Raw genomic sequence first — 72,089 nt, forward strand, 5'->3', positions numbered from 1 at the left:
ATTAATATATCAATGAACCTCTACTTGTGCTAGGTCCTGGAAATGCAAATGCGAAAGTGAAAAAAATCTTTGCCCTCGAAGACCTCACAATTTTACTGGAGGGGGAAAAAACCTATTCATAGATAAGCCAATATATGATGTATGCAAAAAATAAATAATCACTGATGGGAGGATGGGATATTAATACCTGAAGAATAAGGAAAGGCATCTTGCAAGAGGTTATGTTGACCTGACATTCCACCTTCTTTTTCAAAATTATTTCAGTTGTTTTTTTTTTTTTTTTTTTTGCACCTTATGTTTAGGACAATTGATGACTCAAACTCATCATTATTTTTATGCGTCCTTGTTTTTCTCATACTCTTCGCTCGGCCTATAACTTCATACCCTTTTCTCCACCTTTTCTCCTTAAAATAGCATCCATACTTAAAAAGACTTCAGAAAAAATGATATCTTCAATGATCTCCCTGCCCAAAAATAATCTCTCCCGCCCCCAGGCTCTCAGAGCCCTTCGCTTGTATATCTTCTTCACCACTTATTACTTTCTGTCTCATATTTATTTGCATATAGCTTCTCTTCCTTACAAGATTGCATTCTCTTCAAATTCAAGACCCATCTATTTCACATTTGTATCCCTGGAAGCACCTGAGAGAGTGCCACTCTCTTTGTATTAGGGCCTCAACAAATGTTTATTGTTTGCTGACTTGACTTATCATATAATATAGTATGGGTTTGTCTTTGTGCTTTGTTATATCCTTGGACAAAATATTTTTTAAGGGAAAGAAATCGCTAAACTCAAAACCATTATCAACATTTTTTCCATCAAGTTACTATCCCTGAGGAAAACAAAATTTTCATCTCTGAAACATCAAATGAAGATTGGAAATGAAAATGGGGATTCCAAAGGAAAAACTACTACAGATTCTGCTGCTTCTAATATCAAATATGATATATAGTAGAATATTTGATTTTTATTCTCATGGACTACAAATTAATTATCCTCTAACTAATTGCCTATCACCAAGAATTTAATGAGCAGAATCAGAATAATAACAGTACTGTAAAAACAATGTTCAAAGCTGTAAGAACTATGATCAATCCAGTGACCATGATTTCAGAGGACCAATGATGGAACATGCTATCTATTACAGATAGGTGATGGATTTAGGGTGTAGAAGAAGATACATATATATGTATATATATATATATATATATATATATATATATACACACACACATATGTATATATTCAATAATTCAATAAACATTTATTAAGCACCCATTATGTGTCAGGCACTATGCTAAACACTGGTAGATATATGCAGCCTTTCAGGAAATTAACTTCATATTTATTACAAAAATTGTGAGTTTTTTCTTCTTTTTTTCATTGAGGTAGGAGATGGGAGGGAAATAAAATAGATCTACATTAATTTTTAATACAGAGGAGGGGGCTTGTATTACAGATATAAAATGTTAGAAACATTTTCAGACAAAGTCACTGTAGTATTTGTTTTACTTTATTTTTCTTAGTTATGAGACTTCTTGTGAAGGGAAGTAATATGTAAATGCTAGTAATGTAAAAACAAAACAGACATAGCAATACAATTTTATAATACACATAATACATTTCAAGGTGTTGTTATTCATAGGAACATAGATCCAATAATAAAGGTCTCATAACGAGGGACCTCAGAGTCTGTCTACCCCAGCTCATTCATATTACAGCTAAAGAAACTGAACTCCATGGAGGTTAAGTCACTTCCACAAGATTACACAAGTAGTAAATGTCAGAAGTGGGTTTCAAGCCTAAGCCCTCCTACTCCAGAGCCAGCACACTCTCCTCTATACTATGGTTTTAAAAATGGTGGTGGTTGTTTGTTGTTGTTTCACATTCATCTCTTCATGACCCCATTTGGGGTTTTCTTGGCAAAGAAATTGGAGTGGTTTGCCATTTCTTTCTCTAGCTCATTTTATAGATGAGGAAACTGAGGCAAACAGGGTTAAGTGACTTGCCCAGGGTTACCCAGCTAGCAAGTGTCTGAGGTTGGATTTGAACTCAAGAAGATGAGCTTTCTTGATTCTAAGCCCAGTGCTCCATCCACTGCACCACCTAGCCTGCACTAAATAAAGCTTACATAATCTTTTTGAAATACTGCAAGATATATATAGAAGGAAGAGAGAGACAAAAACCTACTAAATGCATGTTAAAAAAAAGGAGTGGAGGGGCAGAATCTGGTTCTGATTTTGGACAGATTCAGCATATTATAACAAAAAGAACATTGGTTTAACAATCAAAAGAACTAGAATTAAATTTATGCTCCCATTCTTAGTTAGTTATGTGGTTAGCTATGTGGCTATGGGCAAATCATTTAATTTTTTGGAGGCTTCATTTCTCATCTGTGAAATGGGGTTAAATAATACTTGTACTACCCTAGGATTTATGGCAGTTGTGAGCTAATGCTCTGAAAATCTTAAAATACTATATAAAAACCTTCATAAAATTCTACATAAAAAAATACTACACAAATGTGAGTTATTCTTTGTATTTCTCCTTGTTGACATAAGCAAACAATACATGTAAAAAGCTAGCCCCAGTTGCATTTGTGAAATAAGTAAGCTTCTTCTTCTTCTTCTTAACTTCCTTGTCACTATATTTACTTTTATATTTACTTATTTATTTTTCTTACTTCTTCCTTCTAATGCCCAAGGTGCTGTGTTTCAAGGGCCTGCTCCAGACCATTAAGCACATACCAATTCCTTGGCCATTTGGGTTCGCTCACTATTTTATTTCCCCTTTTCCTATGAAAGTTCCCATCTAACATCCCACCAGGTCCACGCTCTTGTGTGACTTCAAGGTGAGAGTTAGCTAATTTAACTAATGTTAATATGCTAATCAGAAGAAGATAGGAAAGATTCATTGGACCTTCCCACTCTTCCCAGGTAAAAGATGTAAACTCCTTCAGTGGTACTTTGCCTTAGAAAAATTTAAACTCCAGTAAAGGAAGAGAAGATTTATGCACAGTGGTTCATTCTTTGTTGTCAGGACTAAAGATGAAACCACAATTTGGAGATTCCAGTATGTGAAGGGCTAGTGAGATAGCGTGGAAAAGTGAGTACATCTTAGAATTTTACCCTTGCTTAAGAGATTTCTATGTTTCAGCTAGGTTTGGGGAGGAGCTAGTAGATGAGGTATTTTTGCATAGGTGGCTACTTGTCACAAATCTCAAATCATAGCAGTGACCAGACTACTCTGCCTATATATAAGACCAATCCTGATTTAGAAGATAAAGAAACTAATTATTGGCCCAGTGTTTGGTCTATTATCTAAACAGCTACAAAGGCAACTAAATGGTGGAGTAGATAGAGCACTGGACCTGGGGTCAGGAAGATCTGATTCAAATCTAGCCTCAGATATTTACTTGATGCATGTCATTTAACTTTTGTTTGTCTCAATTTCCCTAACTGTAAAATGGGGATAATAATAGTACACATCTGGGGTTATTGTGAAGATCAAATGAGATAATTTTTGTAAAGTGCTTAACACAATGCCTGGCACATAGTAGGTGCTTAATAAAGATTTATTCCCTTCCTCTAAACCAGAGGTTCCCAAACTTATTTGGCCTACTGCCCCGTTTCAAAAAAAAATACTCAGCACCCCCCCTGGAAATCTACTTTTTTTTTTAAATGATGCATCTTAAATTTAATGATGTATTGTAAATTTGTGGGGTTTTTTCTGCATTGAAATTTTGCACCATGTAACCATATAGTATTTTATTGTAAACACGTCATTACAAGCACATATTGCTGCTGATGTAAGCTGGACTTCCTGACAATGTGCGACAGGCTCCCTTGCCAACATTTGCTTGTTAAGACCTGTCAGTGGATTTGACCACTGATCGGTTATAACTTGCATCTTGTGTGTTAATTTGGAAAATAATGTAATCACTTTGATTTTAACTCTATTACACAACAGATGAAATACGTATGAATGGTTTTTCAAAATTTTCTTGTCTTCTCTTCTTCCCTTATGCTCCCACTGCCCCCTTATTTTTATTCAACACCCCCCAATTGTACTCGAAGCCACTACCACCCCCCCTGGATCAGGCCAGTGTGCTCCATGGGGTGGTATCACCTACTTTGGGAATCTGTGCTCTATACATTCAAACTAGATGTTAGTTATAAGACAAAAAAACTGGAGCAATTCATCCATTTCATTATCTTGTCATAAAATACCCTAATACTAATGCCTTATTCTGGCATGTTTTCTTAAAACCTTCTCCAACAAGCAGGAAAGACTTAGGATATGGTCCAGTGATGTGTGTTGGCAAAAAAAGAAAGAGATCCACATGTATAAAGAGATCCATATGTTCAAATCCTATTTCTGACCATACTGGCTATGTGACTCTGGAACAGTCACTTAACCTCTTGGTGCCCTTAAGGCAACCTTTTAAGACTATAAACTGCGATTACTTACTGATATCGGTATCATGCTAAATCAATAGAAGGAGTGTACATATCCATAACTTCTCTACACTGAAAAAATCACAGGCCCAGTCCCTAGTTCTACACTCTTTATAAAAAGATATGAAATATTTTTCTTTTATCACATCTGATCAGATAATTTGTGTTTTTCCAGAGGCTGTCCGTCACGATTAAGGTATTCTTTACAAAAGTGATGTTGGTACATTTGTTTCAGAACTCCATTCATTAGGAAGTACCACAGCTTCTAAGTTACTAAATTCAGAATTCAATTTAAGCAAAATATCAGATGCATCAGAGTCAAAAGGGGAAAACAAAAAACCCCAAACACTTTCTGAACCTTTGGAAGATATCAAATGAATGAGGACAGATAAAAGATGACAAGTTACATTAGCTATTTGTGAAAAGATGTTACTACCCAATCTGTAAATAAATGGAAATTCATTACTAGACAGGTTGATAGAGACAAATTACCTTGAATTTATGGAAGGTAATTTTGCTCCCTTAAGTCACCATAATGAATCACTATCACCCATGATTATTTTTGGTTTACTCTTCTTTCTCAGAAAATCAGAGCAATGATTACATGCTATAGGGAAAGGTGGTCCTTTCCCCTCCTTCTTTTGAATTATTTACATCTCAGTGAATGAGACTTCTGTTCAGGTTGTTTTTATTGGATGCTTAGAAATAGACATGTAAATTATTAGGAATGTTTCTAAAGATTCTATCTACAGATGTGTTATTTCTCTGCTCTTGCATTATTAATACTTTGGAGAAAGAATAAAAATTAGGTACTTTGTACTCAAAAAGTTTGTAAGTCAATTGCTAAGGCAAAAGTTCATTTTTCTTTAAAAATTTTATTATTAATGGAAGTTAGTTTCCTAAGTCATCCCATAAAGTTTAAGTTTTAGTGTAACTGGTTGATCATATATTTAAATTTAGACATGGAAGAGAACTTAGATAGAGTCCAACCCCTCTATTTTGTAGATGTAAAGACTGATGTAGGGGCAGCTAGGTGGCACAGTGTATGGAGCACTGGCCCTGGAGTGAGGAGGACCTGAGTTCAAATCCAGCCCCAGACACATAACACTTACTAGCTGTGTGACCCTGGGCAAGTCACTTAACCCCATTGCCTAGCCAAAAACAAAAACAAAAACAACTGATGTGAAGTTGCCTGCCCAAGGTCACACAGGTGACCATAGCAGAGGTAGGATTTAAACCTAGGTCTTCTGAATCCAAATCCCCCATTGTACTTATTACAAAATGTTTATTATCTGATAGCTTTATTAGCACTATCCTATCATACTAACAGTATATGTTTCTCTTCCTTAATCATTGTTGCAGCCATATTTTCCCTGCTAGGGTAAACTTATGAGAAGGGAGAATGCCAGCTGTTAGGGTCCCTTCACTGCTGAGGCAAGAAAGCAAAAATATGCCCAAAGGGCTATGTGTACCCTTTGATCTAGCTGTGCATACTGTGCATACCCTTTGATCTAGCAGTACCACTTCTAGGTCTGTATCCCAAAGAGATCATAAAAAAGGGGAAAGGACCCACATATACAAAAATAGTTATAGCAGCTCCTTTTGTGGTGCCAAAGAATTGGAAATTGGGGGGATGTCCATCAATTGGAGAATGACTGAACTAATTGGAGTATATAAATGTAATGGAATACTATTGTTCCATAAGAAATGATGAGCAGGCAGATTTCAGAAAAAGCTAGAAAGACTTACATGAACTGATGCTGAATGAAGTGAACAGAACCAGGAGAACATTGTACACAGTAACAGCAACATTGTGTGATGATCAACTTTGATAGACTTAGCTCTTCTCAGCAATTCCAAAAGACTCATGACAGAAAATGCTATTCACATCTAGAGAAAGAACTAAGGAATCCGAATGCAGATCAAAGCATATTATTTTCTTTTATTGTTTGTTTTTTCTTTCTCGTGGTTTTTCCCTTTTGTTATGATTCTTCTTTCCTAACATGACTAATGTGGAAATATACTTAATATGATTGTACATGTATAGCTTTTATCAGATTGCGTGCCATCTTGGGGAGGGGGGATGGAAGAGAGGGAGGGGAAAAATTTAGAACTCAAAATCTTATAAAAGTGAATGTTGAAAGTTAAAAATAAAAAAATTAAAGAATATTGTTGTTCAGTTGTTTCTGTTGTGCCCAACTTTTCATGATCCCATTTGGTGTTTTCTTGGCAAAGATACTGGAGTGGTTTGCTATTTCCTTCTCCAGCTCATTTTACATATGAGGAAACTGAAGCAAACAGGGTTAAGTGATTTGCTCGGAGTCACTCAGCTAGTAAGTATCTGAGGCTGGATTTGAACTCAGGAATATGAGTCTCCTTGGCTTTAGGCCTGACACTTTAACCATGCACTACCTAGCTACCCCAAGAATGTATCAAGAATGTAGGTCCCTATAATTTTCAGTTTCCTGGATCTAGAAAAGGAGAAGGTTGAAATAAATGACATCTAAGTTCCTATAAACTCTTTGTTATCCTCTGTCAAATAAATGAAGGTGAAGAGGAAAGGTAGGGCACTGGCCAATAAGGATCCAGTCCTTGGAGCATGCCCAGACATTCCTTACCTGATATAAATCTGATAGGTAGAATTTTAGAGATCAAGAATTTTTGGGGGCAGCTCGGTGGTGCAGTGGATAGAACACTGGCCCTGGATTCAGGAGGACCTGAGTTCAAATCCAACCTCAGACACATAACACTTACTAGCTGTGTGACCCCGGGCAAGTCACTTAACCCCATTGCCTAGCCAAAGAAAAAAAAAAAAAGGAGAAGAATTTTTTGATAAATCAAAGTTAGTCTTACCTGATGATGAAAAGCCTTTTATTTCGCTTTAGAACTAGAAAGACTAAGAACTCATGAGTTACTAAACTGGAAATGTGTGAGCATTCAAAAGGTTAGGGTAGATGATCTCTCACTTTTTTCCCTGTAGTCTTTCAAGCGAGGAGGACTACTGTAAACTGTGGCAAGGGAAAGGCAGCTAGCCTATCTCCTACCCTGTCACTGTATGCCTGCAAATACATATCACTTCAGTTTCTTTCACGTTTATTCTTTCCTGGTTTCCAATGAATGAGTAAACTGAGAGTGGCATGTCCAGGCAACTTTGGGAGTTTGGGAGATCCATCAGAGCCATGAGAGATGTCTCACCAGCAACCAGAGCATGTAGCAGAGATAGCCAAGTCCTGAGAAGCCGGCTCAGCTGTCAAGCAACATGCTGGATTCAACCTAGTGGTGGATTGCCCCATCAGCCAAGATACCAAGCCCTGCAAAGAGCCAACCCAGGAAAGCAACTTGTCTATTGCCAATGCTATTCATTAGAAGCAAAATTGGGAATTCTTCAAAACAGAAAAGGACCCTTTGGGCCAAGAATTAAAAGATACTTCTTGGCCCCACATGTACCCTATTTGTCTACCTCACTACCTTTGAACTTCCAGATTGAGCCCATTAACTCCAGGGGCCTTCAGTGTGTACAGGGATAAGAATGTTCCCCTGGGTTGTCAAGAAATGTTCTATACCAACTAATTTAAGGTTGAGCTCACTCTTCCCAGAGACTTTATGTTTGTAAGGGGAGAATGAGCCCCAGTTTGGGGGGATATTTTTGTAACTTCTGTCCTTCCTATGCCTTCTCAATAAATGTCCCTTTGTAAAAATTAATTAACATCAATTGGTTTATTGAAATGGGGGGGGGCATATTGGATGGAAGTTTGTGAATGACAGCATGAGAAATCCCAGCTTCTCAATATTACCCCCTACAATCTTGAGAGTAAAAATCGTTTCCCCCCTTCTGGGAACCTAATCTGGTAGCTCAGTGTGAATGACAGAGATAGCATTGAGTTGCTACTACATCTATGTCTCACACCTCAGGCAGCTCAGCAACTTACAACGCTTCTCAGGAGAAATATAAGACACAGTTAAAAAGGGAAAGAAATCTAAGAAGACTGAAATGTACTCCCTAGCACTCCTCCCCAACAACAGCTACACTGCTCTGCCGCGATGAAGTCCTACCTGACTCTCTCTCCCTCTTCAGACAGCCATAAGCTTATAGCAGCAATGTTATTGGGTCACCCTTTAGACACAATAAAGGAAGACCTCTTTTATGGGCTTGCTATAGGCAATGATGCCTTCCTCATGATTATTTGCCTCTCCTTGCTTCCCTCTTGCCCCTACAACTCAACTGTTCTGCCTTCCATATTATAATAATACCATGCATAACTTTCTTATGTATTTAAATAGAATAGCAAGTTGTACATAATAGGTTTACAATTTCATGCCAATCATCTTTTTTTCTATTCTACTATGTTATGGAAATGTTTGTTTTATTTCTTAAGTTCAGAATAAAATAAATAAAATTGAAAACAAAACAAAATAATACTATGTATATAATATTATTAGGTGGTGGCTAGGGCTGGAAGGCCTTAGGTGTTTGCAAAATGTATGACTCCAGGAAAATCACTTACCTATTTTGAGCCTTAGTTTCTTCACCTCTTAAGTTTGAGGCCTGGAATTATTGGCCTCTAAGGTCTCTCCAGCTCAAGCCTATAATCCTATTAGCTTTCTCAGTAAGGTCCCATATACACCAAAATATCTATCATAGTACCAAAAAAAAAAAAACCAAAAATAAAGTAAATGTCTACAGCACATGAAAATTATATAACATTACTTAGCTTTAAAAATGATGAATATGAAGAAAGAGAAGTATTAAAAGACATTAACTGATGCAAAGTGAAAAGAACCAGGAAAATAACATATGTGATTTTAAGAATACCAATGGAAACAACAACAAAAACAGAAGCGAACATAATTTATTTTTTTTAGATCACATAATTATAAAAACAAAATTTGATTCCAAAAAAGAGAGAAGAAAATGCATCTCCCTCTCTTCTTTGTAGACACGGGGAACTATGACTGCAGAGCTTTGTATCTACACCCTAATTTGGTTGATATATTGGTAAGTTTTGTTAAACTGCTTTATTTTCTTCTTTCTTTTTTGTTCTTTTCTACAAAGAATGTCTTTGTATGGCAGAGGAGACAGATATATTTGGGAATGAAGGTGATGTAAAAAGAAAAGATATCAATATATTTTTTAAATAAATAAATTATAGAATTTTAATTTTTGCCAACCTAGTATAACAAAACCTTTAATAAGGCATCAAAGTGAAATAAAATGAGCCCTTCATGTGGAATCAGTGCAAGGTCTCAAATCAAGCACTACCTGTATGACCTTGAAGGAGTCTTTTAACTTCTCTAGGCATTGGTATAGGGGTTGGAGATCACCTGTAGGGATCCTTTCAACTCTAAATCTGTGGTCCTATGTCTAATGCAAAGAAAAAAGATCTTGGTTCTATTCATAAGAGCTCCTTAAATCCAAAAATATGTTTCATTTCTAAGTCTTTTCACCATGGAGATGCTGACATGTGAAAAGTGAAAAAAAAAATTCTCCCAGAAGTAATGTGTTAGTATTACCAATAATAATATAAGCACAATAATGTACTTTTCTTTACATACACACACACATGCATGTGCTATTTAAAAGATCCAGACTTGCACCTGCAAGTCTGCTCAAGTCTGAAGAGGCCCACACTTGCATCTACAGGAAAATAACACAAAGTAATTAATGGGGATAGTCAGTCACATCTGAAGGAATTGGGAAAGGCCTCATATAAGGAAGCGGCCCTTGAGATGAACCTTGAATTGGACCAGGAAGATGAAGAAGAAGAAGAAGAAGAACAACAACAACACCAAAAACAAAAACAAAAAACAAAACCAAGAAGACCAACAAGAAAGAACAAGAAGAACAAGAACAAAAAGGACAACAGGAAGAAGAAAGAGAAGGATAAAAACAAGAAAGAATAAGAAGAGAAAGAAAGCATTCCAGTAGTAGTTATGGGGGACAAGAGGGAGGGACAGCCTGTAGATAGCATGACATGCATGGAAAATGATAAGTAGACAAATTTGGCTAAGAATGTACGGTGTGTGAGCAGGAATAATGTGTAGTCAGATTGGAGCAAGACGGGGGGGAGTTTAAATGCCAAAGAGGGGAGTATATATATATATATATATATATATATATATATATATATATATATTTAAAGGCAAAAGGAGCATTGGACTTTTTTAAGCAGGGTAGTGACATTGTCAGACCTGTGCTTTAGGAATATCATTTGGCAGCTTTCCTGAAGATGATTTGGAAATGGGAAAGGATACAGATAAGGAGATCAGTTCGAAAGCTATTCCAGTAGTCCAGCTGAGAGGGGATGAGGGTATGAATTAGAGTGTTGGCTATGTGAGTGGAGAGAAGATGGGAGCAAAAGATGTTATAGAGCTAAGATTGATGAGATTTAGCAACTGATTGGACATGTGGGAAGGGAGGAGTCATAATAGCGAAAAGTCAAAGATAACATCAAGGTTGCAAATCTAGAAGAAGAAAAGAACAGCATAAAGGGAAATATAATTCATTGGAATTGTCTTTCCAAAACTTGTAGTATCATTACTAGAAATCTTACAGTAGAAGGAAGGAGAAGTCCATTTGGTTGAAATGAATCCCATATGACAAATTCTGCTTTTAAAGTTACACTTCTCCTCCTAATGGCAATTTCTAACAATTTTCTCATTGATCTTTAACATGTGACTACTAAATAACCTGCAAGGACTTCAAACTATTAATCACATAATAGATCTTAAATCATTTATATTATCCTATTCTTTTAAAACTTCTAAAGGATTGCTCTATATGGCCAGTTGGCACAGCTGTTGGCAGAATTGCTCCATTTTAAAAGTCTATTTTCTAATGTATCTTACCTTTCATATATATTAGCTAAATCATATTTTTTCCTTCTCCTCTCATATAAAATAAGTCCAGAAGTATGGGTTTGTGCTGTTTTCATCACATCTCTGATCTTTTCCAATATTGTTATATTTAAAGACATGAATTATGCACCTTTGCTTTCAAAATCTTCTAAATTTTGCAGACCTTAAGGTGCTATATAAATGTCTGCTAATACGGTGCCTTTTAAATTTTATTATTTATATATGTTAGCATTCTTTTCTTTTTAAATTGAGTTCCAAATTATTCCCCTCCCGTCCACTCTCCCCCACCCACTGAGAAGGCAAGGAAAATTATATCAATTATATATATGAAATCTCATAAAACATATTTCCATATCAACCATATTGCAATAAAAAATAAAAATAAGGAAAGCAAAAAAATTATATGCACTCAGTTCATTAGCTCTCTCTCTAGAGATGGATAGAATTTTTTTCATCATGAGCCCTTTGGAATTGTCTGGGATCATTGCATTGATCAGAGTAGCAAAGTTTTTCACAGTTGATCATCATCATAACATTGCTTTTACTGTGCACAGTGATCTCCTGGTTCTTCTCATTTTACTTTGCATAAGTTCATATGGGACTTACCATGTACCCCCTCCCTTATAATTTCCCTCATCAATAGTACTCCATCACAAGCACATACCAGAACTTGTTCATCCATTTCCCAATTTATGGACTTCTCCTCAATTTCCAATTCTTTGCCACCATAAAAAGAGCTGCTATAAATATTTTTGTATATATAGGTCCTTTTCCTTTTCCTTTTCCTTTTATCTCTTTTGGTTTTGCTGGGTCAAAGGGTATACACAATTTTATAGCCCTTTGGGTTTAGTTCCAAATTGTTTTCCAAAATGATTGGACCAGTTCATAATTCCATCAACAGTTAATTTTTAAAATGATCTGGTAATGTAATCAAATATAAAGCTAATATTCCTTGGGATAGGAAATGGGGCTTAAAATCAGTTAGCATCTTGGATAACTTTTAATGAGTAATTTTGCTTCTACTCCTCTTCTCTTCTCCTTACCCTTTCATGAAGTACATGTGGGTTGCAACAAAGTGCATATGCTATATCAAAGCTTGATGTTTCCTTCTTTTGTGTTCTTCCTCCAAAAGTCAATAAAATGCAAAATAACATTCTCTTGTAATCTAAATCATAGATTTAGAGAAGAAAACTTCAAAGTCATCAAGGCTAACTCCTTTATTTTATACTTGAGGAAACTGAGGCCCAGAAAGGCTAAGTGCCCAAAGCCATGCAGGTAGTGACAAAGCTAAGATTTGAACCCAGGTCCTCAGATTTCAAATCCAGTATTCTTCTCACTACATTTCACAGCCTCACTAAGTACAAAATTGCTAAATACTTATATTTTCTGAATCAACATTATATTTTCTTAATCAACATTGATTGTATGAAGTACACCAGAAGGACTAGCACCTCTGGTATGAGGGCTTGCCAAGACCATTTCTAGGCTGCTCATCCACCTTTCATGTCTACCTGTCACCCATCTCTCACCTATGGCTCCAAGAAGCTGTAGTATGCACAGTGGTCACACCTTGGTAAAACCTTCTCAACAGGTGAGCTAAATCAGGTTGAGGGTAATTGATAAGCCTCAAATTCATCAGTGAGTTGGGGGCTGTCCAACCCAAGCATGTGAAGACTTCCCCCATGCAATGGGCAGATGAGAAAAATTGGTTCCAACAGTCATGAAGGCAGCTGAAGCAGGAGCTGTGGAGAGCTTAAAGTTTGGTCAGACATTGACAATGCCAAGGTCATCCACTGCATCCTGGGGCATCACCAGTCATCTTGATTTTTGTACTGACACTGGTCTTTGATAACTCTGGAAGAGAGAGTGAGACTAACAACTTTGTACAACTCTGCCTCACTGAAATTAAATTCACACATGAGAGATCAACCATGATGTCATCAGACCTCTTTGAAAATGAAAGATCGGGGTAGCTAGGTGGCACAGTGGATAGAGCACTGGCCCTGGAGTCAGGAGGACCTAAGTTCAAATGCAGCCTTAGACACTTGACACTTACTAGCTATGTGACCCTGGGCAAGTCACTTAACCCTATTGCCTCACAAAAAAAAAAGAAGAAAGAAAGATCAACAACAACAACAATACACCCTCCAGTATTAGTAATTTCTCTGATCAATAGTGATTTTGAACATTTTTTCATATGACTATAGATATCTTTGATTTCTTCTTTTAAAAACTTCTCTTACATCCTTTGACTATTTATCAATTATGGAACGGCTCTTACTTTTATAAATTTGACTCAGCTTCCTATATATTTGAGAAATGATGCCTTTATAAGAAAAACTTATGATAAAAATGTTTGCTATTTTTCATTACCTGTGATAGCTTTTAGTGACATGTAATTTCACTATCTCTTTTAATTAGACCTGGTTTTGCTTTTGCTTTGTCTGAAATCATGATTGCTACCTTTACCATTTTTACTTCAGCTAAAGCATAACAGATTCTGCTCCAGCTCTTTATTTTAACTCTATGTGTGTCTTTCCATTTCAAGTGTGTCCCTTGTAAACAGTATATTGCTGGATTTTGCTTTCTAATCTATTTTGCTATCCACTTCCATTTGATAGGTTAATTCATCCTATCCACATTCAGTTAGGATTATTGACTGTTTATTTCTTTCCACCCTATTTTCTTCTGTTTATTGTTTCTCTTTCTCTTTCTATCCTGTCCCTCCTCAAGAGTCTTTTTTGCTTCTGACCATTGCCTTCTTTAACCCATCCTCTTTTTATCCCCCTCCTCCATATCTCTTTTCCCTTTCCCATATTATTTCCCTATTGAGAAAGACAGGTTTCTATACCTAGCTGAGAGTATATCTGTGTGTATTCTTCCTTCTTTGAGCCAATTCTAATGAGAGGGAGCTTCAAGCATTGCCTGCCACTCTTCCCCATTTTCCCCTCCATTTTAAAAGCTCTTCCTTGCATGTTTCTTTTATGTGAGAAAATTGTCCCCTTTCTACCTCTCCCCTTCCCCTTCTCCCAGTACGTCCCTCTTTCTCACCACTTCATCTTTTATTTTTGGAGATCATCTCAACATAATCAACTCACACTTAGGTTCTCTGTCTATGTAGACTCCTAACTGCCTTAATAATAATAAAGTTCTTAGGAGTTCCATGTATGATCTTCCCGTATAGGAATGTAAACAATTTAATTTTATTAAATCTCTAATGTTTACTCTTTTATTTTTACTTTTTTATGCCACTCTTGATTCTTGTGTTTGAATGTCATATTGTCTGTTCAACCCTGCTCTTGTCATCAGGAATGCTTAGAAGTCCTTTATTTCATTAAATATCCCCTTTTTTGCCCTGAAGTGTTGCTGGGTAAGCTATCCTTGTTTATAATCCTAGCTCCTTTTGTTTTCCAGAATATTATATTCCATGTCCTCTGCTCATTTTATATGAAAGTTGCAAAATCTTGTGTGAACCCAACTGTGGCTCCATGACATTTGAATTATTTCTTTCTGAATGCTTGCAGTGTTTTTTCCTTGACCTGAGAGCTCTGGAATTTGGTTACAATATTCCTGGTAGTTTTCATTTTGGGATCTCTTTCAGGAAGTGATAGATATATTCTTTCAATTTCTATTTTAGCCTCTGGATCTAAGATATCGGGGCAGTTTTCCTTTATAATTTCCTGAAATATGATGTCTAGGCTTTTTTTTTTTATCATGGATTTCGGGTAGTTCAATAACTCTTAAATTATCTCTTCTCAATTTATTTCCAGGGAAATTATTTTTCCTATGAGATATTTGACATTTTCTTCTATTTTCTTCATTCTTTTGACTTTGTTTTATTGTTTCTTGATGTCTCATAGAGTCATTAGCTTCCATTTGCCCAATTCTAATCCTTAAGGAATTATTTTCTTCAGTGAGCTTTTGTACCTCCTTTTCCATTTGACCTATTCTGCTTTTTAAGGAGTTCTTTCAATGAACTTTTATGTCTCTTTTACCATTAAGTCAAGTCTGTTTTGGTTTTTTTTTTTGAGGCAATTGGGGTTAAGTAACTTGTTCAAGGTCACACAGCTAGTACGTGTCAAGTGTTTGGTCTGAGGCCAGATTTGACCTAGGTCCTCCCGACTTCAGGGCCGGTGCTCTATCCACTGCACCACCTAGCTGCCCCCAAGTCTGTTTATTAAGGTGTTATTTTCTTCAGTATTTTTTGTGCATCTTTTGCCAAACTGTTCTCTTTTCATAATTTTTTGGTAGCACTCATTTCTTTTTCCAATTTCTTCTCTACTAGTCTTAGCTCTTTCTTTAACTCTTCCAGGGATTCTTGTTGGGCTTGTGTCCAGCCAGTCCTTTTTCTTTGAGGCTTTAGTTGTAGTTATTTTTATACTGTTATCTTCTTCTGAGTTTATGTCTTGGTCTTCCCTGACACCACAGTAGCTTTTTATGGTCAAGTACTTCTTTTTTTGTTCGCTCATTTTTCCAGCCTATTTCTTGACTTTGGACTTCATGTCAGAGCTGGGCTCTGCTCACCTGGAGTGGGGAGGCACTGTCCCAAACTTCAGGGGTTTTTGTGCTGTGGTTTTCAGATCTAGTTCTGGAGGTCTGAAAGTTTTCAGTGCTTCCCAGATGCTGTGATCTGAAGAAAGGTGTGGTTAGTACTCTCCTGGACTGTGCTCTGGCATTGCTAAAGAAGGGCCCCTGCTTCCTGGGAGCTACAAGTACTATTGCTCTTCTTATCCTTGAAACTGTGGCCAGGTCCCCTTCTTCCTTGTGGTCAACCACAAGCACTCCTCTGGTCCTTGGGGTTACAACCAGATCTCCTGTTCTCCTGTAGCCACAAGGGCTGATCCTCTTCTTCACCTAGGAACTGTGACCCAGAACTGCATATGGGCAATAGAGTTGACAACCCAGTGTCAGATGTACCCAGTGCTGTAATCTCTTTCTAACCAGTTGTCTGCTTCCCTTACTGTCTCTGGGCTGAGAGCTTCCAAAGCTACTGACAATGCTGCCACTGTCATAGCCACCTCCAAAGCCACTGCTTATGTTGTTGCCACACTCCCAGCCAGCTCCCAACACAGTGTCTCAGAACTCTCCTGCCAGCCTCCTAAATCGTCTCAGGCAGGAAAAAAATGTCTCACTCTGACCTTTTGCTGGCTCTGCCCCTCCAAAATTTGATTTGAGGAGTTATTTTAAAGTTTTTTGGAGGGGAATGTTGGGAGAGTTCAGCTGGGTTGCTGTCTGTACTCTACCATCTTGGCTCCTTACCAAATAAGTGCTTTGTTTACAGTAAGTATTCAAAAAATTATTGGGAACTACCTGAGTATTGACTCAATCATATCCATCAAACACCTTAGCCCAATATAATAGACATGATTGTGATAGGTTCCAACAAATTACTGACAAGATAGATTGTTCAGTCTGATGATTATCAGTCTTGGTTTCATGTCCTAAGACGATTTTATAGTGTAATCCTAGTTGTTCTTACGGAGCCTAAGATATCTGCTACTCTCAGGAAGACAGGCACCTGAGTTTCATGGCAAAATAACAAATTGGGTTTGTGCTCAGATCAGAAAGACTAAAAGGTCTGAATAAGTATTAATTCTCTCCTTGGAAATGTAGTCTTCAAACTTTGAATGGCTCTTGATTATGTCCCCAATAAGAGAGAGACAGACAGAAAGAGACCGAAATAGGGGAATAGGATGCGGGGAAATGGGGGAGAGACTCTCTAATGACAGGGATTGATTAGCATCCTAGCCTTGTATTAAGAAAAATCACTGCCTCATGTTCATGGTCCCCAAGTTATCCCAGCATCCTTATTCCAGAAACAAAGAGACACAAGGAAACTAGGGATCAATTTCAAGATATTTGAAAGAGGAAGAGATTCCAGAAGGATGGAAAATATCATAGTTATTGTTTCTACTATAAAAAGAATAGCCAAGAAGAAGTCAGTTCATACTGACCCATATCCTGCTTTTTCATCTCTATAAAATCTTTGTTAACATAGTCTGAACACAACAATAATCCTCAATAAAAATATATAAAAAGAAGGGAAGCAAAGAAAACACTATGAAATAGAACAGACTTCATGATGATACAATTAACTCAGAAGTGTAGGGAAGATAAGATCTTCTCGTGTTTTTAATTGGTTAATATTCTAAAAGTATTTGACAGAGCAAGAAACAATATTGAAGGCCATTCTCTAACAAGACATCTCCCAGGCACACAAAAGACAGATGTGATTGTTGATGTTTGTTCAATCATTTAATGAGATGAAAACAGAAAGACATACTATAATGTCAGAAGTGAAAGAGAACTCAGATAAAATCAAGACCAGACTGCTTATTTTACAGAGGAGAAATAGATTCAGGGTTTAAATCCAGATCTTGCCACCCCAGTGCAGGGCTTTTTTCATTATGCCACACTTACTTAATAGGTTTGCAGATTAATGGAAATATTTCCTACAGAAGAATTCTAAAAATGCTACTATTTAAAGATGACTTTGATATTATTGGCAGTCTCTGATAAACTACAAAGCTTCCTCAATGAAATCCATAGCAATGCCAAAGTAATTGGTCTAGCAATTCAAAATGTAAAAACAAAGCAGATGAAGGAAGTAATTGACCTACACCGTGACATGAAACTGGATGCAGAGACTTTTCAATTAGTCCATTATTAAATACATCTTGGACAGGTAATGCAAATGAATAATAAGCTGGGCCAAGAACTAGAGTTGTGGAGAAGACTAGACTGTATTTCATTTTAGACACCATGCAGGGTTTTCAGTGATCTTAAGCTACTCATGGTCAAAAAAGCTGATCTCTTTAGTTCCAATATTCTCCTGGTAATACTAGTGTGCTATGAAGCATGGAATGTCACAATCCAGGAAAAATCAAAATGAAAAGTAAACCAAAGGGCAGCAAAGAAATAGGCAGTCCATAGCATGTTACCTAAGATGATTCATGGATGAGAAGTGGCATAAAAGACATCGTCCAGTAGATATAGGACCCAAAAAGGAGGTGAATTGATCATGGAGTGAGAGTGAGGAAAGGATGGTGACATAGCCCTAATGACACCCTGACACACATACAATATTAAAAGAACTAGAATGCCTTCAGTATGCTGAGTGGATCTTCAACTGAGTATTTATGGAAAGCCATTAATAAGAATGGCACAGGAAGATAAAGAATGGAAACACTGTGATCCTCATTGGTAGAGTCAGTGGGCCATATAGATAAAAATATGGATTCATCACAGTAGCAAACCATCAAAGAATCATTTCTACCAGATAGTAATTTTCTTGAGGTTGATCTTTTTTTATTTTTCTCAAACAGTATATCCATTACCTTTTAGATAATAAACACTTAAATTTTTTTGTAGAATGAATGGAACTATAGCTTATCTCATCATAGTTCTTCTGTTCTGTCATTAGGTAGCAATTACCCCTAAATTTTTATCTTTTCCCACACCAAGCATTCCAATAGTCCCATGTAAGGGGGTGTGGGGGAACCAAAGATACTGAAGGAAAGGGGTAAAAGGTGGCCCCTGCATAACAATACCCAATTTTCCCTGTGTATTTCTTCATTGATCTAGCATTATAATGTGCCTACTACATGCAGAATACTGGACTAGGAGTGAGGGGTAAACTTTACTAAAGAAAGATTCTGTTCTATTCCTATGTCACCAGAAATAATTCATGACTGGATTATAGAAATAGTTGGTAGAATAAGATTATGCATTAAGAAGACATACTCATAGAAACAAATACAGAAACTAGAAAGCATAAGCATGAGAATCAATAGAAGGAGAAACAAATACAACATTGCCAGGAGAATATACTATAGCTACCTGCACAGAAGGAGGAAATACATGAGAATTTCAGTAAACACATCTGTCAAAGATGCATAATGTAACAATTATGGAAGACTTCAACAATAATATCTACTGGACCTTTCTCTCTGCCAAAAAGAAAGTGATTGATGTATCTTTCACTTGCTTTAATGATAGTTTTGATATCATTAAAAATGGAGGCAACAACAATATAATTTCTATTCAGGTCTTGATTTTGACCAACAAAGAGGTTGATGAAGTAGGAATGATGGGAACATTAGGAAAATTACTCCATCTTAGAATTCTCTCAATTCTATAAATATTGATTAAGGGCCCACTATGGGCAAGGTAAATTTGTGATAGAAAGTGAAAACCAAGCATAACCTGATATGCTAGACTTTGAGAGAGTAGACTTCAAAGAGAGATGAGAAAGGATAGGTAGGATGCCATGTCCTGAAACTCTAAAGGGGAAATAGACCCAACAGAGGAATGGGAAGCTACCAAGAATGAAGTGCTGAAAACACAACTAGAAACTATTCTGTTAAGGAAAGGAGATTGTGGAGCAGGGGTGGGAGGGAGGGGCAAAGGGAGTTTTCTAGAGGAATCAATAGAGATTCACATGGAATAATAATAAATTTAGCATTTGTTGGGCACTTTAAGATTTCCAAATGACTTTATATGTGTTATCTCATTTCATTTTCACAACATCCTGGGAGCTGGGTGCTATTATTATCAACATTTTACAGATGAGGAAACTGAGACACAGAAAGTTTATGTGACTTGCCCACGATCCCATAGGCAGTATCAAGGATCCTAGGATGGTAAGGATTTGAACTCAAGTCTGTCTAACTCTAAATCCAAGAATCTAGCATAGATAATGGAGACAAGGACAAGCAATAAGAGATAAAGACAAAAGAGGAGTAAAGTCCTATGAGAACAGCATCAGAAGTGTTAAAGTTCAGAATGAACTGAAGATATCAATGTTAAAGACAACAAAAGGGACTTTTACAGCTATATTGGGGAAAAAAAAGGGGGTCAAATAAAGGCTATGAACACAACTTATGTGTGTGGGACCATGACTTATAGATGACAAACAGAAGGGAAAACAAAACAAAATAAAAATCTTCAACTAATTTACTTCTGTTTTCTCAATCAACAAGACTGAGAGAGATGAAAGGTAAAAAATTTATGGGGTAGAGAATAAACATTTATCTGTACCAACTATGTGCCAGGAACTTTATAAATACCTCATTTGATCCTCACAACAACCTCGTAACCAGGTAAATGCTGTAACTATCTCCATTTTACAGATGAGGAAATTGAGGCAAATTGAGGTTATATCACATAGCTATAAAGTAACTGAGATCAGATTTTAACTCTGGTCTTCCAGGTTCAGCATTCTATCCATTTCACCAACTAGCTGTCTCTTGGGGAGTTGAAACTCAAGACAAGAGAAGAGATAGTGAGAGACCATCAAACTATTTAATATGTTCAAGTCACTGGACCTAGATTCCAAGGCAGTGAAGTCAAATTTAAATAGAAACAAGGGCCATTAATCTGCACGTGAGAATCTCTTTGGCCACATATTGAATTAGCTTTAAAATATAATATTATCTGTTTTATTGTATTTTGATTTATTTTGTTAAATACTTCCCAATTATCTTTCAATCTGGTTTAGGCCTCACCCAGGAGTGCAAGTCCGCCTTTTGACATCTCCGTTCCAAAGTAATAAGAGAATCAACAAGGACAGTGATTGGACCTGTGATTTCATTCTTATAAGGGGCTCGCTGGTCAAGAAACTTCTCAAACCAATTGGCTACAGCCCTGAGATATTAAGTGATTTATTTGCTGCCCCCCCCCACCCCGGTCACAGACAGGTCAGAAGTAAGAATTGACCACTGATTTTTCTGCCTTAGAATCCAGCTCTCTAATCATTAAGATAGGTTGACTATATTAGGAAAAAAATGGAGGAAGGTGACAGATGCAATTCATGAGGTATTATCGGTGGTCTTTGGAAAATAGTTGAAAAGGGAAGAACTACTGAGCTGAAAAACAGAAATATTACCTCTCTCTTCCCACAAAGTAAAGAAAATAACTAGGCAAGAGCTCGACTTCAATTCCTAGAAAATCTTAGAATTTCCTTACTGTTAAATCAACGGCTTGTGAGCATTTAGAAAAAGAAGCAGTAATTACCAAAAACCAGCATGACGCGATCAAGGAAGAACAGGTCATTCTGGGCTAGCCTCATTTCTGGTTTGATTTGGTTGGATTTTTGATAGTTACTTACAAATTTACATAGATTTCAACAAAGCCTTTGGGAAAAAACACATCTCGTTCTTTTCATATGGACAAGATGGACATTTAGGAACTAGGTTAGATAGATGCATATATAGTTAAATGACTGGACCCAAATACTGGTAATTAGGAGGCTGATTTCAGCTTTAGGGCAGTTCTCTAGCAAAGTGCCTGAGGAGGCTGTCATATTTATCAATGACATCCTAACTTAAATTGAAGATAATAATACAAAGCCCGTAGGGATTGTCACACTGCTGGAGAATACAGACATGATCCAAGAAGTTCTGGATAGGATAGAATTATTGATATGGGATTGAACCTAATAAGATGAAATTAAAAAGACTTAAAAGTATAAAGTCCTAAACTGGGATTGAAAATAAAATCAATTCAATGTTGGAGAAGATGTAGAAAAATTGGAACACTAATGCATTGTTGGTAGAGTTGTGAATTGATCCAACCATTCTGGAGAACAATTTAGAATTGTGCCCAAAGGGCTATAAAACTGTGTATACCCTTTGATCCAGCAATACCACTACTAGCTCTGTATCCCAAAGAGGTCACAAGAAAGGGAAAAGGACACAAATGTTCAAAAATATTTATTACAACTCTTTTTGTGGTGGCAAAGAATTGGAAATTGAGAGGATGTCCATCACTTGGGGAATGGCTCAACAAGTTGTGGTAAATGATTATGATGGAATGTTATTGTTCTTTAAGAAATAGTAAGTAGGTGGATTTCAGAAAAACCTGGAAAGACTTGCATGAACTGATGCTGAATGAAGTGAGCAGAACCAAGAGAACATTGTACATGGTAACAGCAACATTATGCAATAATCAACTTTGTTAGACTTAGCTCTTCTCAGCAATGCAATGTTCTAGGATAATTCCAAAAGACTCATGGTGGAAAATGCTTTCCACGTACAAAGAAAGAATTTTGGAGTCTAAATACATATCAAAGCATTCTCTTTTTTTTTCTTTCTGGTGGTTTTTCCCTTTTGCTCTGATTCTTCTTTCACAACATGACTTATGTGAAAATATGTTTAATATGATTGCACATGTATAGTCTATACCAAATTGCATGCTGTCTTGGCAAGGAGAGGGGAAGGAGGGGAAATTTAGAACTAAAAATCTTTTAATTCACTTTGAAAGTGAATGTCAAAAACTAAAAATATTAAATAAATAGATTTTTAAAAATAAAATAAAATCCATTTCACAAATACAAAATAAGAGAGACATGACTAAATAAGTTATGTGAAAAATATAAAATGCTATTAGTAAACAACAAGATAAAAATGAGTCAGCCGCTCACATATTTAAGAAAGCTAGTGAATGAACAAGTATTTATTCTTTCATTTATTTTTATTTTGAACTTAACAAGCACCAAATAAAATGGAATCTGTTCCTTATATATTTTGGATATGAGACCTTTATCAGAGAAATTTGTTACAAAGATTTTTTTCTCCCTTGTAGTAAAATGTTGGCCTGATAAACAATTATAAAGTTTTTTTAAAAATAGGTTCATGGATCCCATTTTACTAACCGCTATATCAGATCAACATCTTTCTATAAATAAAGATAAGCTGACTTACACATAAGGAGTGACTTCATAAATAAATTAGAGGAGCAAAGGAGAAATGACCATTCTGATCTATGGAAAAGGGAAGCTTCATGACCAAAATAGTGAGGATGGTGAAGGTAAAGCATACAATGTTGATTGTATAACACTAAAAAGATTTTGCACAAACAAAACCAAATGCAGTTCCAATTAGAAGTGAAGCAGGTAACTGGAGAGAAAAAAATCTTTGTAGCAAATTTCTTTGACAAAGATCTCATATCCTATATATATATAAATATGTATATATTTATATATATATGTATGGAACTGATTCCAATTGATAAGATAATAAGTATTTATTAAGCAACTACTACGTACCAGGCAGAGTGTTAAGTATTGGGTATACAAAAAGAGGCAAAAAAAAATAGGCCCTGCCCTTGGAGAGCTTACATTCTATTGGAGGAGACAACATATGATCAAATATATACAAAGCAAGCTATACAGAGGATAAATAGGGAGCAGTTAATGGAAGGAAAGCAGTGGAATTTACCTAATCTTTTCCACTGATCAGTTTCTCTATTTTTTAACCAGTATAAAATAGCTTTGGTGATGGTTGCTTTGTGGTATAGTTTGAGATCTGCTAGAATGCTTCTTTCTCACTTCTTTGCATCATTTCCCTTGAGATTCTTGATCTTTTGTTTTTCCAGATGAACATTATTTTTTCTAGCTCTATAAAATAATCTTTTGGTAGTTTGATAGATATGGCACTAAATAAGTAAATTAATTTGGGTAGTAGTGTCATTTTTATTATGTTGGCATTATCTACTCCCAAGCAATTAATGTTTCTCCAATTACTCAGAACTTTATTTGTGTTGTGTTTTGGAGCTCTATGCCTATAATTTCTGTGTGTGCCTTAGTAGAGAGATTCCCAAATATTTTATACATTCTGTAGTTATTGTGAATGGAATTTCTCTATCTCTCCCTACTAAATTCTATTGATAATATCCAGAAATGTTGATGATTTATGTGACTTTATTTTATATCCTGCAACTTTTCTGAATTTATTACTTGCTTCAATTAAAATTGTAGTTTTAGGGTAGTGTTCTCAAAATAGACCATCATATCTTTGCAAAAAAGTAATAGTTCTCTCACTTTTTTGCCTATGTTTATTACTTAGATTCCTTTTTTCTTGTCTTAATGCTGTAGCTAACAGGGAGGGGAGGTATTATTAAGCTTTTCCTTTGAGCCAAGCACTGTTTTATATCCTAGGGATGCAAATACAAATACAAAGGCAGTCTTTGTGCTGGAGGAGTTTATTGTCTAATAAGGGATACTATCCACAGAAGATAGTGGTAGCCAGGGAGAGATAATTGGGTTCCAGAAAATTAAGAGATTCATTGTTTACAGAATGAAAGAGGTGATGTGCAACGGGATGAACAAAACATATCTGGAGTATTGTGTTCAGTTCTAAGGGGCACATTGATAGGGCCACTGATAAGCAGATCAGAGAGCAGGCTGACTAAGATGGTGATTGGACTGGGGAAAATTCCATCCAAGTATCTGTTGAAAGAAATCAGTATGTTTAGTCTGCAAAAGACTGGAGAGGAAAGATGGATGAGAGCTGTCTTTAAGTATCTGAAGTGCCATCATATAGAAAAAAGAGTAGATCTGTTCTGCTTGGCCTCAGGGAAAAGAACTGGAAACAAAAGGTAGAAGTTGCAGAGAGATAGATTTAGTCTTTATATAAGGAAAAACTTCTTAAAATTAGAAATGTCCAAAAGTGGAATGGTCTACAGCAGAGATTAATAGCTTCCCCCTCTCTAAAGGTTTGCAAGTGGTAGCTTTATTGCCATTTATTGTGAATGTTATAGGAGGGATTCTTGTTCAAGTATGAGTTGGACTTAGTGAACTCTAAGATACTTTTTTTAAAAATTGTTTTGGTCTCTGAGGTACCACCTCACACCTATCAGATTGGCTAATATGACAAAAAAAAAAGGAAAATGATAAATGGTGGAGAAGATGTGGCAAAATTGGGACACTAATACACTTTTGGTGGAGTTGTGAACTGATCCAACCATTCTGGTGAGCAATTTGGAACTATGCCTAAAGGGCTATAAAACTGTGCATACTATTTGATCCAGCAATGCCATTGCTAGGTCTATATCCCAATGAGATTTAAAAAAAAACAAACCCTATTTGTACAAACATATTTATAGAAGCTCTTTTTGTATTGGCTAAGAATTGGAAATTGAAGGGATGACCATCAATCGGGGAATAGCTGAACAAGTTGTGATATATGATTGTAATAGAATATTATTATGCTATAAGAAATGATGAACAGGTAGATTTCTGAAAAACCCGGAAAGACTTGCATGGTCTGATGTGGAATGAAGTGAGCAGAACCAAGAGAATATTGTACACAGTAACAGTAATATTGTACAATGACGAACTCTGATAGACTTAGCTCTTCCCAGTAATACAATGATCCAAGACAATCCCAAAGGACTCATGATGAAAAATGTTATCTGCCTCCAGAAAGAGAACTGATGCTATCTGAATACAAACTGAAGCATACTATTTTTCACTTTCTTTTTTTTTTTTTTTTTTGGTCTTCTCACACAAAATGACTAATATGGAAATGTTTTACATGATTGCACCTATATCAGATTGTTTACCATCTCAGAGAGGGGGAAGGGATAGAATTCAGAACTCAAAACTTTTTTAAAAAAAGGAATGTTAAAAATTGTTTTTACATGTAATTGGGAAAAAATAAAAATTTTTATGCTAATTTTATTTTTTTTTTGTTTTCAACATTTACTTCCACAAGATTTTGAGTTTCAAATTTTCACCCCATCTTGCCCCTCCCCCACCCCAAGATGGCATGCATTCTGAATACCCCTTCCCCTAGTCTGCCTTCCCTTCAATCTCTCTCCCCTCCCCTTTCTCTTATCCCCTTCCCCTTCAATTTTCCTGTAGGGTAGGATGCATTTCTATACCCCATTTCCTGTATTTCTTATTTCCTAGTTGCATGTGAAAACATTTTTTTTAAACATGTGTTTCTAAAACTTTGGGTTCCAAATTTTCTCCCGTCCTCCCTCCCCACCCACCCTCATTGATAAGGCAAGCAACTAAATATAGGTTATATATGTGCAGTTATGCAAAGCATGCCGTGAAAAACTAACTCTATTTCCCTTAATCCTATCCCGCCCCCCCATTTATTCTATTCTTTCTTTTGACCCTGTCCCTCCTCAGAAGTATTTGCTTCTGATTACGCCCTTTCCCAATCTGCCCTCCTCTCTATCATCCACCTACTCTCTTGCTTCCCCCCCTATTTTCCTGTAGGGTAAGACAGATTTCCACACCCAATTGAGTGTGTATGTTATTCCCTCCTTAACTCAAATCCAATGAGAATAAGATTCTCTCACTCCCTCTCACCTTCCCTTGTTTCCCCTCCACTGTAAGAGCCTTTTCTTTTCTGTTTTTTTTTCGTGAGATAATTTACCCTGTTCTACCTCTCCCTTTCTCCTTCTCCTAGTATAATTCTCTCTCACCCCTTAATTTTATTCTCCAGATATGACACCTTCATTTTCAACTCACCCTGTGTCCTCTATCTATCTATCTATCTATCTATCTATATTTATATATATGTACATATATTTTCCCCTCCAACTACCCTAATACTGACAAAGGCCTCATGAGTTACAAATATTATCTTTCCATGCAGAAATGTGAACAGTTCAACCTTAATAAGTCTCTTATGGTTTTCTCTTTCTTGTTTACCCCTTCATGTTCCACTTGAGTCTTGTATTTGAAAATCAAATTTTTTATTCAGCTCTGGTCTTTTCATCAAGAATGCTTGAAAGTCCTCTATTTCACTGAATGACTATTTTTTCCCCTGCAGGATTATACTCAGTTTTGCTGGGTAGGTGATTCTTGGTTGTAATCCTAGCCCCTTTGCCCTCTGGAATATTATATTCCATGCCCTGTGGTCCCTTAATGTAGAATCTGCTAATTCTTGTGTTATCTTGATTGTGTTTCCACAATACTTGAATTGTTTCTTTCTGGCTGCTTGTAATATTTTCTCCTTGACCTGGGAACTCTGGAATTTGGCTACAATATTCCTAGGAGTTTTCTTTTGGGGATCTCTTTCAGGAGGAGATTGGTGGATTCTTTCAATTTCTATTTTGCCCTCTGGTTCTAAAATATCAGGACAGGACATTTCTTGAAAAATTATGTCTAGGCTCTTTTTTTGATCATGGCTTTCAGATAGTCCAATAATTTTTAAATTCTCTCTTCTGGATCTATTTTCCAGGTCAGTTGTTTTTCCAATGAGATATTTCACATTGTTTTCTAATTTTTCATTCTTTTGGATTTGTTTTACAGTGTTGATTTCTCATAAAGTCACTAGCTTCCAATTGCTCTATGTTAATTTTTAAGGAAGTATTTTCTTAAGTAATCTTTTGGACTTCTTTTTCCATTTGTCCAATTTTGCTTTTTAGGGCATTCTTCTCCTCATTGGCTTTTTGGACCTCTTTTGCCATTTGGGTTAGGCTATTTTTTGAGGTGTTATTTTCTTCAGTATTTTTTTGGGTCTCCTTTAGCAAGTTATTGGCTTGTTTTTCATGATTTTCTTGCATCACTTTCAGTTTTTCCTCTACTTCTCTTACTTCCTTCTCAAAATCCTTTTTCAGCTCTTCCAAGGCCTGGGACTGATTCATATTCTTCTTGGAGGCTTTGGATGTAGGAGCTTTGGCTTTGTTGTCTTCTTCTGGTTGTATGTTTTGATCTTCTTTGTCACCAAAGTAAGATAATATAGTCTGACTCTTTTTGCGCTGCTTACTCATGATCCCAGCCAATTACTTGAGTTTTAAACTCTTTGTTAAGGTAAAAGTCTGCTTCCAATGTGGAGAATGTATTGTCCCAAGCTTCGAGGATTTGTACAGCTGTTTTCAGAGATACTTCTAGGGATCTGAAAATTTTCAGTTCTTCCAAGGTGCTATGATAAGGGGCAAGGTGTTTTCTCTCCGCCGCCATAACAAACTCCACCACACCAGTGTTCCTCCTCGCCCCAGGACCAACCCTCAGAACTGTGACCCAGGTCCAAGCACAGGCAAAGCAAGAGATTCCTGCCTCAGCACTGGCAAAGAGATCCCTGCAATCCCCCTCTGATCAGTCACTTGATTCCCTCTCAGTCTGTGGGCCAGAAGCTCAGGAAACAGCCACGATCCCAGGCTGCACTCCAGACTTGCGGCTGAGACCTAGCTCCTCTCTCACCACCGTCACAGACTTTTCAAAAATAAAATATTTTTAAAAATTATTTTGGTCTAATTAAAAATGAGCTAGGTGGTACAGTGGATAAAACTCTGGCCTTGGAGTCAGGAGGATCTGAGTTCAAATCTGGCCTCAGACATTCAATAATTACTAGCTGTGTGACCCTGGGCAAGTCACTTAACCCAGATTGCCTCACCAAAAAAAAAATTATTTTGGTATTTTTTATTATACATGACCTATACCTCCAATTTATCCTGTATGTATCTTGTTTATATATAGTTGTTGTATGTTCCTTCCTCTATTAGACTTTGGGCTCCTTGAGAGCGGGGAAGGGGTTTGGTTTTTGCCTTTCTTTGTATCCCCACAGCTTGGTAGAGTGCCTGGAATATAGAAGACTTAAATGTTTGTCAGCAACTTTTACTTCCCAATGTAAGTCTCTCTTTTCCCTCCTAGAGAAATATTCCTTTATAAAAAAGAGAAAAGAGAGAAAAATAACAGTTCAGCAAAACTAACAAATACATTAAAAAAATAAGTCTGGCATAGTAACAGCAGCAGCAGCATGTATTTAGTTAGCACTTTTAAGGTTTGCAAAGAACTTTACAAATATTATTTCAATTTATCCTCATAACTACTCTGGCAGGTAGTATTATTATTATATCCATTTTATATATGATGAAACTGAGGCTGAGGAAGGTTAAGTGACTTCCCCAGGGTCACACAGCTAGTAAGTGAGGCTGATTTGAACTCAGATCTTCTTGACTACAAGTCCTACACTCTATAAACACCCATTAATTCTCCACTTCTGCAATGAATGGGAAGAGGTGTCTTTTTATATCTCTTCTTTGAGGCCAAGATTGGTCACTATAATTTCAGAAGCTTCAGTTTCAATTATTCATTATGTTGTGGTAGCCATCATGCAGAAAAGGGATTACACTTGTTCTGCTTGTTCTCAGGGAGAAAAACTAGAAGTGAAAAGCAGAAGTTGCAGAGACAGATTATTGTTTTTTCTGGTTCTGCTTACTGCACTTTGTACAAGTTTATATAGATCTTTCCATAATTCTCTATAGTTGTCATTTTTGTTGTTGTTGTTCACTTATTTCAGTCATGCCTGACTCTGTGACCTCATCTGGGGTTTTCTTGGCAGAGATACTGGAGTGGTTTGCCATTTCTGTCTCCAGCTCATTTTATAGATGAGGAAACTAAGGCAAACAGAGTTAAATGCCTTGCCCAGGGTCATATAGCAAGTAAGTGTCTGAGGCCAGATTTGAACTCAAGAAGATAAGCCTCCCTGACTTCAGGCCTGGCGTTCTATCCACTACAGTACTTAGCTGCCTCATATTTGTCACATTCATCATTTTATAACATAGTAACATAATATTATATTCATATTACAGGTATGACATTATATATTACATATATGTATATTATATATGTATATACATATATTATATATGTATATTGTATACATATATTTTATATATATATATATTACAAATTATGATTTGTTTAGCCATTTCCCACCGTTTGTTCACAGTTTTTCTTTTGGTGTTTTTGTTTGTTTTTGCTGCTTCAAAAATGTGTCATTGTAACTATTTCAGTGTATACAAGGACATGCTTTTTATAGTTGACCTCCTTGGTGTCAATATACGAAAAGCAGGATTAGTTCTAAATTGCTTTCCAAAACGGTTGGACCAATTCAAAGGTCCACATTAATGTATTAGTGTACTTATCTTTCTCAATCTAGTGGTAAATTCAAAATCTTTCCCCTCTCCACTCCAACTCCTTGTAGTTATTAGTTTTATTTTGCCATACCTTTTTATAAATTTTTCTTTTCTTTGTTCTCTTTATAAATTGTTTGTTAATTCTTTTCCAGTCTATTTTGAAAAATTATTTTCTGATTAGTTGGCTATATCATTGTTTACTTCTTCTAATCTCTCAGTGTTCAAAACGTGATTAAAGTCTCTAAAGCACTAGGCTTGAGCTCCCTCTTCTAACTTCTTCTTTTGTCTGTTATTACTTTTAAAAGTCTTTCCCCATGATCCCTTTATTCTGTCATTACTTACTGCTAGAAGTATAATCTGGTGAAAGATGCAATGTTGGACAAAAACATTACTGCATGGTAGAAATTTCTGCATCCCAGATCATGCAGCCCAGTACTACCTCCTGCATTCACCATGATCAGTCTTCCTCACAAAGATTGTGCCATCTCACCTCTAGGGCTATGCCATGTATGTCGGTCGCACCTAGGAGCTAACATAGCCCATCTAGTAAGCCAGGATACTTTCCATGGAGAGACACAATACTCACCTGGAGAAGGGGGTCTCCCAAGGCACCAATTCCCTCTATAGCAGAAGTTGTTCAACTGGGGTCAGTATTCATGAACTTGGGTAGGGAAAAATTATTTGTTTATTTTAGCTTATTTCTAACCAAAATTTATCATTTTCTTCTATTACAAATGCCAGCAACAAACATTATTCTGAGAAGGGGTACATCAATTTTGTCAGACTGGCAAAGGGAACCACAATACACACAAAAGATTAAGAACTCCAGATCTAAATTAAGCATTCATGAGTTCCCATCTCCATTACCCTTTTCCCCTCCCTCAATTGAGGTGAGATCCTCACTTCAAGTACCCCAGGCTCAATCCCTTCCTTCTGCTTCTCCCTCTGCAATTATACTTCAGCCCCAATCTTACCAAAAACCTATAGGACTCACAGTCCTATATAAATTATAAAATAATTTGTAATATATATATATATAATATATGTATACAATATGTATACACCATTTATCCATGGACTTGGTAGAGGGGCAACACTCATTTCCCTCTGTGCCCGGCTTCTCCTCTCCCCATTTAAACAGTCTCTAAATCTACAATCTATCTAGGACTAATTTAAATAGTCTCTATTTTATTATTTACAATCTAATAGTCTCTAATCTAGTCTCTATTTTATTATTTACAATCTAAAAACCTATAGGACTCACAGTCCTATATAAATTATAAAATAATTTGTAATATATATATATATAAAATATATGTATACAATATGTATACACCATTTATCCATGGACTTGGTAGAGGGGCAACACTCATTTCCCTCTGTGCCCGGCTTCTCCTCTCCCCATTTAAATAGTCTCTAAATCTACAATTCCATACTTGTTGTGGAGAGGATCAGGAGGTTTAGCCCATAAGGTCATAGTTCTATTCCTTCACTTTCAGTTCTCCTGTTTTTTAAGTTCTGATTGCAACTTTATCCCCTAGAGTTTTTTTTTTCCTTTTAACTATCCCTCAGTTCTTTTGTTTGCTTGCTCTCAATTGCACAAATCAGTCTTTCTCACTTTACAAAAAAACCTCTAAGCATGAGGTAATTGATTTAATTATTTACTCTCCTTGAGAGCTATACTTACTTGCCTTTCTTGTATTTATCTTTGGTTGGGGAGGGGTGTTTTGATGTTGTTATTGCTTAGTCCTTTCAGTCCTGTCTAATTCTTCCTGACTCCATTTGGAGTTTTCTTGGCAAAGATACTGAAGTGGTTTGCCATTTCCTCCTCCTGATCATTTTACAAATAAGGAAACTGGGGCAAACAAGGTTAGGTGACTTGCCCAGGTTCACACAGCTAGTAAGCATCTGAGGCCAGATTTGAATTCACAAAGATGAGTTTTCCTGACTTCAGGGCCAGTACTCTATTCACTGAGCCACCAAGTTGAATATTCTGCTCATCTCCTTTTTTGGTTGTAGGAATGCCTCAACTGTCTCTCTTTTGCTGAAAATTCATTTTATTTTCACTGATGATTACGCTCAGGTTTGCGGGGTACTTCATTGTGAGTTGAAAATTGATCTCCTTTGCTTTTCAGAATATAGATTTCCTTTCCCCTCTGAATTTTTGCAAGGCTAAAGAATAATCTTGTGTTATTCAAATTTTCCTTTCTTTATAATAGTAAATTATTCTCCAAGCCACTTGCATAACTTGTTGGTTGTTAGTAAAATGGTTCAATTTAGCCATTGCTAAATTTGAATTGGAATTTGAAGCATGTTTGTCTATTTGTTTGCTTTCTTGTTTTGTTTTTACTGGAAGTGGTCTGTGGATTCTCTTGACTGACAGTTAGTTATCTGTATTCAGAAGCTGTCAGTAGTTCTCTGGTACCATTTCCTGCATTATGATATTCAGGGTTTTTGATTTGTCATATTCTTAGGGGAGATCAACTATTCTTAAGTTGTCTGTATACATCTTATCTTCAGTGTTAGCTGTTTGGGCTTCTAGAGACTTGATTTGTTCCTTTAACATTGCTGTCTTTTAGGGGCAGCTAGGTGGCACAGTGGATGAAGTCCCATGAAGTCACGAGGACCTGACTTCAAAGCTGGCCTCAGACCAATCACTTGACACTTACTAGCTGTGTGACTCTGGGCAAGTCACTTAACCCCAATTGCCTAAAAAGGGGGAAAAAAAAACCATTGTTGTCTTTTGCTTCTCACGCCAGATTTTCCACTGTTTTAGTATTTTATATCTATTAACATCTATACTTGTTTGGGGAGATTCTCCATCATGGGTTCATTTTTTTCTAATTAAGGTATTTTTTTTTAATTTTCCACTGAAAGCTACAAGTTCTGACCTACACCTAATTTCTCCTTTTATGTATTTCTTTTTCTTTTGAACTGCTCTGGAATGTCTTCCTATTCCCTGCTCTTTTGAGAATCCACTAGTCTGTCTTTCATAAGGAATTGGTTCACTTTCCATTATCATGTCATATTTGTTAAAGAGCTATGCATTCTCCTTGAGGCTTTTCCACTCATCCCCCTTTCTCGTTTTAGGAGCCTCTCAGTTGATTTACCTGCATACCTGCCCACATGGTATACTGCCCCAATTCCTTCCTTGGCTCTCCTTATTGACTTCTCATAGCTGGGTTGAATTAGTAGCTTCCACTTTCTGTGGCATAAGGAGCAGGCAGATGTGATCTGGGGAGAGTTTCTACCACCTTGATTGCCTAACCTACTGCCAGGTCCCAGTCAATAGGCACCATATTTTCAGCACCCATGCCCCACCCTCATTACTGCTACATGTAGGAGGGTAGAGACAGTATCTACTGTCCCTTGAGGGATGAAAAGAGATTGTATGTGTCAAAGGGTATTCTGAAATCATTTATATAGCATTGGGGGATTCCAAAATGAGCCTCTAAACAAATCTGCGAGTTAACTTGCATTCCTGTCAGGTCCATGTAAAGACTGATGGAGCCAAGGGGTGATAAGCGAGCACTTCGAGAATAGCCATCATCCATGGTGTTAATTAATAAAGATTTTGCCTGGTCAGGGCTCTGTCTTCTTTCTCCTATGAATTTAAGAGTAATTATTCTACACAAAGCTATAATTCATTTGTATTGGTTTTGGTTCTGTTTGGTGTTTTTTCAAGTGGTTTGGAAATAATGACTAATATGCAATTTTGTTGGTCAGATGATTTTCTCTCTCTCAACTATAAGAATGGGTGTTTCTGTGATGGTGCTTTTCAGATGAATTAAAAACAAATCTGCAGGCATTTATCCATTTGGATTTAAATACAAATTCACTTGTAGACGTCTTTACAGGTTCCCTGACATGGGAATGTGATTTTTCTCCATTTATTCATGGTATCAAGATTGCATTCTAACAAAATATATAGTGGTATAGAAGTTTTATAATTGGATTCTACCTTACTCTGGTAGGTCCTGCTATTATAATATTTCTCTATTTCTTAGAAACAAGATTGAGCCTAGAGCTCTTGACCTAGGCAAATAACAAGCAGATATCTTCAAATATTCCTTCTAGCTCTGCCCCAGATAATATAAGGCAGAGAAAAAATGGAAAAAAAAAATGTAGAGGCAGCTTAGGTGCTAGGACATTGTCACACACATCCATTTACATAATTTCTTTTTCAGGCAAACCATTCATTTGCCAGCATGAAAACATTGCCTTAGATTCATTGTCCACATAGTTCCCTAATACAACAAAATGACATGACTTTTTTAAAGTAAGCTGCCATATTTTTTGCAGAAGCTTTCAGTCTCACTTGTAGATGCCATGGTATGATAGTATTTGTTTAAAGTTCACAGTGACCGTTTTACTTTGCTAATTTGAGTTTAGCTACCTTTATGGGATTTGTGTGCTACCTTTACAATAATAAATCTTAAGATACTGTAATTCCATTTGCCAGTGATGTTTTCACAGATCAATGCTTGTAATTGACCAAACATAGCCTTTCTTCCTGTATTTCAATTCTTTAAAAAAATTACCAGGGTTATGTTCCGGATCACATTGTCTCTTTTATTGGCAGAAGTACCTATAGAAAGTGTCATATTTGAGATTGCAGTTCACACTATTATCCAAGAAATTCAGATTTGCTTTGTTTTTCAGGTATAAGAATATTTTCCTTACCTCTTTAATGTCAGTAATTTTCTTGTTTAATTTGAAGTTACTACTTGTTTGGAAGGGACTTTGAGGGAAATAAATTGTCATTGGGAACTCTGGAGTCATTTTGAGCAATGGAGCTTCTATTGATTTTCTGGAGAGCTCTTTGATGATGGAAACCATCAATTAAAATTTATTGAGTGTCTTCTTGGTCCATGGGAGTAAACTAAGTGAACAGAGAAAGGAATACTAACATTAATCAATAAGGATATGTTTCCTGCCCCAACCCCAGATACATACAAAGTTGAACAGTAATAAAAGATTTATCATTGATACCCATAAACTATAGGAGGCAGCTAGGTGGTAGAGTGGATAGAATGCCAGGGTTGGAGTCAAGAAGACTCATCTTCCTGAGTTCAAAGCTGGCCTCAGACATTTACTAGCTGTGTGACTCTGAGCAAGTCACTTTACCCTGTTTGCCTCAGTTCCTCATCTGTAAAATGAGCTGGAGAAGGAAATCGCAAACTCTTCCAATACCTTTATCAAGAAAACCTCAAATGGAGTCACAAATAGGTGGACACGACTGAAACAACTGAACTATAATAACAACAGCATCCATAAATTACACAAGACAGTTGAAAAATAAAAGGACTTCAATATAGGGGATCCAATATCTTCATCTGTTCTAAGATAGCAGCTGCCTTTTACATATAATGCTCACTTACATGATCTAATTTTACCCTCGCAATAGTGCCTCAAAGTAGATTTGAGGTAGGTAGGTAGGTAGGTAGGTAGGTACTAGAAATGAGAAAAGTGAGTCTCAGAAAGGTTAAATGGTTTGCTTTTGTTCACAGAGCTAACGAGTGTTGTAGAGAGGCTGTGAAGATGGGGTTTTCCCAGCTTCAACAGTAATGTTATTACCAGTATACTGCAAAATCTCCTAATGAGGATAGCCTCAGTTATTGAATAGTACAGACTACATCATTACCATACTGGAATATCAGGGTAGCCTCAGCTGATTCAATCATATTTTATATCAGACAAGAAAGCCTTTTTTGTCACCCCGAAGTGAAAGTGATCACTACATGCCCAAATTTTCATGAAATACTTTGTCTAGATCTCTCCTTTGTATTTATCACATTCTGTCATATGAGACACTTACCTGTATACATGTTATCTATTCCCATTAGACTCTATGCTTATTGAGGGCAAGAACTCTGTGTCCCTTTATCTTTTTTAACCCTAGTACTTGTTGTTATTGTTGACCAATGACATCACAGATGTTGTTTTTACTTGCTCATGAATTGGATTTAAGTGAGGCAGAGTTGCCCAAAGTTATCAGTCTCAATTTATTCCAGTCATCGAAGTCCAGTGGCACCACGAAAGTCAAGACAACTGGCAATGGCCCAGAATGCAGTGGATAATCTTGGTGTCTTTGATGTTTGACCAAGCTCTAAGTACTCCACAGTGTCTGCTTTAGCTGCCTTCATGGCCTTTGGAACAAATTGTTCTCATGTACCCATTCAGATGGGAGAAGACTTCACATGGTTAGGGCAGACATCCCCTAATTTACCGGCGTGTTTGAGGCCTGTCAGTTACCCTCAACCTGGTTTAGCCCATCTGCCAAGACAGTTTTACTGGGGTGTGGCCACTGCACACGCTACAGCATCTTGGAGTTACTCTCATTCTCACATAGTACCTACCATAGTGACTAACAGAGTCAGTGTCACTTAGCAAGTAGACACTAAATTGAAACTCATTTAGAAAGGAAGCTCCTGAAGAAAATAGATGGCATGCTATGTCAAAACCTAGGGTTGAGGAGCTGGGAACCAGTACTACTTCTGCCTCATGACATGAACTCATGGCTTAGTCTCATTTTCGAGGAAATGACTCGGATCAGGCATAGATGGGCCACTTATCAAATTAACAGGTGACACAAAGTTGGAAGGGATAGCTAACACGGTGAATCACAGAGTCAGGATCCAAAGAGATTCTAATAGGCTGGAATGTTGAGCCTAATAAATACTTTACTACTATTCACCAATACTCTGCTACTATTCACTAATTGGCTAAATTTAATAAAGTAAAAATTAATAGGAGAGGATGTAATGTCCTGCATTTGTGTTTAAAAACAAATCACAGAAAAAAACACAAGACAAAGGAGGTGAGGGAAGATGATATTTTATGTGAAAAAAAGATTTAAGGGTTTAAATGGTCCTTAGATTTACTATTAATCAATTAAAAACTGATTCAAGTTTACTATTAGTCAATAGGGCAGCTAACTGGCACCATGGATAGAGCACTGGGCTTAGAATCAGGAAGACTCATCTTCCTGAGTTCAAATCCTACCTCAGACTTACTAGCTGTGTGACCCTGGGCAAGTCACTTAACCCTGTTTGCCTCAATTTCCTCATCTGTAAAATGAGCTGGAGAAGGAAATGGCAAAGCACTCTGCTATCTTTGCCAAAATCCCAAATGAAGTCACAATGTGTTAAACATGACTGAAATGACTGAACAATCACAAAAGTAATATGTATGTTTATATATGTGTACACACATGTGTATATATGTTTGTGCGTATGTATTTGGGGGAAGGCCCTAGCAGTTTAGAGAAACAGGAAAGGCTTCATATAGGAGGTGGAAATTGATCTGAACTTTGAAGGATGGGAGGGACTAAAAAGAGCAAAGATGGGAAGAAAACGCATTCCAGGAATGGGGGACGATCTGTTCAGACTCTCAGTCAAAAGAATAGAGAGGGGCCCCTAGGTGGTGCAATGGATAGAGCACCGGCCCTGGAGTCAGGAGAACCTGAGTTCAAATCCAGCCTCAGACATATAACACTCACTAGCTGTGTAACTCTGGGCAAGTTACTTAACCCCAATTGCCTCATAAAAAAAAATAAAGTAAATAAATACAAGAAAGAATAATAAAAGAATAGAGAAAAGAGAATAGCAGCAAGACCAGTTTGGCTCGACCATAGAGTGAGGGAAGGGAAGTAATTAACAAATCATAAGCCTCGAAAGCTTGGTAGAAGCCATGTTGTAAGGGCATTAAATGTCACAAATGAGTTTTTTATATGATCCTCAAGGCCATATGGAGCTGCTGAAGTTTTTTGAGCAGATGAATGACACAGTCAGACCTGTGCTTTAGGAAAATCATTCTGGCAACTGTGTGGAGGATGAATTGGAGAGGAGAAAGACTTGAGGCAGAAGAGCAATTAGGAAGCTATTATGATGGTTTAGGTGATAGGAGATGAGGGCCTGAATGAGGATGGTAGCTTTGTAAGTAGAGGTAAGGGTCTGCAAACAAGGGATACTGTGGAGATAGAATCAGCTAGGCGAGGTACTTGATTGGCTATGTGGAATGAGGAGAAGTAACGTGCTGAGGACTATTCCAAGGTTGCAGACCTGGCTGACTGGCTGTGACCTTGACAGACGTAGGAAAGCATGGAAAAGGGATGAATTGGGAAATGAGTTCAATGTTGACATGTTGAGATTGAGGTGCCTAAGAAACGTACAGTTCAAAATATCCTCTAGGCAGTTGGGGAGATGGGACTAGAACTCAGAAGAAAGGCTAGGTATAGATGTATAGATATAGAATTAACAGTATAAGGTTGATACGGGAACTTAGGGAAATTGAGAAGGTTACAAAGAGAGAGAAAATGCAGAGAGAGAAGAGGGTCTAGCACAGGTTTTGGTATATACCCATAGTTAGGGGACCAGTTAAGAATAATGAACCAGCAAGAAAACCTTAGAAAACAAGTTGAACAGGTAAAAGGAGAAGCAAGAGAGGGAAGTGTCATGAAAACTTGAAAGAAGAAAGAGTGGCCAGGAGGAGAGGAGTGGTCACATATCAAGTGCTGCAGAGAGGTCAAGAAAGTTGAGCATTGAGAAAATGCTCTTAAAGGATCATTGGCCATTTTGGAGAGGACAATTTCAGTTAAATGTTGAGATTACAAATCAAATTGGAAGCCCAAAATTGCACCGGAATTTTGACTGCATTAAGTACTTCTTAGTGTTCACAATGAAGCAGGTGAAATTCTTATACCACCCTGCCCAGGTCAGATCACATCTGTAAAACTTAATTCAGTTTGGGGTACCAGCACCACATTTTTAGAAGGACATTGATACCTTGGAGTACCCTCCAGAGGAAAATGAACAGAATGAAGGGACTAGAGATATTTTCCACTAGGGGTATGTATTTGTGTGTGTGTGTGTGTGTGTGTGTGTGTGTGTGTGTGTGTGTGTGTGTGGTGTGTATTTAGGTAAAGGCCCTAGTATCTTGGAGAAACAGGAAAGCCCCCAGGTGGTAAGTAAGCACCCAGGAGGTGGTAAGGGTTTTGAGTCATTTAAGCTACAAAAGAGATGGGGGGTTCAGAGGCAGGAGGAAGAGAGAGGAGAGAAGAAGAGAGAGGACAGTCTGCCTTTAAGTATTTACGGACTATTATGTAAAATAATTAAATTTGTTTTGTTTAGTCTCAAATTATGGAACTGGAAACAATGGATAGATGTATAGAAGTAATAGTTAGATTTTTGCTCATTCTAAGAAAGTACTCCCTAACATTTGGACCTTGCTGAAATGGGCTGTCTCAGGAGGCAATTGACTGCTTCTCTAAGGAGGTCTTCAAATGAAGGCTAGAAAACTATTGTCAGTAATGTTAGAGAGGGTATCCTCATTCAGGTAACTGGGATGCTACGATTCTCTGAATTAGAGTTGTCCTCAAAAGGAATGGAATGCCTTACCTTGCAAGTTCCTAATCATGGGAGGTATTGAAGCAGACGCTAGATGCATTGTCTGGGGAGTAGTAGACAAGAGGCATCAGAGTTGTTATAAATGGTCTTTAAAGCTGAGATCCAACTCTGAGATTCTATGATGGTGGAAACAATGGAATAGATACTACCAAAAGAAAAAAGTTCCCACCTATGTTTTTGTTTGACCAAAAGCATTTTCTTTAAGGACTCAGCATCCTTATGACTTTAAAATTAGACTCTCCTTTCATTTTCCAGTACATTAGGGAACCGTGGAGTAATTATAGATTTTTATTTTTTTCTGAATGCATCAGAATTGCATTGAAAGATTTTTATGCTCACACTGAAACCTCTACTTTTCCTTCTCTCAAATGATAATGAAATACTAAAGTATGATTCTACTAGCTACAGACATTAGCTTAGAAATTATCTTCTAAAATGTACTTGAAGCAAAATTCATAATACTGCTATTATTAACATTTAAAGGATCTCTGGATTTGGATCACCTCAACCCAATCCAAGAGTTCTGCTACTGACTAAGAGCAAATTTTTATGCAGACACCAACATTTTATTCACTTCTACCCTTCCCTAGCACCCACCCAACCACCCACTATGTTACTGAATTTGATATTATCTATTCTCCCACATGTGATCTGCTCTATGCTTTACTGAACACTTTACACAGTACTGACATGAGGATGCTTAAACTGAAATGAGCCACTGGCTTCCAATTATCATTGGAAAAGATTTAAGTATGAAGGTAAAACTCTTTAAGAAGAATACAATAGGAGAAGTGGAAAGAACCACATTTTAATGTCATATAGGTATAGTGTCTCAGAGAAAACATTTCCACACTCACCCACACACTCTTCACAAAGGCATCTATCACACAATCTTGGGCAAGAAATACAATAGTTCTTATTAAGTTTCTTTCATTGGTGTAACCCAACATAACTAATATTTTGGTAGGGAGTCATATTCATCTACAGACACTATATTCATTGTTATCTGCCTAATGAGAGCAAACTAGAAGTGTAGTATCAAGCTAGGTGTTAGGGGTGCTAATTATAAGTTATTGATAGAATGCAAGCTTTTTCAAGGTAAGAACTGTTCAATTTTTATGTTGTACCTCCAGTACCTAGCAGAGTGCCTGGCACCAAGCAGGTGATTAGTAAATGGTTTTGACTGATTGAAACTCCTGGAGAAGAGACAGGGCATACAAACAAAAATATTTTAAAAAATTCAAGATAATACAAAATGATAAGTGATGATTACAGAACTTGAGAGCCATAGGGTTTTAGAGAAAGGAGCAGTCATCAGAGGTCAGAGAGGCTGGGTAAAGTTTCCAAGAAAAGATGACACTTTAGCTGGACCTTGGAGAATATGATTTAGAGAGGATGGGGAATTTTTCAGATTGGGTTAAAGGAAGAAACGAAGGTACAGAGGAAGAAATTCACATGGTATGTTCTATGAGTAATGAGCAAGGCAATTTGTTTGGAGCCAAAGATAACTGTAGGATAGTAGTGGGGGAAATGGGATAGTTAGTAGAGGCTAAATTAAGGAGTGATATTTAATGCTATCTAGCCTAAACTAGTGCCCAGTGCAACAGGGCAATTCTTTTATTTTTCCCTGATTGAATTTTCTGTATCACTCCCCCAAGAAATTATTTCAGACCTTCCCTTCTCTCCTCAAGTCTCTCACACCCTTGACTCCTACTTTAGAAATCATTCACTATGAACTCTCTCTCTCTCTTTATGTCTGCTTTCTTCATCTCAAAACCCCTTAGGGGGCAGCTAGGTGGTGCAGTAGATAGAGCACTGGCCCTGAAGTCAGGAGGACCTGAGTTCAAATCTGGCCTCAGACCAAACACTTACTAGCTGTGTGACCCTGGGCAAGTCACTTAACCTCAATTGCTTTAAAAAAAAAAAAAAAACCTTGACATCATCCTCAACTTTCTTATCCTTTCCTTCTGTCTTCAATCATAAGGCGACCCTTCTCCTTTCCAAGGCCAACCCCTCTCAATAATTACTTTTCTAATCTTTAATCTCTTTCTATCTACTGGTTGCTTATCTACGTCTGTTCCATCCTTAAACAATTTCACTTGACCTTATCATTCCCTCAAGCTATTGTCCAATATCTTTACTCTTTCTCAGCCAGATTCCAAGTAAAAGATTTTTACATTCTTTGCCTCAATTTCCTCTCTTTTTACTAACACCTCAGTTCTTTATAAGTTGACTTTTAACCTCACTACTCAACTGAAACTTCTGTCTTCCAAGTTACCAGTGGTCTAGTTATCAAATCAGATAGTCTTTATTCAGTCCTTGTCTTGACTTCTCTACTGCATTTGACACAATTGAACACTCTCTCCTTTTTATACCCTCTCCCCCCCAGTTTTTCTTGATACCACTCTCTCTTGATTCTCCTTCTACATTTCTGACTACTCCATCTCAGTCTCTTTTGATGGGTCATCATCTATATCATGCACCCTAAACGTGAATGTTCCTGAAGACTCCTTCTCCACCCTCTTCTCTTTCTGAACTCTCTCTATTAATGATCTTATCAGCACCCATGGGTTTAATTATCATCTCAATGCAGGTGATTCACAGATTTAAATATAAAACCCCAGTCTTCTCCTTTAACAAGCTTCAGTACCTCATCTCTGAATGTCTATTAGACATTTCAAACTGGATATCATAGAGTTATCTCAAACTCAACATGTCTAAATCAGAACTCATTATCTTTCCCCGTGAACCCACCTTCTCTCCAAACTTCCCTATTTGTGTGAAAGGTAGCATAGTTCTTTAAATCTCCCAAGTTTGTAGACTTTATGTTATCTCTAACTCCTCATTCTCTCTTATACAAGATAGCTAATTGATTTTGCCAATCTTGTCTTTTTAACCTCCACATTTTTACCTCCTCTTGTGTCCATCTCTTTCTCTCTACTAACACAAACACCATCTTAGTTCAGGCTCTTATTACCTCTTGCCTCTGCTATTACAATGGCCCCCTAATTAGTTGCCATTCTCAAGTCTTTTTCTATCTCAATCCATCCTCCATGTGTCTGCCAAAATGATTTACCTTAAGCACAGATTTCACCATGCTGCTCCTTTACTCAATGAACTACTATAGTTCCCTATTGTCTCTAGGATAAAATATAAACTGTGTTTGGTTTTTAAAACTCTTCATGACATGGACCCATCCTATCTTTTCAGACTCACTATATGCTACTCCCATTCCCACACTCTAAATTCCAGGCAAATTGGCCCTCTCTGTCTCTCACACATGGCACCCCATCTCCCACTTCTATAATTTTGCATTGGCCCTCCCTCTCTACCTTCCCACCATAAAATCCCTCTCTTCCTTTAAGAAATAGTTCAAGCACTACTATACAAAGTCTTTCCTGATCTACTCAATTACTTGTGCCTTCCTTCCTAAAGTACCTAATATTTGACTACTTCTCATTTATTTTGTATTCTTTTTTTGACTCACTGGTAAATTGGATTTAAGTGAAGTAGAGTTGCAAGAAGTTGTCAGCCTCATTCTCTCTTCCAGAGTCATCAAAGTCCAGTGGCAAGACAAAAGTCAAAATGACTGGCAATGGCCTAAGACACAGTGGATGCTCTTGGAATCTTTGATGTCTGACCAAGCTCTACGTGCTCCATAGTGCCTATTTCAGCCAACTTCATGGCCTTTGGAACAAATTGTTCACATCTGCCTATTTCCCCATGGAATATGCTTGGGATAGACACCCCCACCCAACCTGCTGACAGATTTGAGGCCCATTGATTACCCTTAACCTGGTTTAACCCATATGCCAAGATGGTGAGAGTTGGGTAGCAGATGGACACCAAAGGTTGATAAGCAGCCCTGAAAAGGGTTTGGCAGCCTTCACACCAGAGATACTAATCCTCCCTGAACACCCCATATACTACATGTCTTCCCAGTAGAATATAAGCTCCTAGTGAGAGGTTTTTTTGTTTTTAATATTTGTATCTCTAACAAATAGCACAGTGGCTGTATACAGCAGGCATTCAATAAATGCTTATTGATTTATTGATTGATTCAATTTCCATCTAAGTAGTTTAAACCTTTTCCTATTGATCATGAGGAGCCCTGGAGGCTTCTGAGATCTTTCAAATGCTACTATATAAGATGACAAATATAGAAAAAGTATACAATATGTATTAGAACAGGGTGAAAACAAGATCATTAAGATAATACAGCAATAGTTCAGATGTGAAGGGGAGAAAGGCTAAAGTGGTAGAAAAAGAAGTAGAAGGAAGAAACAGAAACAAGAATATCTCAAATGAAAAGGATGAAAATGCCAAGTCATTCAGGAAGTCTAACCAATATGAAAACACCTGGTTGAAAATGAAAATTCAATCATTTTACCTACAGATACTAAACAATTTCTTTGAAAGTGTTTTCACTAGATAGACTAAGTTTTTGACCAGTTGTCCAGTTGTTTTCACATTAAGGTACTGGCAACCACAAAATGATTTGTGGGGCTTATAAAAAACCTACGGCTATTTTTTAAAATTGCAACTCATATTTTTAAAATGAAAATTACTGGAAGGTAAGAACTCTATCACAGTGTTCATGCCTGTCAAACAGAAACATTTGTCACTGGCACTTGTATTTCAACTAGAGAGACCTTTGCATGCAGGCTTGCATGGCAAAGCTAAGACAATTTTGGCCTAAAAAAATTTTTTTTTAATGTTTAACATCTTGAATGTCTTTCCAGGGAAAATATTTCCAAAATACACTTTCCAAATGAGTCACATTTTTGACATTTTAAAAATCCAGAAGATTGAGTAGAAATGGTACTTTTGGGGTACAATTCTATAATGAATTCTGGAAATGGGGCATGATACCCACGATAAATTCTTAGATAATTCCCAAACTTCAAGTTAGCTCTTGCTTCTTACTTTACCTTCTTTCAAGTCACTTTCTCAACTTCTAATATTAGCTGATATACTTCATCTCTTTTTCCTACACTTAGTGATTAGTGTTATATCCTAAGTGTTTCTTCACTATTCTTGGTAATTTATGAGTAAAAGCTTGATGTTGTGTGTAAAAGATTAGAGTGGGGCAAGAGTATAGTGCTATATGCATAAAGATACATTTAGTAATAAAAATAATTATCTTTGAATAGAAGTTTTAACTCATCAAGGCATTTTCCCTATCTTGAATCTCATTCTGGTCCTTAAAGCATAAATGACTGACTTATTTGCCCACTGTACAAAACCTTCCTGAGAATAATCTGTACATGTATCAAGTACATCCTTACTTAAAAGAGGTATGAGAAGGGAAGAGGCAGGCTTTAGGAAATGATATTCTGTCATACAGCACATCTTTATAGTCACATAATTGACTGAAATGTATAATCTTATAGTCTGCTATAGTTATGGTTTATTTATTTATTTATCAAAAACCATTTGACTTGGTACAACAAAATGCCTCCTTAAAGACTCTTCCCAATAATGTGTATTCCATGCTTATATTAAAATCATATGAGATTCTTGAAAGATGCAATGACAGCAGTGATTTTGTTTGACTATCCTTCAATTACACAAAGCATAAAATTGGAAAATTATAAATACATACACCCACCCATGATACATATTTCAAATGCAATTCAACCTTGTAAATTCTAGGGCCAGATGGTTGTCCATCTATAATACTTCTATAAGATATTTACACACATATGTACACATATCCACATGCACAGTTTCCTCATATACAAAAAAAAAGGGGATAATAGCACCTATCTCAGAAGATTGTTGTGAGGATAAAATGAGATAATATTTGCAAAGTCCTTTGCAAACAGTAATGTTCTACATAAATACTATTACTATTATTTCAATGATCCCAAGCTGAAGCAAAAGTCCATCTCTTTAATATCAATGTCCTTCCAGTGATGCTACATGGAATACCACATTCTCAGAAGAATCAGGACTATAGATAAAGATGTGTGGGAGTTGCCAATCATGATGCACAAGGGTAGGTGTAATAGACATCCTCTTAGACAGATGTGATTCAAAGAAGTGGGTAATTCCCATAGTGAGATGATAGACAGTAGATAGATAGCCCCTGTACTACACTGGTGCTTTTCACATATCAAAAGGACAAGGAAAAGGTACCAAGTATGTTGGAAGTCTTTTTACAGTAGACTTACAAGAAGACATGGATGGAAATCACACAAGAGAGGAAGAGTTACACTCTGCACTAATGAAGGAAGTAATCACCCAAGTGAGATCACAGAACCATCTATATATCTAAGTAGCAACCTTTTGAAACTGACAGGATAGGTATTACTAACATGATTTTCCAAATTAGAAAAGTGAATCTCAGAGAAATTAATATTTAATGTAGTAGATTAAAAGGGAGAGGAATTCTATGAAGACCTTGATATTAAATCTACATATTGAAATGATCAATATATCTATCCATAGAAATATAACATAAAATAACACAAGTATTGATACTATAAGATGTCGATGAATCTACAAATTGAAATTTGATCTATGTATACCTTGATAAAGGGCATCTGGGTGGCATAATGGATAGAGTCCTGGGCCTGCAGTCAGGAAGACTCATCTTCCTGAGTTGAAATCTGTCCTCAGATACTTACTAGCTGTGTGATCCTGGGCAAGTCACTTAACTCTGTTTGCCTCAGTTTCTTTACCTGGAAAATGAGCTGGAGAAGGAAATGGCAGACCACTCCAGAATCTTTGCCAAGAAAACCCCAGATGAGGTCACGAAGAGTTGGACACAACTGGAAAACGACTGAACAACAATACCTTAATAAATAGTGGCTCCAGTGCAAATATGGGCATAGGTAAACATGGTGAAAATATGTTCAAAAATGAGACTCAGGAATATAGAATGAAGACTACACAGAATAAAAGAGCACTACCACAAGAAAAGAACTAGAATGTGCTATGTTTGGCAAGAAACAGAGATCAACAAGAAAACATTCAACTGAATACATTTTAGCAGGCAGAAAATGACTCATTACTAAAATGGGAAGCATTCCTGAATCCACTGTCTATATACTGTCAGAGCACTAACTTATTAGCACAAAGAAAAAAATTAATGTAAACCTAAAAGAACAAAATGATAAAAAAAATGGCTGAAATTAAAAACTATTCCAATCTGACCTATTTAAATAAATTTATTGATGCCAAAAAAATAGGAAACTGCTGGAGGAAAGGACATTAATTATCAAAATTTCATATAGAAATGTAAGCTGATATAAATCTATTACCATGATAAGGAGACCAAAAGAGCGTAAAACATCTGAGTCAGCAAACACTTCACTTCTTTGCCAAAGAGAAAGATATTGCAGCCAAAGGCAGCACCAGTTTAGAACACCAACTCATTTTGTAAGATCTTACAGAGTATGATGGAGAGGCAAAAGAGGGTTTGAATAAGCTGCAACACAACACACACAAAAACTTATAAAGGATAAGCAGAATTAAGGACTAGATAGGTATAGATAGAGAGCTAGACATAATGATAGAGAAGGAGTTGACTATGGCCAGGAGAATAACAGCTGCATTTCAGCCAGTCATCGAGCATTTATTAAGCTCTTACTATGGGTTAGTCAAGGCAGTTAGATGTCTCAGTGGATAGAGCATTGAGCCTGGAGTCAGGAAGCCCTGAGTTCAAATTTGGCCTCAGATGCTTACTATTTGTGTGACCCTGGGCAAGTCATATAACATCTGTTTGCCTTAATCCACTAGAGAAGAAGCTGGCAAACCAGTCCAATATCTTTGCCAAGAAAATCCCATGAACAGTAATGGTCCATGGGGTCATGAAGAGTCTGGCAAAACTGACCAACAACAATGGGCTGGGCATTGCGTTAAATATTCCAGATACAAAAGCAGAAATATTTTCTGATCTCAAGGAGCTCACATTCTAATGGGAGAGACAAAATGAAAATACCTATGTACCTCCAAGACACAAAGACAGTGTAAATGGAAGGTTATCCCAGAGAAAAGGCACTGGGTGGGGGTACGGGGACTGGCATGCTGGGAAAGGCTTCTTGCATAAGGAGGGATTTAAGTTTAGTCCTTAAGGAAGCCAAAGAAACCAGCAACCAAATGTGAGGAGGGTGAGCATTTCAGGGATGAGAGACAGCCAGTGGCAACACAGAGTCAGGCGATGCTGTGTTGTGTGTGGCAGCATAGCAAGAAGGTCAGTTAACTGGAGTGCATATATGTGGATGTGAATGTATTCGGATGGAAATAAAGTATTTGAAAGGCTCAGGTTGTGAAGGGCTTTCAATGACAGATGTAGGATTTTATATTTGATCCTGGAAGTAATAGTGGAGTTTATTCAGTAGAAGGTTGGGGGAGGTAGAAACAGAAGGAGAGTAGGTAACTTGATCAAACCTACCTACATTTTAAGATCACTTTGGCAGCTAAGTGGAGAATGAATTGGAATGAGGAGTGACTTAAGGCATGGAGACTAACTAGAAGGCCATTGCACTAATCTGAATGCTTGAAATGACTATTTCCATTAATATTTCTTAGAAAAGAGCCCATAAAACCACAATAACAAAATACACACACACACACACACACATACACCCTAAAAGCTAAAAGGGATGCCAGAAATTACCTCTTTGAGTAGTTATTATTTTTATCTATTTCTTTTAAATTTTTTAAAGTGTATTTATTTTTATAAACATTTATTATCTCTTCCTCCCTCACATTGAACAATAGTAATAACAATAATAAATAAAACCCTTCGTAATGCATAGTCCAACAAAACAAATTCCCATATTGTCCATGTCCAAAAATTTATGTCTCATCTCTCACCTCTCTAGAAGGAGATAAGTAGCATGTTTCATCTTCAGTTCTCTAGACTGGTGGGTTATTATTGCATTGATCATACTTGTAAAGTCTTTCAAAGTTCTTTTTTCTCTTTAATATCATCATTGTATAAATTGTTCTAGTTCTGCTCACTTCATTGCATCAGTCCCGGTTTCCTTTGCAACTGTCCATGATATCATTTCTAATAGGACAATAATATACCATTACATTCTTATACCATAATTTGTTTAGTCATTCCCCACCAGGTCACCCTCATAGTTTCCAGTTTGGAACTACTATGCAAAGGGCTGCTATAAACATTTTTGCATATATGAGTCCTTTTGCTCTTTCTTGGTTCTCTTTGGGTTATAGGCCCAGTAGTTGTATAGCTGAGTAAAGTGTATACACAATTTAGTAACTTGGGGCATTGCTCCTTTATTAATTTATTTTTTACATTAACAACTTTTTCTTGTTACCACCAACCTCTGTCCCATTGGAAACAACAACAAAAATAACCAAAAAAAATCCCCATGTAATTATTATGTATAATCAAGTTAAATTAATTCATGGCATTAGCCATGTACAAAAAGCAATCTATATCTCAATTTGCAGCCTGAGTTCATTACCTCTCTGTCAGGAGGTGAGTAGCATGTCTCATCAAGGGTCCTCTGGAATTGGCATTGGTCATCTCTTTGATTAGAGTTCTTAAGACTTTCAGAGTTATTTGTTTTTGTGATGTTACAGTATAAATTAATTTCCCAGTCCTGCTCACTTCACTTTACACTTCCTAGCTTTCTCTGAAACTGTCCCAATTGTCATTTCTCACAGACTACTAATATTCTATTACAATCACATAACAATTTGTTTAACCATTCTTCAATTGATGGATGACCCCTTATTTTCCAATTCTTTGCCACCTAGATCTAGTAATGATATTGTTTGATCAAAAAGTATTCTGAGTTCAGTAACTTTGGAGACACAGCTTCAAACTGCTTTCCAGAATACCCAGGTCAATTTATTACCTAACCAACAATGTATTAATATGCCTGTTTTCCAACAGGTTCTTCAACATTTGTCATTTTTCTCTTTTGTCATCTTTTCCAATCTAATGGATATGAGGTAAAAACTCGTTATTCAGTCACTTCAGTTGTGTCCAACTCTTCGTGACTCCATTAGGGTTTTTCTTGGCAAAGATACCGCAGTGGTTCTCCATTTCCTTCTCTAGCCTTAAGCTGGATTTGAACTCAAATCTAGGAAGACTCCGGGCCCAGCTCTCTATCCATTATGCTACCTTGCTGAACATAAACTTCAGAGTTGCTTTAATTTGCATTTCTCTGATTATTAGAAATTTGTAGCATTTTTTTCATATGGGTGCTAATAATTTGGATTTCTTCCTTTGAAAATTGGCTATTGGTATCCTTAGATTATTTATCAATTGGGGAATGGCTCTTGTTCTAATTAGTTACTTTTATATATCTTGGATATGAGATATTTATCAGCATAACTTGCTGCAATGATTTTTCCAGTTTCCTGTTTCATTTCTAATCTTAACTGCATTAGATTTCTTTCTGCAAATACTTTTGAGAAACTTTAATTTTAAAGAATCAAAACCCTCTATGTTATCTTTTGTATTTTTCCTCTATTGCATATTCAGTCATGAACTCTTCCCCTATCTATGTATCTAAAAGCTTATTTCCTCCTGTTCCATTCATTTCTTTATGACATTCTTCTTTATTTCTAAGTCATCTAGCCATTTGGAGTTTATCAAGGTATATAGGGTGAGATATTGGTCTACAAGTTCTTCCAAATTGCTTTCCATTTTTTTCAATAGTTTTTGTGTGAGTCCTTACCTCCAACAAATGGGGTCTGTGAACTTATCAAACACTATGCTATTGTGTTTATTTCCATGTATAAACTATGCATTTACTCTCTCCCATTTATTAATCTCTATTTTTTAACCAGTACCAACTCATTTTAATGATTACTGCTTTGTAGTATAGTTTGAAATCTGGTACTGATTTTCTTCCCTTCCCATTTTGTTTCATTATTACCTTTAGATTCTTGAACTTTTATTCCTCCATATGAATGTCATTTTTACTTTTCTAATTCTCTAAAATAATCTTTTGGTAGTTTGATTACTATGGCACTGAATAGGTAAATTAATTTACGTAATGATTATCATTATAGTGCCTTGATCTATTAACAGTTAATATTTCTCTAATTATTTACTTTTATATTTCTAAAAATATTTTTATTTTAATTTTGAATTTATATAATATCTAGGTATATTGGTAGATATATGCCAAACTATTTTCTTCTTTCTATAGTTATTTTATATAAAATTTCTCTGTCTTTACCTCCTGGATTTTATTGGTAATATGCAGGAATTCCAATTACATATATAGATTTAGTTTATATCTTGCAACTTAGTTGATTACTTGTTCTTATTTATTGGTTGACTCCTGAAGATTTTCTAAGTAAATCATATCATCTGTAAAAAGTGATAATTTCATTATGTCTTTGCCTATGCTTATTTTTTTTTCAGCCAAAGACGAGGTTTATTAGAACATCCGTTATCTTGGGCAGATTCTTAAAGAATCTGAACATTTGTGAGCTATTGGCTAGGTTCTTAAGGAATCTGAGCACCTTAATGGAGACCAGATGAATCTTATATACAGATAGACTGTGGGAGGGATCTAGGAGTAGTTTGGGATGACTGGAGGAGGGGCCTAAGGAGGATCTGGATGGGAGTGGCTGGTAACCTGGGGTAAACAGAATGCCAGGGACCTGGACCACCTGGCCTAGGGAGAATGGAGTCTATGTAGAATTAAGGGTGGGAAGTGGCCAGGGGCAATTGGGAGGTAACAGAACAGAACTGGGAGATTGGGTTTAGCCACAATGAAAGGCCAGTTGATGGGATTATAGCCTCAGGGGAATGTCAGAGACCTCCTTGATCAAACTGGAGAATTCAAAGAAAATCTCTTAGACAAATGGGACCCAATTCTTTTGGGGTAAGGGGCAAAGTTCTCGGCTTCTGAAATTGCTTCCTGCTGGCAAGAGGTGTAGAGCTGTCCCTGCCTCTCTGAGTCCTGTTCAAGGGGTCAGACTTCAGGTCCAGTGGCCTAGAAAACCTTGGACTCAGTTGGAGGTTGGTGGCCTGAGTAATCATCAGGAAGTTGATGGCTAGGACTCTTGAAGGAGACAAACCTCCCGGTCTTGGCTGGAGAAGAGTTTGGGATTAGGCAGTTCTTCCCAGTTAGCAGGGAACCATATGATGAGGTTTAGAAGTTTAAGGAGCTGGGACCCCAAAATCACGACATGTGGGTCCTGCCCAAATGAATTCGACCCAAGCCTTCTTCAGTCAGAGACAATGGGCAGACTCTTAAAGAATCTGAACATTTGTGAGCTATTGGCTAGGTTCTTATGTTATCTGAGCTGCGTATGCTTATTTCCTCAATTTTCTTTCTTGTCTTAATGTGATAGCTAGAATTTCAAGGACCATGTTAAACAGTAATATTAAAGACATCTCCGCTATTCCCTCAATATTATTGGAAAAATCTCTGTACTTTCTAATGTTTTTAACAGAAATGGTTATTCAATTTTTTGAAAGGTGTTTTCAACATCTATAGATAAAATCAGGTGATTTTTACTATATATAATGTATATATGTATACATATATATTAAAATGATGTAATATATTTATAATCTTCCTTATGTTAAATCAACCCTGCAGTTTGGTACAAATCCAACCTAGTTTTGGTATATAATCTTTTTAATATGTATTTTTAACCTATTTGCAAATATTTTATTTTAATTTTTTAAATCTGTTCATTTGGACATTGGTCTATATTTTATTTCTCTGCTTTGTATTTCCCTGGTTTAGGTATGAAGATCATATTTGTCTCACAGAAACCACTTAGATGCAAGCCTCTTGTCCTAATAATGCAAACAGTTTGTGTTTATAGGACAGTTTGTTATTATTGGAATTAATTGTTCTTGGAATGTCTAATAAAATTAACTTGAAAATCCATCTAATTCTGGAATTCCCCTCCCCACAGGGGTCCATTTATGGCTCATTCAATTTATTTTTCTTATGTTGGATTATTTAAATGTATATTTCTTCTTTTGTTAATCTGGATATTCTATGTTTTTGTAAGCATTAATCCATTTCCTCTAAATCATTCTCTCTGTTAGCATATAATTGGGCAAAAAAGGTTCTAATAATTTCTTTTATTGGTTTTTCAGCTTTACAAAGTTTCCTTTTTCATTTTTTATGCACAATTTGGTTTACCTCTTTAAAAAAATAGATTACTGATTGTCTATTTAACATTTTTAAATACATCTAGTTTCATTTACCAATTCAGTGATCCTTTTTGCTTTTAGTTTTATTAATCTTGTGTTTAATTTCAGAATTTCTATATTGTTGTCTAGTTGGCTATTTTTGATTTGTTGTTCTTTTTTTCAGTTGCACACAAAATTTATTGAGTTGTTTTTTCTTTTGTTGATGAAAGTGTTTAGAAATATAAATATCCCACCACAAGCAATTTAAGCTGCATCCTACAAGTTTTGACGTGTTGTTTAATTATTGTCATTTTCTTGGATAAATCTTCCTTATTTTAATAATTTGATCTTTGACCCACTAGTCCTTTAGAATGTTATTTGGTCTCCAATTACTTTTAAATTATTTCTTCAAGAGTGTTTTATTGACTATAATATTTAATGGATAGTGATCAGAAGATGAGGTCTTTGGCATTTCTGCTTTTCTAAAGTATTGGTGATGTCTTTTCCGCAATACGTAATCAATTTTTGTAAAGGTTTTGCATAAATAAGCTGAGGATTATATAAATTCCCCTCTAGTTCTATTTCCAGAGATCTATCATCTCTAATTTTTCTAAAGTTCTATTTGGGTCTTACTTGTTTATATTTTAGTTAGGTTTATCTAAGGATAGAAAGAGTCCGTTAACTTCTCCCTCTATTACAGTTTTACTATTTCTCCAATATTTTCCAAATTCTCCAACCCAAATTTTTCCAATTTGATTAACTTTTCCCCTAAGTATTTATATGCTAAAGTAATACATACACACACACACACACACACACACACACACACACACATTCACACACATACAGAAAGAGAGAGAGAGAGAGAAGTGGCATAATGGATAGAGTGCCAGGCCTGGAACTCAGGAAGATTTCATCTTCCTGAGTTCAAATGAGCCTCAGACATTTGCTAGCTACATTTTGGGCAAGTCACTTAACCCTATTTACCTCAGTTTCCTCATCTGTAAAATGAACTGGAAAAGGAAATGGCAAATTATTCCAGTATCTCTGTCAAAAAAACCCCAAATGGGATCATGAAGAGTCAGACATGACTGAAAAACAACTAAACAACAACTACACACACACACACACACACACACACACACACACACACACACACACACACACTACCTATGGTACCTTTAAACATATTATAATTTTCCTTTCTTTTTATCATGTGTATTTGCTATAAACTTATCTATTACCTTGCTACCCCTGTTTTGTTTTGTTTAGTTCAACTGAAATATAATAGATTTTACTCAAGCATCTCATTTTAACTCTATGTGAATCTTTGTGTTTCAAATATACTAACTGTAAATAAAATATTGTTGGATTCTATTTTCTAATTTATTCTTCTATCATCTTCTAATCTATGGGTAAGTTCATCCCACTAACATTCAGGGTCATGATTGTTAAATCTGTATTTCCCTCTACCCTCTCCTTTTGTACTTTTTTCCTTTCTTGACTCTCACCCCAGCTTTTTACAAATAAGAAGAAAGTGGTAAAAGAGACAGTTTTCCTGGTATGGGATCTATAAATATAACAACCTATTTTCTCTCTGTTTCAGCTCTTCTTTTCCCTTTGCATTACCCATGATCCCAGAGCTTTTGTTTCTCTTTCTTCCTTTCCTTTTAACTTCCCCCCTTCACATTCCTCTCTCTAACATTTGAGTTTGTTTTGTTTATAACTGTTCTCTTACCTGTCATGCCCCCTCGTTTAGACCTCTTTCTACCTCTCCTTTGTCCTTGTCCCCTTTTATTTCCCTATGAATTTCTATAACAAAATATATTGTGTATTATTATATTCAGTATTCCTTAATCCAGTTCATATGAAATTGAGGTTCTCGGAATGCCCATTCCTCTCACCTCTTCTGATTAAATACCCCTGATCATATACACCTCTATCATATGACAATATTTTCCTAATTTTCCTCTTCCTTACTTCCCCAGTATAGTTCTTGTCCCTCTCATTTTCAGAAACTGGCAAAACAGATCAAAACACCCACAGTCTTTCTATGACCCACAGGTTATATTTACCTTTCTCTATGACCCTTAAAGTTAATAGAGTTCTTAGAAGATACTTGTTTCTTATTACCCTATTAGCATGTAAACAACTTACCTCCATATATTCCTTTCCACTTGAACAAATGTGTGTATCTTTCTATATTTCTCTTGGCTCCTGCATTTATTTCCATTTCAAAATATGTATTAAGTTCTCCTTTTCTTCAGGAATGCTTAGAAATCCACTATTTTATTAAAGATCCATATTTTCTCCCCTTAGGATTATACATTTATCCCGTCCACATCATGACTTTTTCCAATAAGGTTTCAATACAACATAGGTTGGCATAAAAAATTAAATGGGAATTTTGGGGTTTTGCAGAAGCTATAGATGACACACAAAAGCCAGCAGACAACACAGAGAAAGTTTAGAAACTCAGAAATACATAAAATATATGTATATATATAATATTGCATAATATCAATATATTTTACCTTTTAATGCCATAACAATTCAAACTTTTGTGAATGGAGCACCATGCCCCTAACCCCAACAGTGTGGAAGGGATAAGTGTACCTAGTTTTTTCAGATAGGTTACCCTTGTTATATTCTTTTATCATTGAGTTTTTTTTAAATATTATATTCTAAGCTCTCCTCTTTTAAGGTGCCAAGTCTTCTGTGATCATTACTTTGGCTCCTTGGAATTTGAACTTTCTATTTGGCTGCTTATAGTATTGTTTCTTTGACCTGGAAGGTCTGGATTTTTGCTACTATGTTCCTCAGAGTTTTCGTTTGAGGGTTTCTTTCATGAGGCAACTAGTGGATGGATCTCTTCTATTATCTCTTTACCCTATGTTTTTTAGCAGTTTTCATTTGTAATTTCTTGAGATTTGTTATTCAAACCTTTCATTAGTTAAGATTTGCAGATAGTTCAATAATTTTTTGATTATCTTTTCATGATTTGTTTTCCAGATTATTTGGCTTTGATACTTTATTTCTTACATTTTCTTCTTTTTCCCAATTTTTTATTTTGTTTTATTATTTCTTGTTGTCTCATTGAGTTATTTTTTATAAGTTGGGCCCATTATAATTTTCAGAACAATCAATTCTTGAGTGATATTTCTACCATCTATTCTAAGGATTCAATTTGCCTTGCTGTTCTTTCCTCCCTAGCTTTGTATTTTGTATCTCTTATTTAATTTCTTCAAGATACTCTTCTAGTGTTTGTGGTCAAAATATTTTTGAGACTTTACTTGGACTTTTGGGGTCACTTTCTTTTTTAGGGGCTATCTTAGTCCAAGGTATTTTCCTTATGATATTCAATATTTTTCTTGATTTGCCCATCTCAGCAGAAAAGCAGTTTAGTCAAATATTCTCAGGCAGTCACAAATTTCCTTGGTCAGAGTGATATTCATAATAGGTGTTGGTTTTCATGATGCAAAAGGATTGGGTGAATTTATAAATTTCAAATCTATGTGCCTTCCAGGAAATTGAGCACGTGATAGTGAGATTCTAAAAATAGCCTCTCAAAGTGTTACCCTGACACAACAATTTAAACATCAATGTGAGTAGAAAGTAAAAAAGATAGAAATGGGACAAACCAGAAATTGATTCACAGCTTCCTACAAGCTTTCAGGTTTCCTAATGGTAAATCATGCTTTCTTATTACAGTACATGCTTGTTAACATCCCCTTTTCCATTTATAGAATAGGGTATTTTGTCAGCAAAGCATAAACATGAATTTCTTTTCATTTTTATAAATTTTCATTTCATCTTAGTCATGTCTTGTACCCCTATTTCTTTGTTTTATTTATTCCATTGAGCAAGGTAAAAACAAGCCAAATCTCTCAATTGTGGTCAGGTAATTCCTTTACTAGGTCGCTAAGAGTTCATTGTTACAGGATTGAGCTAGATAAATTTGGACTTAGCCAGAACATGCCAAGATACATCTTAACATTGAAAACAAGTGTCTACAATCTATTCAAAGCTGTTATGAATGCTGTACGTACTGAAAGTTCCCTGGTTGAGAAGAAAAAAAAAAAAACAGAACAAAGAACAAATCACTCCTAGAGATTCAAGGTCTATAAAATTACTTAAATAACATGAACATGTGATTTCTATGAAGGCTACAATGACTTCCCCACCTTGTTCTATTAACAAAGTCATTGCTTAATGCACAAGGCCAGAATTAGAAAAATATACGGAAGAGAAAAACACCCAAACCAATTCTAGTAGGAATAATTGAATAGGAAGAATTATATAATACTAAGATTTTTAACTGAGATTTACTTAGACATTTCAATATTTAATTTTCCCCCTTCAGAGTGGTTCCAAAGTGCCTTCAGAATGCTCAGTGAGATACATGGATTTGTATATATAAGATATACATCCATAAAATTATCATTGGGTACCTGAACCTTAGAGGATTCGAAAGAAACATTGGACAGTGTCTGCTATCTAGATCTGTAATCTAGTTGTACAAATAAACAATACCAAAACATAAAAATGCAAAACAAAGAGGTGGTAGAAACTAAGAGGCTGGAGTTGAATGAATGAATGAATAGATGAATAAAGCATTTAACAATAGGCAAAGCATTGCGCTAGGGATTGGGAATACAGGTAGAAAAGTAAGCTGGTCCTTGCCCTCAAGGAGCTCACATTCTAATGGCAGTGACAACACATATGCAAGGTTTTGACTGCAAGTCAGATAGAAAGAAGTCCCATGGTCATTAGGGCACCAGAACAAAGCCAATGGCAATATCTCTGTTTTGATGTCATTTCCACTATTAAAATCAACATCAATTTCTGATGCTGAACCATTTGACAGTGCCAAGAACTTTCATGACAAGAACTTTGTCTTACAGGTCTTCAGTAGTTATGGCTATGATGCCTGAAGGAGCACTCACCAGACCACATATGGGATTGTTTCACAGAATAATGGCTTCAGGCACTGGGCTAGAAGCATTGCTATTCCAAAGACTTTTAGGGTTCAATGTCCTGAGCTGTCTCCATTGGGTTTGAATGAAGATGGTGGTCAAATTGGTGGTGGTGACTTGATTTGCCTGGCATATGCTGCCTCTTGTCTCTACCTCAAGGTGCCTTGCTGCTTTAGCTAGGCTGCCCTGGCAGCGGCAGTTGGTCTGACTTGGAGTCAGGAAGATCTGAGCTCAAATCTTGTTTCTGACACTTTATTGCTATGTAAGCCTGAGCAAGTGATGACCTCTTTCAGTCTCAGTTTTCCTAGATATAAAGTGCAGGATGTAATAGCACCTACTTTGCAGGGTTATTAAGGGGATCAAATGAGATAATACCTGTATGGTACTTCAATTTCTTAAAATTATATATAAATATATACATATATTATTGTTGTTGTTATTGTTATATTATTATTATATATTATATTATTATTATTATAAATTATTGTTACTATCATCTTAAATAAAATCCTAACCTTCCCCCTAAAACCAATTATAGAAAAATTAAGTTCACAACTCTATAATACTGATTCCAAAGAGTTTACAAGGCTTCTTTGAAAAGGGTGTGGCTTGAGTTCCAGCTAATGCAACCCACGCCTGAGAATCTTCTGCATGAAGATTTCTCCTGAAGATGAACACACTGCAACTCCATTTTACTTTCAGAGAATTAGTTCAATTTAATCCAATAAGCATATGTAAAGTACCCACTATGTGCAAGGCACTGGGGATACAAAAAATAAAATCAAAATAATTCCTGTCCTCAAGGAGTTTAGATTCTCCCAGGAGATATTTACACAAATAAGTAAAAACCAAATAATTTGAGGAGGGGCAGAGTACTATCAATTAAGAAGACCAAGATCCTTCCTGTATGAGGTGGCCCCTGATATACTTTTCTTACACTGAGTTGAAATCTGCCTCTCTGAAGATTTTACTTTTCTCTCCACTGCCCTTTATGGTAAAATAGGATGAATTTAACTCCTCCTCCATGAGACAGTCCTTCAAGTACTTGTAATGGGCCTTTGAATCATATCCAGATCTGCATAACATAGAGGCACCCCTAAGGGAGCTTACCTGGGCATGCCCACATCTCCGAAAATGGAAGCACTCTTTGTGTCCTATGACATGAGAACCCACCCCATGAAGCCTCCCTTGACTGACTATGTAAAAGATGGTGTCTTTAAAACTGAGACTGAGACAGTGGCTCTCCAGCTGATTTCTTTCCACCCTGTGCTCTTTCTTGTTGCTTCGAGAAGGTGAAGATGATCACTCTTTACCCATAGCAGGCATCATGAACTGAACTGGCAAGAAGGAAAGGGAAGGATTTCTTTCCTTTGCTCCCTCTTTTACTTCAGTTCTGCGAAATAAGCATGGGCATAAGGGGGTGTTTGTTTCTGTTTTGTGTCATTTGTCCTTTGTTTTAGGTGCCAACAGTGTTCCCCACCAATAAAGTTTGAGCTATGGCAACCTTTGAATCAAGATTCCAGGAAGGATGTCTCAGCCAGTCAGCCCAAAAGCCAGAAAAGTCAGGATGCCTCAGACTCGAACTGAAGTGGGATTTCGGAATTGGAACTGGAACAGTGTTCTATTGGAACATCACTAAGTTATAAACCTAATCCCCTTCCCATTTCCAAAGACTAGTGCAAGGGAGAAATAGGATTATGCATTCCATAGGTTAGGGGAATAAGCTTGTACATTTGTTATTATGCCTTTTCAAGTAAATATTCCTCTGTAAAAGCTTATCTGACTGTTAGGGCGTAAGAGGAATGGGGATGCAGGGGACCCAACTCTACAATTGCAGAAACAACATCCGTTGGGATTGGAGCCATTGGTGGAGATTCTGGATGCTCTTAAGGTCTAACCCTGGGAGGGAGGATCAGGAAGGGGCAATCTCAGAAGTTATTCCAGTCTCCCTCATTTTATAGATGAAGAAACTGAGACCCAGGGATGTTAAGTGACTTCCCCATCTCTTTGCTGAAACATAGATATGCTATTCCTACATTCTATTCTTGTCAATCTAGTCACTCTGAATATGTAGGATTCATAAGCAGGTATATAGGATTTGAATAATCACCAGAGAAGATACAGGCTAATTCTGGTGTGTGTGAGTAGAATGGTATGGGATAGATTTTCTGGGATTCTCATGCAATATTTTAGGTATAAAGATATAAGGGGGAGGGAGCAGCTAGGTGGTACAATAGATAGAGCACTAGTCCTGGAGTCAGGAGGATTGGAATTCAAATCCAGCCTCAAACACTTGACACTCGCTAGGCGTGTGACCTGGGGCAAGTCACTTAACCCTTATTGCCTTGTCAAAAAAATGTAAGGGCTTGAACTAGAGTGACAGCATCAGGTTTGGAGAAGAAGGTATGAGTCTAAGAAACCAGTTCCAGGAAACCACAATTTGGGAAGGATTTTGATAAACCAGAGGGTGTGCAGAGAAGGGAAGACTGATGATAGGTCTTTAGTTCATATCATATGAAGTATGATTAAAGGAATTAGGGCTGTTTGACCTGGAGCATTAAAGATTCAAAGAAGACAGACCTATCAAATGGAAGAGCAACTAAATTTGTTCTACTTGGCTCCAAAGGACAGAACCAGGAAGAATGACTAAAAGTTGCAAAAAGGGAAAATTGCAACTAAAAGTTGCAAAAAGGCTTTATATAAAGTAAAATCTTCCTAATAATCACAACTTCCAGAGCAAAATAGGTTGTCTCAAGAAGAGTGGGGTACCCCTCATTTGAGATCCTAGGGTCATAGACCTTGAGCAGGAAGGGGCAATCTCAGAAGTCATCTCAGTCTCCTTCATTTTATAGATAAAGAAACTGAGACCCAGGGATGTTAAGTGACTTGCCCAAAGTCACACAGAAAGATATTATGACATCTGGGTCACTGTGTTAAACACTGGGGATATAAGCACAAGCAAACAAGACAGTCTCTGACCTCAAGGAGCTTAAATTCTAATGGAAATTTATATTAATCTTCCTTCATATGTCCTTTGTAGTTAATTTGAGTATTTATAATAGTCAAAATGACTTACTTACTCAAAGTCATTTTTAAAATAATATTGCTGTTAATGTACACAGTGTTATCTTGGTTCTGATCGTTTCACTCTTCATTATTTTGTGCAAGTCTATAAATACCCCAATTAGCTATAAAAGACACATGAAGGAAGATGCTATCTGCATCCAGAGAAAGAACTGATAATTAGAAGTATGTATAGAATGATTTTACATATATATGCATATCTGTGTCTAATGGTAATCATTTCTAGGGTAGGAAAGAGTGAAGAAAAAAGAAAAAAATATATAATAACTTTATTATATATTTAAAAGGAATAGCAAGTTTACAAAACAGGCTTGCAGTTTCATGTGCAGTCATTTTTTAAAATTATACTATGTTATGGAAATGCTTGTTTTATTCCATAAATTAAAAATAAAATAAATAAAAAATTTTTAAAGAATGTAAAAAAATTTAATTGGAAAAGATTTTATATAAAGGGAGAGTGCAAAGTGGAGTGAAAGATGAGAATAGGTAACATGGTATAAAGATGGCAGGGAAGTGGGCTAGAGCTTCTTTCCAGGCAAGACAAGGCAAAAGCTCACCTCTCTGAACTAGGGCACCCCAGGGAGGAGGTGCAAGGTTGTATGGGAGGAGATGAGAATGATGATGGGAGTGAAGGTGACTTGATGTGGAAATGACAAGAAGTCCACAGTCAATAAACATCAGAGATGGGATGTAAACCCAGGACTTCTGACTCCAGAGCCCATGCTCTTTCCATACAAGTGGGTTGCTTTCCAAGCAAAGGCTGGATAACCTTATAAAGGGAATTCTTTTTCAGATTGGATTAGATGCAAAAGTGTGCTGGAGCCAGTTCGAATTGCTAAAATTTTAGTGTAAGTATTTACACCTCAGAAATCTGCGGACTTTCCAAATCAAAGCTTGATTTACTGTTCCATTGATTGACTAAACTTAAGAGTGATGGAGAAAATATTAATAATGTAGTTTAAACTTAAAAGTGTGTAATGAGAACCAGTTGTTAAACATTTACTAGCATACATCTGATTAGATGGCCTCTGAAGGCACTTCTAGTGCTATAATTCTATCAATTTTTTTCTTCCAAAAAAATCACAGAACTCAGTGAGAGATTAGCTATAAGAGAAAAAAGAGCCCAAGATGACCACAAAATTTCTAACCTGGGGAGCCCGTGACTGGTAGAAGTTTCTTTTTTGTTTTTGTTTTTGTTTTTTTAGTGAAATCATTTTTAGTTTAAAAAATAGAACAAATTTATTCTTTTGTGGAAAAATAAAGTAATACTACTTAGAACCTTTGAATAATGAAATCAGAGAACTTTTGTAAGAATCAATCACCATATTCTGCAAATAACTGATTTTGTTTGAGATGAAAGGTATTTAAAATAGAAATTTGACTGAACTTTAACATTTGTGTAATTTGCTGAATAACATTGTGCCACCAACTCACACATGCACGCAATTTCAAAGTAGTTAATTACTCATTTTTAACTGAAAAAAGAGAGAATGTTGGTAAGAGAGATGCAGATTATTTGATGGAAATGAGCAAGCACCATTTTAGGGGGTTAGGACATTTACTTCTGGTTGTTTAATTATTGCCCTCAAACCATCCTTTCTGTTAAACATTACATCATTCCCATATTTGAAATGCAGGACTTTTTTTTTTTTTTTACCTTTTTAAGGGTCTTCAACTCTTGTTAGTGATTCATCCTAAAGGCATAGTTTGTGGGATTGTCAAATAGGACAAACCTCTCTAGGACCTTCCAGCCACCAACAGGGGCTCAAATAATACACTCACATGAAAAAACTTTCAATTTCCATTCAGGATCATATCCTATTTTCAAATAGGATTTTATTTCTTAGGCAACCCACTCTTTCTCCTAGTCTTCCTCCCTCTTCCTACTTAATAACCCTTAAGCCAATAACACACCTCTCTCTGTCTCTGTCTCTTTGTCTTCCTGTCTCTGTCTGTCTGTCTGTCTGTCTGTCTGTCTCTCTCTCTCTCTCTCTCTGTCTCTGTCTCTGTCTCCCCCTGCCCCTGTCTTTGCAGTTCTCTCAGTTATGAAAATTTCTTTACAAAATTGAGACACCTCCATACACAGCCTCTCAGGACATGTACCTAACATGGGGCAAACCAACCGAACTTTTGCTGCCATCTGAGTTGGGAAGCAGAGCCACAGAAAACTTTTAGAGCAAAACTTAGTGGAGTAGCCACTCAGTCATCTGCCAGTGCCCAATTTCATCCTCATTGTTAAGAAATCTCAAGGGTTCTATAACATGGAGGGAAAGAATCATGGTCCCATTTCCAGTTCTCAGACACCCTTATCACATTCACCCAGGGAAATGAAAAATACCTTCAATTACATATTTGCTATACATATATGTATATATGTGTATATATACATATATGTACTGTTCAATACATCTGTACATATATATGCATGTGTATTGAATATTCACTTAATACAACTTTAATGCTATATATACTTTAATACTATATATACATACATTTCTGTATATATATGTATTAAACAGTCAGTAATACAACTTTCTTCTGTTGCTGATATATACATGTATAAATATAAAATGTGTGACATTTGTGTGTATTTTTATTGAACAGGCAGTAATGCAACTTTTTCTACTGCTAACAGCCCTTATTAAAATGTGGGAGCAGATTTCAGCTTCTACTTCAAAAATATTAAGTTCTTACTTTTTGAATGACATGTCTGTCATCTCAAGGGTACAACCCAGTCCGACATGTTGTTGCCACTGCCACAGCAGGCATTGTGAAGGTGCAGGCATGCATACACACATGGTGTGCTATTGCAGGTGTAACTTGGCTTGAGTCTGTGAGGCAGATTTATAAAACATGGTCCTCATACATAGCAATTCTTTACTTTATTGGTTTGTTATAAAATGACTCATGTTTATGCCCCCAGTTAGCAAGCACAACTCTAACAATGGATTGGGACATTAGGGCATGAGCTTCCAACCCTGCATTAGGAAAGATCCCTCTCTCCTTCATAGCTCTCTTTGCACCTCCACGATACAAACAAAGGGACCCCAAGCAACATGAAGATATAGTCAACTTCATGTGCTAATGAGAAATAATGTTAAATCCAATGCATGTATTCTTTAACAGAATAAATTTAAGAAAATCATAAATGGAAGTACAGAGAGGGAGAATAGCACCTACCTATTTCTCTCAGTAGACTTGTTCCTCTTCTAACTTCAGTTACTGGGGGTCATACACCAAAATGAAATGCACAGAGTTCCATGCACCTCCCAGTTGGTCCATTTAAATAGACACCATCTCTTAAGGTCTTAGAGAAGGCAGCTGCACGCACATTCAGCAGACACTAGCTGCTGCTCAGATCATGTTGCTGCCACGGCATGGCTGTCACCTCTCTTTTCTTCTCTTCTTGTTCTTCTTGAGAATCCCAAAACTCTCATGCTGGCCATGTACGAAAAAAACCTTCTTTTCCCTGTCTGAGGGCTGATATCACATTAGTTTTCTCTTTTCCCACAATGGGAAGAACTAAAAATTCCAGGGGTTTTTATGGACAGTCAATCCCTTGCTAGGGGTAGTTAAACAGGAATTAATACCATGGGACAAGGCTGTAAGGCAAGACCAGATGGGGAACATTCTACTAAGTTGTCTTCATCCACAAAACTTCTCCTATCCACTGATATTCTTCCTGGACTCATTCTGTTATGTTTAGCAATGTTCCACTTTTTCTTATTCCTCCCATTCCTATGTTATCCTTTATGATAACTAATCTCAACTGGGCTCTCACTATAGGACAATCCTTTTATTTCTCTCTATTCTATTTATGATAACCATTCAAAATCTTCTCTCCTCAAGTCTTCTACAGCACTTCTTCCACACAGCCTGTGACAAATGAAAAGCCTGAGAGACAGAGTTTCTGGGTAATTAATAATAAATTTATTAATTAGGCTAGCAAATAATCAATAAATTAATGGTCAGTGGTTTCTCTCACTGTAACCAAAAACAAAACCATGGAAATCCCTGAATGCTTAAATACCGTGAGAAAAGGAGGTGCCCCTGAAAGGTAAACATCAATCCTGATTGGTGAACAAATAATAAGGGAGTGGACATATTAACAAAGAGGTGAGCTAAAAGTCTTCAGCTCCTTCTGCTGAGGATGTGACTTGGTCCTGATACTCAGCCACCTCCAATAATCTGGACAAAGGAATCCACCTCTACCCAGACCACTCTGATTGGTTTTCTCCCTCGTAAGCTGATTTCTAATGGAGGATTCCAAGGGCAGGGGCTCATTTCCTAAGGGCAAGGATTCACTTAGATTAGTTTCTGTTTGTAAGGTCTTTTGGTTGGGTGAGGTCCCACTCAAGATCACAGAGCAGGTACCCAGAAGATTTGGGCAATCTCGGATGTCAGCAATGTCTTTCACAGACTGGCTGAATGACCTACAAGGGCTGGTCTCTGCTAGAGGAAATAGAAAGAAAAAAACCTTAATCCTAATTTAATAATTGATTATTAATTTAATAGAAAAATAATAATTTCTCTCAAACCTCTCCATTAAGGTCCTTGCCTCATACCTTACCAAAACAAAAAAAAAACAAAAAAACAAAAAAAAACCCTGTCCATTTGCTGAGAACTGTCTCTTTTCCCTTACATGCATACATATTGTCCCCTACACTAGGATGTAAACTCCCTGAGGGGAGGGAGTGTTTCAGTTTTTGCAGTCCCAGCATTTAGCACAGTGACTGCCACATAATAAGCTCTTAAATAATTGTTATTTGAGTAATTGATTGAAGAACACTGTTCTAGGTGCTAGAAAGGAAATAAACTATACAAAGATAAAGCATTGTCCAGTCTCTGTACAGTAGTCATGTGCCAAGAGGGGCTGGATGAGCTCCTCTTCTGTCTCTTAGACAAGTTGTGAATTGTCCTTGCCCATAATCCTCATCGACCTAATGACAAGTCCTATTTCTGTAGCTTAGTTCACACACCTGAGCTGGCCATTAGGTTTGGCCTCTAAAATAAGCTAAAGAGGTGCATAGAAAACTGCAGATATGTACCTGCAGAGAAGCCTATGCATGCAAACAAGCCCCTCGAGAAAAGTCAGTCAGTCAACAAGCATTTATAGCCAATGCTGGATGGAGCACAAACTTATGGGGAGTTAGATCAAGGATGAAGACTGACATGAAGACACAGACTAAGAGGGAAAGGGCTGGACATTCACGCAGCACCAGGTGAGAGAAAGATCAGTCAGCAGATTGAGAGATGGAGAAACTGAGCTTCAATGAGGGAAAGGGGAAGAGGATAGAGAAACATCCAGTCTCACTGAGATCTAGAGAGAATCCCTCAGTCCTTTCTACTGGGGAGGATTACGATCTGTACAGCAAGGAACCCACTGCATTCACGAACAGTCTTAAAGAAAAATATGACCTAATAGAGAAGAGGATTGCTTAATGCCCTCTAGAAAGGGAAGGAGAACTGCCTGGACTGTTTAGGGGCTCAAGTATTACAAACTTTGAAATGTCTATCAGATGAAATAAAATCTACCTTCTATTCAATCTTGTATTAGCCCTAGTGCATGCATGGAAATGGGGGGGAGGAGCTTTTAGGATAAGAGAGGAGATAAATTTTAATATCTGCAGTGACAGCATCAGGAGGAAATCGGCTATCGTTAAATTATACTCAAGCAATCTTCAAGACTGAACACGCTCAAACCAGAAAAATAATAAATACAATGACTACAATGATGTGGAAGGAAAAAACAATGAAACAAAACTGGACATCATATAATCTTAATGATGAAATTTGGTCCTACAGAAAAGAGGAAGATATGTACCTCCCTCTTTTCATTGCATCCATAGGGACCATGAGTGTCAAATGTTGCATACATTGTTAGACAGTATGTCAGTTTGTTTTGCTTAACTTTTTATTGTTACTTCAATGGAAGGCTCATTAGGTGGACGTTAGAAGAAGGGTTATTTTGGGAAATTAGTGTGATGCAGGAAAAAAAAAGGCATTAATAGCTTTTAAAAAATTGACTACACTCCAAGCGAGTCCACAACTAAGGTTCTGGACCATGTATTATGTATGAAAAGTTTGAACACTATCATGCCTGGATTTTACTGTTCAGCTTTGGCTTTGAGGTTGAATATAATTACTATAGAACACTAATATGTCAGAATTGGAAATGACCTCAGAAGTCATATAGTCCAAGTCACATCTCAGTAAAGATACCTCTACAGCATCTCTGAGAAATGAATATGCAGTCTATGTCTGGACACATTCAGAGATGGGAAACTCGCTATTTCTCAGGCAATTCATTCCACTTTTTGACAATTCTAACTGCTACTAAATTCTTCATTCTACAAAACATGAAACTATCTCTCTGAAACTTCCACTTATTGTTCCTAGTTCTGTCCTCTGAAGCCAAGCAGAATAAGCCTAAATGTTTGTATATTCACTCTATCATACAATATATTCATTTTCACTCCAAGATTATATTATCTGAAAATCTGATAAGCATGCAACCTATACTTTGATTCAAGTCATTGACAAACTTGTTAAATACAACATGGCAAAGAAAGAATTCCTCCACACTACAGACTTCCCTTCCAATTGAAAATGATTCATTAATACCTGTTCTTTTTGTCTGGTCATTCAGCCAATTCAAACTCACCTAATAGTATGATGATTCAATTGAAATCTTTCCATCTTCTCCACAATGATTGTATATGAGCCACATCATTGTCAGATGGTCTTGCTAAATTCCAAATAATGCTATGTTACAGTGTGTTTAGTGAGTGTGTATATTATATATATATATATATATATATTATATATATATGCATATGGTTGGAGTGTCATGACTCATTTTTCATTAATTAATTCTAGCTCTCAGAAGTCACAGTTTGATGTTCTGTGTGTTGACAAAGCACCCCTTTGATAATGTGTTCTGGATTTTTTCTCCCAGGGAATTGAAGTCCAGCTCATCAGCCTGTAATGTGAAGAATTTACACTATTACTTATGCTATAACATTGTAAGAACAAAAAATTCTGAAAGTCTTAAGAACTGATCAAAATAATGCTCGGTCATGCTTCCAGAGGACCAATGCCTGTTACCCACCTCCTAACAGAAAGGAGTAGAGATGTAGAATGAGCCACACAATTTTTGGACGTGTAAATATGAGAATTTGCTTTGTCTTGTTATTTATTCTTTTATTATTAGAAGAATTTTCTTTTTCTTATTTCTTTCCTAGTTGGGGGAGGGAGATTGAAAGGAAGAGGGAAAGGGCACTTTAAAATTGAAAAACAAATTTAATTAAACCATTTATTCCTTTCTTAAAAATATTCTTTGTCTGTATAGAGAACTAAGTCAAATTTATAAGAATACAAGTCATTCCCCAATTGAGAAATGGTCAAAGGATATGAACAGGCAGTTCTCAGATGAAGAAATTAAAGTTATCTGTAGTCATGTGAAAAAATGTCTAAATCACTATTGATTAGAGAAATGCAAATCAAAACAACTTTGAAGTACCACATCATACCTATCAGGCTGGCTAACATGACAAAACAGGAAAATGATAAATGTTGGAGAAGATGTGGGAAAATTGGAACATTAATCCATTGTTGGTGGAGTTGTGAATTGATCCAACCATTTTGGAGAGCAATTTGGAACTATACCCAAAAGGCTATAAAAATGTGCATACCCTTTGACCTAGCAATAGCACTTCTAGGGCTGTATTACAAAGAGATCATAAAAATGGGAAAACGACCCACATGTACAAAAATATTTATAGCAGCTCTATATGTGGTGGCAAAGAATTAGAAATTGAAGGGATGCCCATCAATTGGGGAGTAGCTGAACAAGTTGTGGTATATGAATGTAATGGAATCTATAGTTCTATAAGGAATGATGAGCAAGCAGACTTCAGAAATACCTGGAAAGACTTGTATGGACTGATGCTGAGTGAAGTGAGCAGAACCAGGAGAACATTATACACAATAGCCATGTTGTGCAATGACTAACTTTGATAGACTTAGCCCTTTTCAGCAATGCAGGGATCTAAAACATCTCCAAAGGTCTCATGGTGGAAAATGCTATTCACATCCAAAGAAAGAACCATGGAGTTTGAATGCAGATAGAAGCATACTATTTGTTATTTTTTCTTCTGTTTTGTTTTGTTTCCTCTTTCTTGTGGTCCCTCCTATTGGTTCTAATTCTTCTTTACAACATGACTAATGTGAAAATATGTTTAATAGCAATGTACACATAAAGCCTATATCAGATTGTGCACCGTTTTAGGGAGGGTGGGGATTTAAAACTCAAAAGCTTATGGAAGTGAATGTTGAAAACTAAAAATAAATTAATAAAAAATGATAATAATATTTGTCCCACATGATAGATATGTGACTTGACTTTTCATAAAATAAAATATCCCTATGCCATGGACGGTAGAGTATCCTAACATTTGAAAGGTTCGTAATACATCATATAAAAAAGTTTTCTCAGAGCATATTCTCATTATCCTTACATATACATTCACACACACACACACACACACACACACACACACACACACATATACATTTTCCTTAAACAGTCGCCTACCTTGCCCTCCCAGAATTCTAACTCTGGGTATATGGCACATCTATATGTGTGTAATTGTCACATTTCCTTCTGAATCTGCTCCAGTATGTCTGTTCCTGGGTGTAGACTCAACAATAATAAAACTAGAATTGCTGCATGCATGAATGCTGACACCATCTAATGAGTGCTGTATTAAAAGTACATTTAACAACACTTTATCTTGTTCTTGCCAAAATATTGAGAAAGATATGAGACATTCTAATCTATTAAGCCAATATTTTAAAGCCTTTGTTTAATTAAAGGAAATACAGGCCCTGAAACATTCTTCTTGTATTCTCCTTAGAGAGCCTGCCCTATAAGGTTTCAAGTAAGTCCTATTTCCTTACTAGGTTTGTTTTTTTAAAAAAGTACAGAACAAATTGTAGGGTAAAATCAAAGCAAAGACTCAGTCATGATAGAAAGGAGGTTTTAAATATTGGTAGATCAGCCCTGCAGCCTTCAGGTTCCAAATCCCTGGTAGGTTTCAATAGGAGTGAGTGTCACAATTAAGAAGAGGCAGATCTAAGAGTTCTAAGCAATATATCTTCAGGGCTTGCCCTGTTCAAATCAATAGCTGCTCAGTTCAGTCCATTAGAATTCTGCAGATAGAGTAAAGAATAGTAGGATGGGCAATGAACCACAGGCTCAATTTAGACCTTTACATCTTAAGTCAGAAGGAGGCAGGGCAGGAACAATACCTGAATGACAGAAAATTAAAATTTACTTTCACAAATGAAAAGGTTTTTTTTTAAATTTCCTAATTTCAGTGCAACAACTAAATGAAAACAGATGCTCTCAAAATCCTTAAGTGGGCCATACTGACACTCAGCAGGGGCTGGGTGATAACTGAATAAGCTACCATGTACCAAATTTTTCAGCCATCTTCAAGATCACCTATGAAGTGACTTGTTGGATAGGCTTTTTGGTGACCTAATGTGGTCACTAAGATGGCAAAAATAACTATACCTTAGTCATGACATTTTAGTCCAATGGGAGTTTCCTTACTGGACCATGCAATGACCCGCTAATAAGTTCAGGCACACCCCAGAACCACAGAGTCACAGAATTTTAGATGTGAAAAGAATTTCATCTGCCATCTAGACTAATCCACACCAAGACAAGAATCCACAGTATAACACAGCCGGCAGGTGGTCATCCAGTCTCTGTTTGAAGACCTACAGTAAAAAGGATCCCACTCTCTCCTGTGATAGCCCATTCTACGTTTGGGTAGCTCTGATCATTCATCCCTCAATCATCAAACACCTGTGAAATGCCTACCACGTTCCAGGCATGGTGCTAGGCACTGAGGATATAAAGAAAATAACTAAAGAGGCCTTGCCCTAAAATAAATTGTGTTTTATTGATGGGTAATATATACATGAATAAATATACACAAAATAAGTATATAGTAAATACAAAAATGTATAATATAATATATAAATATGTGTTTTGTTATTTATAAATATATTTATTATTCTATAATATATGTAATATATGATAACATATAAAACTAACTAAATAAATAAATAAAATAAAAGGAAAATTTGGGTGTGAGGGAGGGCATTAGCAGCTGGAGGGGATCAGGAAAAGCTTTACATGAAAAGTGGAGCTGCCACAGATTCTGAAGGAAACAAGGTATAGTAAGAGACAGAATTGAGGCTGAAAGGGGCTAAATGACTTGCCTAGGCTCACACAACTAGCAAGCACTGAGGCAGAATTTGAACTCAGAACCTCCTGACTCCAAGTCCTGCACTCTGTCCTCTGCTAGACAATAGATTACCCAATGATAGAGTAGAAGAAATTAGGCCATCAACTGACTTTAACTCAATATCTGAAGGGCCAGTTTTCAAGGATTCAGAAAAGGGTGTGGTAGGATTCATTTCATGGCCTAAAATTCTAAAAGGGGAAATCTATATAGGAGGGATGGGACCCTCTCACAAATTAAATTCTGAAAACTTAAGGAGAAAAAGTTTTGATGAGAAAGAAAAGAAGAAACGTGGAATCTAAAGAGTTTTATGTGGATACCCAGAGAACTCACCAACCCACTTAGATTTCTTTAAAGAGATGTACATTGAAAGCAAGGACAGGTAAAGGATGACTCTCACATGTGTGGGAGTCTTCTAGCTCTGAATGAACTGGAGAAGAATGTTAAGGACAACAAAAGGAATGATGGTTGTTTTGTTTTGTTCTTTTGAAGCATGACCTTTTTTCAGTTCTCATCTTCCTTGACTTCTCTTTCGCATTTGACAGCATTGACTACCATCTCTTCTTACATACTTTTTTCCCCTCTGTGTTTTCTGGACACTGCCCTCTCTTAGTTTTTCTTCGCTGTTCAGTAATTCCTATTTGCTGTCATATTTGCTGATTCATCATCCATGTCATGACCACTAACTGTGGAAATAAGTCAAGGCTCTTTCCTGGGCCTTCTCTTCTTTTAAATTAAATTTTATTTTATTTTTTACTTAACAGAAGTCTAGTTTTCTCTCTCTTACCTCCCACACCACTGGAAGGAAAAAAGAAAACAAAATTCTAATCCATAGTCAAGCAAAAAAAATCCCTCATAGGCTATGTTAAAAAAAAAAAGTTTCATTCTACACCCTGAAACTATAACCTTTCTGTCAGGAGGTGAACAGGATGTTCCATTATCAGCCCTCCGGAATCATGTATGATCAATGCATTGATCAGTTCTTACAGCTTTTGAAATCATTCATCTTTACAGTGATGTTGATATTATGTAAATTTTTCTCCTGGTTCTGCTCATTTGCTTCTTCATCATTTTATCCAAGATTTAAAAAATAAATTATACTGTTAGTTCTATAGTATAAATTGTTCTTCTTTACTCTTCATCAGCTCAAAAGTCTTTCCGTTTCCCTTTGAAATCATCTATTTCCTTATTTCTTATAGCACAATAATATTCTGTCAAATTCATATAC

Source organism: Vombatus ursinus, unplaced genomic scaffold, assembly GCF_900497805.2.
Source record: "Vombatus ursinus unplaced genomic scaffold, bare-nosed wombat genome assembly UNPS02014812.1, whole genome shotgun sequence".
Taxonomy (NCBI): domain Eukaryota; kingdom Metazoa; phylum Chordata; class Mammalia; order Diprotodontia; family Vombatidae; genus Vombatus; species Vombatus ursinus.